Source organism: Cololabis saira, chromosome 21, assembly GCF_033807715.1.
Source record: "Cololabis saira isolate AMF1-May2022 chromosome 21, fColSai1.1, whole genome shotgun sequence".
Lineage (NCBI taxonomy): Eukaryota > Metazoa > Chordata > Actinopteri > Beloniformes > Belonidae > Cololabis > Cololabis saira.
The window spans coordinates 31,940,684-32,001,631 of NC_084607.1; the positions used below are offsets into that span (position 1 = coordinate 31,940,684).

Consider the following 60,948-nt stretch of genomic DNA (forward strand, 5'->3'; position numbering starts at 1 on the left):
TTGCAATAGAATGACTGTGGAAACCATTGGGTGCATGACTAATAGAATAAAACTAATTATTAATTATACTATTTCATAATACATCCTACATGTAGCTGCTAAAAGGCTCTGGAGAGAATCTCTCAACCAAACACTTGAGCCTACGAAGAAACACGTACACAGGCCACGTGGTGCTAACCAGGCGGTTAGCATCATGCTAACACACTCACATTGGGTTAAGCATTGTTTGTTTCGCGTCAACACACACAATACGTTTACATGCAGCAAAGAGATCGGATTTATGATCGTATCAGATAACAACATGCAGAAGGATCACTTGTCTGAGTTACTTGCAATTAATTGGATTAAGGATTAAACTATTTTACAACAATTCTACATTCCCAGTTGTCATAGTCTAAATTTCCGCATATTAATGAAGTTATCGAAATTCAACTCAAAACAAAACATGAAAAGTTTTACTTACCAAATCAGGGCAGATGATAAGACGGCGCTGACGGCGCTGAAGACAAGAAGCTAAAAAAACTGAGGTGGTGGTTGGAAAGTCTGTTCGATCCGCTCCGCATGCAGACGAATTCACAAAGGCTGAATGAGCTTTGGCGAGGTGAGATGAGGTGAGAGGAGACCCCGCCCACCACGACGTGATGACGTCATGATGAGACCCCACCCACCACGACGTGATGACGTCAGGACGGTCCTGTAAGATTCCTAAAACTTTTGAGTGTTCCACACAAATTAACTATAAAATATTGAGCCCTATTCCATTAAAGTGGCACAAGTCTTTACAGAGCTCAAAACTTTTTAGTTCAGTCAACTGCATACCAACTTTTGCGTTTTACAAACTTATAACTTATGAGCCAGACAGTACAACTGTTAGGGAATACAGGGATCGAGTGAAGGAGCACTGCAGTGACATGATATTTTTCCACGTAAACAAAAATGTCATGCATGACATCTTTTTCCACGTAAACCAAACTTGCACCGATGATGCATTTACTTTCTCTCTAAATCTTTAAAACAAAAATATACTTTGAACAACTTTATAAGCTGCAATCTTGCTGAAAAAGTCAAATTCTTACAAAAACATAGTGAAATAAACAAGAAACTAATCCTTTTTTTTTTTTTTACATGTAATGTCTATGGACGATGACGTAGTACAAATAGGAGTTCATGTCTATTAATATATGTTCATAAAATAAGTTCTAAAAAAAATGAATACTCAGGGAAGAAGGCCTACTTTCAATTACTACTTATTATTGTTAGTATCATAATTGTTGGTTGGTATTTGTATTGAAAAGTGCTATACAAATAAAGTTATATTATTTATTTTTTTTCTAATTATTTCACAGTGTCACCGAATGATTTGCCAATACAAGCACTTTTGTTCATGTTCAATTAATAATACAATATAAAATTATAGTTGGATTTTGTGTCTTGTTATTAGTAGAGTAATGTTTGTACAATTATATACAAGTAATTCTACCAATCTAGGTAGGGGGAGGACCACTGATATGAACTGATGTTAATATTAAACATTGTTTTTAGTATCATTCTGCCGGATGGAGAGAGAGTGGCAGTATGATGCAAAGACGAGAGAAGAAAGGAGCAGGTGATGGAGAGAGAAGGGAAAGCTCCAGCAGAAAGTGAAGAGAGGTAGGTGAACTCTGTTAAATGTTAGTTTGTCACATATTTCAATACAAAAACATTAGGTATGAGTTGTTATTTTATTGATGACACGTCTATTTGGAAAGAAGCTTAAAATGATGGTGGTCTGAAATCATGTGGTTATCTGTATGTAAGGGCGTCCAGTACACAATCAAGCTAAAAACCATTGGAGGTCTTGTCCAAAAAAGGTTTTTGGTGGTGGTTCCTGAACTCATATTTAGTGATGTGGGCTAAACTCCGGATGTGCTCAACTGTTGGCAATTAATTTAAATGTGTTATGGTGCCACCTTGTGGATAAACGGGATCCTTACCGTTTATGAGGAAACAGTCACTTTTTGCAATTACATCAGGTGCTTAAAACTACAAATCTGTGTGTACAGGACTGTCTCAGAAAATTAGAATATTGTGATTTTCTGTAATGCAAAAAACTCAAATATCCTATCTCAAAAAATGTGAACAGTCTGGGAATCTTAATCTTAAACTGTAAACCATAATCAGCAATATTAAAATAATAAAAGGCTTGCAATATTTCAGTTGATTTGTAATGAATCCAGAATGTATGACATTTTTGTTTTTTTAATTGCATTAAAGAAAATAAAGAACTTTATCACAATATTTCAATTTTCTGAGACAGTCCTGTATGTGTTGGGGGGGGGGGGGGGGGGGGGGGGTTAACGTGTTCTTACAAATCGGGCTACCACCACCATGTATAACGCAATTCATTTGTAATAGTTTAAACATTATGGCTGAATAATTATTACAAGTTGTCCAAGCTTGGGATTCAGCATGATTGTTATGTGTGACAGATGAGGACATCTCCACCTCTTCACTGGGGGGCACAGGAAACCTTCAGCTTCATCCAGCTGACCATCCAGGAGCTTAAACGTCCAGCAGGGCTGGATGAACGTAGGATCAGCCTCTTCAAGACACCTGGTATGAAAAACTAACATGCAAATAGCGAAAACAATAATGATGCTTAAGTGTCTATATGTGTGTGGGTGTTTGTATGTCTGTCCAAAGCGGCTTCAGCAGAGACACATGTATTGCTTCTGAAATCCGTAGCACGACCATCAACAGTGGTGGATGTACTTTACTACAAATGTCTGCGACTAAAAACCAGCCTGGAAGGATTCCACAAGCTTGGCCCTTAATGATAGCAGACACTCAAGTGTATTTCTACATTTTAAAACCTGCACTTATTAAGCTGTCGTTAGTCTAATGCAGTTGTCTTCATTCCTGGTCCTGGAGAGACACTGTCCTGCATGTTATAGATGTTTCCCCGCATCAACACGCCCTGATACAAACGACTGCATCATTAACAGACTTGTACAGACCTGGATGACAAGCTGATGATGACCATTAATATGAATCAGGTATGTTGATGCAGGAAAACATCTAAAACATGCAGGACAGCAGTCCTCAAGGAACAGGATGAACACCACTCCTCTGATGGGTTTTATTTTGATGTTCCTCTTCCTTCATTGTGCAGCACCAACATATCAGCTTTACCTAATAAGTGGCATTGCACTGTGGATTTCTGACCATAGCTCAGATGCAGTGTTTGGAGGGAAAAGGACAATAGCACAGGATCTCCTTTTCTCTTCTTTGTATGTTTGCGGCCCAGAGCTTCAGGAGCTGCATGCTGCCTTGCAGTCCCACCCTCTGATCATCCCATGTCCCATGGATGTCTGTTGGATCTGCTGACATCCTGGCCTGCAGTCCCGCACTCAATATATATATATATATATATATATATATAGTAAATCAAAGTTATAAATGCTTACATTTTTATACATTTGAAGTATAATTGTGGTCGTGTCTGCTATTGTAATTGCTTAAGAAATAGATATGTTTTGTAAAATAATGAGAATAAAGGCCATTTAATCGTACAATTATACAATAGTGTGGGGAAAAAGTACAAAAACTATCAGTTAACAATTAATGGTTGAACAGTTTAATGTGTTGTCATTAAAACATTCCTACATGATCTGGAGATATTAAAATCATACCTCATTAAAATCTGTTGCATTGTGATGTAATATAAAATAAATCCAGATGTCAATCAGTCTCGGCAATGCAAAATGAGGACGTCACACTGTGGGTAACCTTTGCTGACCGATGTTTCCTCCAAATCAGGTGACCACCCTAAACTCAGCTCAGTGCCAATCTTTTGACAGATAGTAAGAGACGGGCATTATTTTTTTTTTCATGAATTTGACATGACTTCAAGAAACAATACCATTCAAACTTTGTATGATCCTAAAAACATGCCAAATGTCAAATTTGAAAATAACGGGAAAAAAAGAAATCTTGGAATAATCAACAAATGACAAATTGCATTGGTGAAAATGTTCACATCCAAAGCACTATAGATTCATTTACACAACTGTAGATCTCTAGCCAAGAATTAAAGGAATGATGTCTCAGCAGGATCCTTTTATCCTCAGTAGACTTGTATGTGGTTTTACCAGATATAAGTAATTTTCATAAATACAGACTCGACTAAGAAAAAAACAATGAGAAAATTATACATATTGTCATAAGAAATTAAGAATAAGTAGAAACTGACACATATAATAAACAAGAACTGTCAACACTAAATTAAAGCACTAACACGTAATTTATTTATTTTTTTTCCTTGTCTGCACACATATTATTGATTGATACCATGACGGTAGAAACCAAAAGTGTATATATGTGCATTATTACTATATTTAATATATATACATATATATACACACACATATGCGTACACATACATAAATATACACATACAAACCCAGTGTTTTTTTTTTTTTTGGGGGGGGGGGGGGTGGGTGGGTGACGACATCCACTGCCAATCCAGGAAGCAGGAACACACGGAGACACACGTCAAGCACTGGAAATCTGCAACAAAAAAAAAAACACAAACAAAGCACGAAACCGGCACGGAGCCAACCAAAACAATAACAGCAATCGACCTAAATCTTGAGATCTGATCGCAGTCTGAGCTAAGCTATCGCTACCGCTACCTAAACCCAAAAACTAGAGAGCCAGCATGCAGGTGAACAAGCCAGTGTGTATGTCTATGTGTGTGTGTGTGTATGTATATGATCATGCGTGTGTGTGTGTGTGTGTGTGTGTGTGTGTGTGTGTGTGTATATGCATGTGACTAAGTGACTATATGTGTGTGTGTGTGTGTGTGTGTGTGTGTGTGTGTGTGTGTGTGTGTGTGTGTGTGTGTGTGTGTGTGTGTGTGTGTGTGTAATAAACCAAACAAAGCTCCACCTGAAGTGTATCTATAGTGGGGGAGGGGGGGGAGCAATCCCGCCACCCGCGAGACCAGAGGCCGACACGGAAGAGCCCGGAACCCAGCCCACCGGCAACCCCACAGAGGGGAGAAGTAGGAGGGAGGCAACCCACCGCCTGCGAGGCCCCCCCCCCCCCCCCCCCGGCGGCGGCCGAGGGGGCCCGCGGGCGGGGCCCCCACGGCGCGGGAAGAAGCAGCCAGGGATTCCGCAGCGGCGGACCGCGACCCAGGCAATCCCCGTCCACCCGGTCCGGGCCGGACACGCGGCCAGGAGGCCCTCACCCTTCAGGCCAATGACCCCCACCCGGCAGGGGGCCAGCCTGCCCGGAGAGACAGAGCCGCCCCGGCCGCCGACGCGGGCAGGCGCACCCGTCCCCCACGAAAGTGGCCCTCCAAGACCAGAGGGGCGCCCCGCCGCAGAGGCAGCGGGGGGGACCGGAGACGGGCCCGGAGAGAGGGAACCCCCCAACAAGGCGACACCCGTGCAGGCCCGACAACGGAGGGCCCCAGACCCAGCTATCCCATTCATTCATCCATTCACCTATCCGATACCTATACTAATAATAATATAATATACTATACATAATAATAATACTAATAATAATAATAATAATAACAATAATAATAATAATAATAATAATAATAATAATAATAATAATAATAATAATAATAACCATCTTTGTATAATATAATATTCATAAATTATTAAGTTTTGATGTCCTGCCAATGGAGGCTCAGATCCTCCATGGCAGGACCCTTCCATACCGCATTCTCACCGACACAGACATACAATCACGCACCGTTTCCCCCTCCCCGGGGGGGTCCAGCACCGCCAGAAGGCACCCCAGGCTGCACGGCGGGCCCCGCCAGGCCCGGGTAACCCGACCCACCCGTCCCAGGCCGGTGAGGGAACGCGGGTGATGTGGGACCCCCTCCCGCCCCTGGTGTTGAGTGCGTGTGATTAATGCCATAAAAACAGGGAGGGGGGAGGGCCAAGTATCGATTGACACCGACCCCCCCCCCCCTCCCGAACTACGTGTCCTTGTCAAATGTATTTATTAAGTGTTGACTGTGCAGTGTCTATTTTGCTGTTAAAACCGTGAGGCGGGGAGCGCCGGGCCACGCGGGACGGTGCCCCCCACGACCCGGACCCCCCGCCCTTCGCCTATGTACGTATGAATCGTGTAGGGGGGGGAAAGAGGGGGAGCGGAGGACGAAGCCAGGAAGCAGGACCAGCAAAGCCGGCCCTGATAAGACACCCGCGTCCCCCCACCGGCCATCCAGTAGACGGGGGCGGCCCTCCGGGCCGGGCCAGGGCCCCACCGTACCTCCATGGGCGCCCCCGGCGCCGCCGGAGCCCCCAGACGGAGGGGGAAACGGTCCAGCATCCTCCCATTCATACTGACAACATAAGACATAGATACCTGGGAATGGTGCCACCCCGCCGTCGCGCCCGCCCGTGCACCCCCCGGTCAGGGGAGGCCCGCTCCCCGGACCCGGCCCCACCCCCCCCCGAGGCCACCCCGGCGGACACCCCAAGGGTCACGGAGTCCCCACATCCGCAGGGGCACTTGGCCCCCGCCCAGCGACGGAGGACCAAGGCAGCAATGCCCCCCCAGCGCAGACAGCCACCCCCCACCCAGGCAGGGTCGGGCCCTCCGGGTGGGACCCCCACGTCCACGGCCCAGCCCCCCCCGGGAGGCCCGGAGACGCCCAAGCCACAGCCCCCCGCCCGAGCCCTCCCCAGCCACCCCCCCCACCGCCATGAGGCAACCCCCCCCACAGGCCCCCAAGGCCCCCACCGGCTAACACGTAAATTAACATTGAACCCCAGAAAAACAAGCTCCTCAAAAGATGCTGTGTATGAAACCTGCATAATCCAAGCAAACGCTTGTCTGGACTCTTTTACATGTCTTACCTGTGGCCAACAATAATCACGTGATTTTTGACAAACTTTTTGTAAAAAAAACAAAAAAAGAGAGAAATAATAATAATAATAATAATAATAATAATAATAATAATAATAATAATAATAATAATAATAATAATAATAATCGTAATTTGGCGTATAATATAAATATACTTAGCGGATCTATCAGATCACACCGTTGCTAAGCGACATTTATAAAGCCTGAATTATGGTTCTGCGTTAAATCGACGCAGAGCCTTCGCCGTAGGGTACGACGTAACCTATGTGGCGCCGCGAACCCTACGCCGTAGGCTCTGCGTTGGTGTGACGCGGAACCATAAATCAGCCTTGAGGCTTTCATCGGAATGCGGTAGCGCCGTGGCGCGTCACGTGATTTTTCATATAACTTAATTATTTATATTTATACATTTATCTTTGCAAAAATACAAGCATGTAGTTTTTTTTGTTAGTATAGCTTTTATCACTTTGCTTCAGTGTTAAAAAAGAAGATCTCTGTTCAGATCCCGCAGCTCTGACGTAACTCAGGTTGTGACGCACATCAGAGATTCTATATAAACGCAACTGTCCCATGATTTTTGTTCACAAGTCAGACACACAACAGAAGTAGCAGATCTCTACTGTTCTTCGTGATTGATTAAGTAGAAAAATCGTGGTTAACGCACTTTGATTCTAACAATGTACAACAATTATCAAGCCGACCCACTTTTTGACGTACAGTGTGGCGACATTCTCTCCAGTGAGTCCTGCAATTACCACATTGAATCGTTCCTGGGTCAAGGGGGCTTTGGAAAAGTAGCCAAGTGTAGAATATCGAATACAAACAAATATGTTGCAGTGAAAGTACTGAGAAAAGATGGTTTTGAATCAGAATCAGAATCAGAATCAGAATCAGAAAGGGGGTTTATTGTCAAGTTTGTCAACACACACAAGGAATTTGTTGTGGTGATTGGTGCAATACAGTAAGAATAAAAATAAAGATAAAATTAAAAATATAAAAGCAAACAAATATATATGGAGATAAACTGAGAGATAGAATAAAGTAAAATGTATAACAGGGATAAACAGAAATGTACAATATGAGGATTTAAATAGTGCCGGATATGAATCTTTACAAAAAGTGACGTAGGATGACAGATTGACAGATAAAATGTATAAACAGAAAATGAACAGTATAGGCAGAAATGTACAATATGGGGTTTTTAAAGTGTCGGATGTGAGTCTCTACAAATGTTACGGGGTTGGAATATTTACGTTAATGTAACGTAGAGTGGGATGGGGGGGCAGTCCGTAGTAGTCGGGGGGGAGGGGGGGGGGGGGCGGGGCCTTGTTGACGAGGACAGCTGCAGACGGGAAAAAACTGTTCTTGTGGCGTGAGGTTTTGGTCCTGATGGACCGCAGCCTCCTGCCAGAGGGAAGAGTCTGAAACAGTTTGTGTCTGGGGTGGGAGGGATCTGCTGCAATCTTTCCTGCACGCTTCAGGGTCCTGGAGGCGTGCAGGTCCTGGAGAGATGGGAGATTGCAGCCAATCACCTTCTCTGCAGAGCGGATGATACGCTGCAGCTGCTCCTGTCCTTTACAGTGGCAGCAGCGTACCAGACGGTGATGGAGGAGGTGAGGATGGACTCAATGATGGCCGTGTAAAACTGCACCATCATTGTCTTTGGCAGGTTGAATTTCTTCAGCTGCCGCAGGAAGTACATCCTCTGCTGTGCTTTTTTGGTGAGGGAGGTGATGTTCAGCTCCCACTTGAGATCCTGGGATATGATGGTCCCCAGGAAGCGGTAGGACTCCACCGTGTCTGCTGGGGAGTCACACAGGGTGAGGGGGGCAGGTGGGGCTGCGTTCCTCCTGTAGTCCACTATCATCTCCACTGTCTTTAGAGCGTTGAGCTCTAGATTGTTCTGACCGCACCAGGTAACCAGCCGGTCGACCTCCCACCTGTAAGCGGACTCATCACCATCAGAGATGAGTCCAATGAGGGTGGTGTCGTCCGCAAACTTCAGGAGCTTGACAGACTGATGACTGGAGGTGCAGCTGTTTGTGTACAGGGAGAATAGTAAAGGAGAGAGAACGCAGCCAGGGGATCCTGTGCTGATGGTCCGAGGGTCAGAGACATGTTTCCCCAGCTTCACCCACTGCTTCCTGTCAGACAGGAAGTCAGTGATCCACCTGCAGGTGGAGTCAGGCACGTTCAGCTGGGAGAGCTTGTCCTGGAGCAGAGATGGGATGATGGTATTGAAAGCAGAGCTGAAGTCCACGAACAGGATCCTGGCGTAGGTTCCTGTGGAGTCCAGGTGCTGGAGGATGAAGTGCAGGGCCATGTTTACAGCATCATCTACAGACCTGTTGGCTCTGTAGGCGAACTGCAGGGGATCCAGTAGTGGGTCGGTGATTTTTTTGAGGTGTGGCACAAGGTGCTCAAAAGACTTCATTACCACAGAGGTCAGGGCGACGGGTCTGTAGTCATTGGGTCCTGTGGTCCTTGGTTTTTTGGGGACAGGTATGATGGTGGAGGTTTTGAAGCAGGCTGGCACATGGCATGTCTCCAGGGAGGTGTTAAAGATGTCCGTGAACACCGGAGACAGCTCATCGGCACAGTGCTTCAGGGTGGATGGGGAGACAGAGTCCGGTCCTGCTGCGTTGCGGGGGTTCAGTTTTTTGAATATTTTATTAACGTCCCTCTCCAGGATAGAGAGGGGCGTTGCAGTGTTGTGGGGGGATGAGGATGGGGCCTCTGGGGTGTGAAGTGGTGGGGAGGCTCCAGCCCCTGCTGGGGAGGGGGGGGGGGTGCAGTTGGAGGGATGGAACTGGGGAATGTGAATGCAGTCCCGGGGGATGGTATCAGGACTGTCCCTTTGTTTGTCAAAGAGACAATAGAACTCGTTCAGGTCGTTGGCTAGGCGTCGGTCGTTGATGGAGGGGGGGGGCTCTGGGCTTGTAATTTGTAATTTGTCTCAGTCCCATCCAGACTGAGCTGGCATCGTTATCTGAGAACTGTTGGCGTAGTTTCTCAGAGTACAGTCGTTTAGCTGCTCTCACCTCCTTGCTAAACGTGTACTTTGCCTTTTTGAGCCTGTCCTTGTCGCCACTCCTGAACGCTTCCTCCTTCTGCAGCCGCAGCCTTCTGAGCTTAGAAGAGAACCAGGGTTTGTCATTGTTATAACTAACCCTGGTTCGTGTTGGAATACAACTGTCCTCACAGAAGCTGATGTAAGATGTAACAGCCTCTGTGAGCTCGTCCAGGCTGCTGGTAGAAGTCCTGAACACATCCCAGTCCGTGCAGTCCAAACATGCCTGAAGATCCTCCATAGCTTTCCTGGTCCACTGCTTTGAAGTCCTCACAACAGGTTTGCAGAGCTTTAATTTCTGTTTGTATGCAGGAATCAGGTGGACCATGAGGGGGTCTGATACCCCTTTTACACCAAGCTGGGCTAGAGCCAGACTTAGCACCAGTTCTTTGGTTTTACACAGCCTAAGCACCGGCTCCTGGCTCTCAAAACTGGTGCTACGCCAGCCCCTTTGAGCTGCTGGGCCAGGTCTGGAACCAGTTTACGTCGCGGGCTGGGGGGCTGGGGGCGGGGCTGGCGGCAGTGTTACTGAACAACCGAAGCAGGAGTAAACACGGAAGAGCGCCATGTTTAAACAACGGAGCGTTGAAGACGGCGGTTAACTTAGGCCACGTTTACACGTAGCCGGGTATTTACAAAAACGGATATTTTCCCCTCTACATTTTCAAAAATATCCTTGTTTACACGGACCCGCATGGAAACGCTGTTAACGTCATTCCAGCCAATCAGAATCCTGGAAAAAACATCAACAAATGACACGTGTAACTTCCAGTTAAGGCTGATTTATGGTTCCGCGTTACACCAACGCAGAGCCTACGGCGTAGGGTACGCGGCGACGCGCACATACGATGCGCATCGCCGCGTACCCTACGCCGTCGATTTATCGCAAAACCATAATTCAGGCTTCATGCTGCTGGCTGACGCGCTCACAGGCTTCCCTCCCAATGAATGAGCAGGAGGCTGGACGGGGGGGGGGGGGAGTTACTTTTAAGTGTGACTTTAGAATATAAAACAGGTAAAATACAAGAAAATATTGACGGTGGCCAAACTAATTGTAAACACAGGTCGCATACATGACGCTGGTGAGTTTCTGGTGCATAATGTGACGTTCTGAAGCTTAAATCTCCGTTTTCCTCTGTTTTCCTCCGTTTTCCTCCGTTTTCCTCCGTTTTCCTCTGTTTAGACGCAAACGTGAAAACGGAGTTTTTGAAAATCTCCACTTTGGCCGGGGTTTTCAGAAATGATCGTTTTTGGGGGCTTTGAGCTGCGTTTTCGTGTAAACGAACGGCCAAAGCGCATGAAAACGCCTACGTTTTTGCTCCGTGTAAACGGGGCCTTAATACTGTTAAAATCTAACGTTATCTATCGATGTCCTCGATGCTGTGCTCGGCGACCGACCGGCGTGCAACGCCACCGGAGCGCTAAACTCCGCGACGGCCATGCTGGAGTCAATCCTGGAGGGCTCAACGCTGCAGCAAAACTCCAGAGGCTGGTAAGTTTATTGATCAAATGTTTCGCCAACTGTAGCTTAACTTATCGAACTATTACTTTCTGAAATCAGTGTTACTTGGGTAATGTTGCTTATAGGGTTGCCACCTTTCAGAAATAGAAATAAAGGACGTCCCAATTTCAGCAGTGCAGGAGCCAAAAAAAAAAAAACCCAAAACTTCTAAACAGCATAGAAATGTGTTTATTTTATATGAAAAGACAAAATGCTTTGATTTAAAGTTTACAGTGCTTTAATAGCATTGAACTTTCAGGACTGTACAGACAACCATACTAGCAACTGAAATAGCCTCCTATGCTATTATATTTATATTATTATTATGCTATATTATGTATGTCCACATAAGCCCAGATGTATAATATAGCCTACGGGTGAAGACTATGGTGTAAAAGTTAACTTATTTCAATAATTCAACTAGATTATGGTGTAAAAGTTAATTTATTTCAATAATTCAACTTAAAAAGTGAAACTAATATATTACCTAGTCTTATTACATGCAAAGCAAGATATGTTAAACCTTTATTTGTTATAATTTTGATGATGGAATTGTTTATTGATTTCATAAAATATTCTCTAATTTATTTTTTATTTGGGGTTTTCATAAACTGAGCCATAACCATCAACATTATAACAAATAAAGGCTTGAAATATTTCACTTTGAATTTAGTGGGGAAATAGTATATTTGTTTCCCCTTTAGTTACATTTACTATGAATGACATTTTGCAATATATTCAAATTTTCCGACCTTCACCTGTATATGATGACATCAATAAATAAGAGCAGCTTTTAATTCCCAATTCCCAACCCCTACCTGGAGGTGAAGCCCGAGTCCTCCCCGCTGTCTGGCACACACACACACACACACACATACACATATATATATATATATATATATATATATATATATATATATATATATATATATATATATATATATATATGTATATGTGTGTGTGTGTGTGTGTGTGTGTGTGTGGTAAGTTTGTTTACTAAAGCACTGTTCTTTTTTGTTGCTTATAGACTTCACAGACCTGGGTGAGTCCGAGGAGCCGCTAACACTCCATTCAACTCCCCTGAGGAGTAGCTCACCATCTTCCTCCTCAAGCCACACATCAGGCCCAGACCAGTCCAGACCGGGTAAGATTTGTTGTACTGGGTATATAGTCTGTTACACCAGATGGTATTCAAAACATAGAGATATAGAATCCGACTACACCCATGCCCTGTATCACTCTGGGTATTAAATAATATTGTTTGGTCTGGCAACTCTCCATGGAGAAAGTTACAAATACTAACAATTGAAATAAGTCAAATGTACTTGATAGTAATGTGTGGTGCAGAGTAGAAGTTGTAGTTTAATTGTTATTGCTCTTTTTTCCACTTTTTTCCTCACGCAAAAGAGACACGGTGGATGTGTTGGACTACCTTGAGAGAGCGGACAAAAGATTTCTGCAGCACAGCACAAACATGCACACCGCGCTGCTGCAGGAACTGCGTGAGCAGTCCACCGCATACGTTGGACTGATGGGACGCATGGTGTCTCTGATGGAGGCTCAACAGAAATGAACATTTCATTTCAACTATTGCTTATTGTTGCAAAGCACTGTCCACTTTACATTTCTATATAGGCTATATTTTACTTTTTAAATAAAGCCATTTTTGAAGTTGACATGTCTGCATCAGTGTTGTCTCACTTTCTGGGTACCAGTAAAACTTGTAAGCTATGAATAAATCTAAATTCCTAAGACAGTTAAACTGCAGGGAAGCCCAATGCCCTGACCTATATATAATATGATATACTGACACACGTGTCAAATTTCTAATCAAAAATGTCAAATTTTACTTAATAGCACCTACAATTTACCTAGAGGATTTTTACTTGATTCGTGCAAACCTGAACTTTAAATACATAGAATATGCCAGTGTAACTGGCTTGTAATACATTTCTCAAAATTCACTTGAAAGAAATGTAAACTGTCTTAAAGTTACTTCTTAGGTGATTTCTGATGAGAAATGGGACAAATTCTTAGTAAGATTGACCAGACCAGATAAGAAAAGCACTCATGTAAATGATATCCCTAACTTATTGTGAGTAGTGTGTGTATATATATATATACACACACACACACACACACACATACATACATACACACACACACACACAACTCATTCAATTCAATTCAATTCAATTTTATTTATATAGCGTCTAATACAACAGATGTTGTCTCTAGACGCTTTCCAGAGATCCTGAACATGAACATAAACATAAACATAAACCCCCGAGCAATTATTATATAAACAATGGCAGGTAAAAACTCCCTTAGTGGGAGAAAAGCCTTAAGTTAAACAGTGGCAAGGAAAAACTCCCCTTTAGGAGGGAAGAAACCTTGAGCAGGACCAGGCTCATAAGGGGGGACCCTCCTGCCGAAGGCCAGACTGGGGGAGTCAGGGACGTCGACAGCACACAGCAGGCAGGTGGAAGCAGCAGCGGGATGACCAGAGGTGGGGGGGGGGGGGCGTCAGCAGCACACAACAGTCATGTGGAAGCAGCAGCGGGATGACCAGAGGGGGGGGGGGGGGCGTCAGCAGCACACAACAGTCATGTGGAAACAGCAGCGGGATGACCAAAGGGGGGGGGGGGGCGTCAGCAGCACACAACAGTCATGTGGAAGCAGCAGCGGGATGACCAGAGGGGGGGGGGCGTCAGCAGCACACAACAGTCATGTGGAAGGAGTAGCGGGATGACCAGAGGGGGGGGGGGGGGGGGGGGGGGGGTGCAGGCAGGCGGAAGCAGCAACAGCAGACATCCACGTAGGCAGGTGGAAGAAGCAATGGGATGACCAGAGGGGGGGGGGGGGCCGGGAACACAGGCCAGAACGCAGCTCCTGAGGCTCCGGCCTGCAAACATACACAAAAGAGAAAAAAGGGGGGCCGGCACAAGAAACTACAGGAACGATGGACAAAAATGATAGCTATGAGATATTTATAATAAATAAAAATGGTAATGGAGAAGAGAGGCAGGGAAAAGGAGAGGAGAAGAAGGGTGAGAGGCACCGCCCAGCGGATCATGTCGGTGCCCCCCTGCAGCATAAGCCTATAGCAGCATATCTACCGCGAAGCTATATTTGAGACTAACTATTATAGTCTTGTTCTATAGCTGCAACTATGACTACTGACTCTAACACACTAAAGTTTACACTACCTAGAGATTTACCAACACCAGCTAGAGGTTTACTAAACACTAACTATAAGCTTTACTAAACGGAAAGGTTTTAAGTTTAGTTTTAAAGGTGGAGGTGGTGTCAGCCTCCTTAACCCAGATTGGAAGTTGGTTCCAAAGTAATGGTGCCTGATAGCAGAACGCCCGCCCTCCAAATCTACATTTAGATACTCTAGGAACTACGAGTAAACCTGCACCCTGGGAGCGGAGAGCTCGGCCAGGAACATAAGGCACTATCAAATCTTGTAAATACTGCGGAGCTAAGCCGTTTTGGGCTTTATATGCAAGTAATAAAATTTTAAATTGGATTCTGAATTTTACGGGTAACCAATGGAGCGACGCTAACACTGGAGAGACGTGGTCTCTCCTGCTAATTCCTGTCAGTACTCGTGCTGCTGCATTCTGGATCAGCTGGAGCCTATTCAGCAAATTACTTGGACATCCTGCTAACAACACATTACAGTAATCCAGTCTAGAAGATACAAACGCATGAACTAGTTTTTCTGCATCACTCTGCGAGAGGATTTTCCTAATTTTTGCAATATTACGGAGATGGAAAAACGCTATTTTACAAACCTGATTAACATATGGTTTAAACGACAAATCCTGATTATCATTATGGCCTCTCAGTATGCAGAGGGTCATTTTTGCTCTGACTTTAGTACTCCCTTGATGATTAATCCTTTTCAAATCAAAATTGTTCTATTTGTACACATCAGTATTGGTTTATAGAGAAAAATGCCTCACAATCTCACTTCATCATATGATATAAAAGAAGACAACATGCCAGTCAACATTACTTTTGTTTTATTAAAATTTGATAAACGGTAATTTGTGTCCCTTCTCCCCATGACATGCTTGACTTGAGCGCAGATGTACTCAAACGACTCCCGGGACACACGGACATTCTGCACGAACTGATGAGAGCTGAAATCTGGAACAATTGTGTCCCACCAGTTTTTGGATCGTGGATGTGCCCAGACAACATGTGACCTCCGCCTTGCCCTCAGCCACAAGGCTACCTGTTAAGATAGAAATATAACGGCTGATTAGTATTGGCTTTTAAATGCAATACAACTGAGAAACAAATACAAAATAAAAATACACAGTATGTTTATACAGTACATAGTATAAATATACTGTATGTATCTATACGGTATACACACACATTATATATATATAAATAAAAGATAGCAAGTAAAAAAACTGCTTTCTGGGATCAGAGTATGGGATTAGAAAAAGGTTTCCAAAGGTAACGTTAGATTTTACTCCCTGAAGAAAGTAATTCATGGCAGAGAAATTACTATTTACCTGCCATGTATAGGTTAGCAGGTTTCTTATCAGCTTTTAACAAATAACCATGTGTACTAAATGCAGACAATGAAAACACGGCACAGCCGAGCGACTACATGAAAGGAGACACCATTACAGAGAGCAAAGTATCTTAATATCTACAATTACTGCTTCCGAAGTCCCAAATAAACTAAACAGATGTGACCTATAATGTTTTCGTTTTCTACCCCAGAACATTTGACTGTTTGTTGAATTTAGACACACGCGCTGTGAGGACGAGCTCTTCACTTACGTTCAGAACAACAAAGGCATCTCACGTTCAGCGTTTATAAAAGTAACACATGTTAGACACTTACCCGTCTCGAGCGTGATCGCTGTTTGTAGCATTCTCGACGAGCAACATCAACTTGCTGGATCACAAACTTTTGCTGTCCAAGAAAGGCTTGAGAAGCAGCAGCAACACTTGCAGCACAGCGTAGTCCTCCATCTTTGTTGTGGTGACTGAATTTGCCGCTAGTTGTACCCGGAAATGGTGACGTACACAGACGTCTGCAGTAACGTGATGATGTGGCTCTCTGGCCAGCTGCTGGCCAGCACCAGCTTGTGTAAAAGCAAACGGTTCTTACTTAGAACCAACTGCGAACCGGCTCTAGCACCAGCACTAGCACCAGCCCTGGAACCAGCTTGGTGTAAAAGGGGTATCTTCTTAAAATATTTGGGGTTTAAACATGAGAGCTCCTGAACATCATTATACAAGCATTGAGTAGATGCAGGGAACAAATAAATGAGGGGATGTGCCATGATTTTCTTCAGTTGAACAAGAGTCAGCACACAGATATAAACCCCTGATAAGACCTGGAATCTGGGTGTAGTCATGGACTCAGAGCTGAACCTTCAGAAACACATTAAAACAATTAAAAAGTCGGCCTTCTATCATCTGAAGAACATCTACAGGATCAAAGGACTAATGTCTCAGCAGGACCTTGAAGAACTCATCCATGTGTTTATCTTCAGTTGAATTGATTATTGCAACATACATCTGTCTAAAAGTTAATCAGACAGCTACAGCTGATCCAGAATGCTGCTGCCCGGGTTCTCAACTAAAAAAGTGGATCTCATCAATCCAGTTATGGGATCTTTAGGGCCAATCCCAATTCTCCTTCACTTGCCCTTCTTTTCTCCACTCGCACTTCTTTTCTTCCCTAACCCCTAAAAAAGAAGGGGGAGATTTTAGGGCACTTGGCCCAGGTGCCTGTCCCATTTCTCCTACTCCTTTTTTTTTTTTTTCTATTAAAAAACTACCTTGTCTGCACACATATTATTGATTGATACCATGACGGTAGAAACCAAAATTGTATATATGTGCATTATTACTATATGTAATATATACATATATATACGCACACATATGCGTACACATACATAAATATACACATACAAACCCAGTGTTTTTTGTTTTTTTTTTTTTTTGGGGGGGGGGAGGGGGTGGGGGTGGGGGTGACGACATCCACTGCCAATCCAGGAAGCAGGAACACACGGAGACACACGTCAAGCACTGGAAATCTGCAACAAAAAAACCACAAACAAAGCACGAAACCGGCACGGAGCCATCCAAAACACGAACAGCAATCGACCTAAATCTTGAGATCTGATCGCAGTCTGAGCTAAGCTATCGCTACCGCTACCTAAACCCAAAAACTAGAGAGCCAGCATGCAGGTGAACAAGCCAGTGTGTATGTCTATGTGTGTGTGTGTGTATGTATATGATCATGCATGTGTGTGTGTGTGTGTATGCATGTGACTAAATGACTATATGTGTGTGTGTGTGTGTGTGTGTGTGTGTGTGTGTGTGTGTGTGTGTGTGTGTGTGTGTGTGTGTGTGTGTGTGTGTGTAATAAACCAAACAAAGCTCCACCTGAAGTGTATCTATAGTGGGGGAGGGGGGGGAGCAACCCCGCCACCCGCGAGACCAGAGGCCGACAAGGAAGAGCCCGGAACCCAGGCCACCGGCAACCCCACAGAGGGGAGAAGTAGGAGGGAGGCAACCCACCGCCTGCGAGGCCCCCCCCCCACCCGGCGGCGGCCGAGGGGGCCCGCGGGCGGGGCCCCCACGGCGCGGAAAGAAGCAGCCAGGGATCCCGCGGCGGCGGACCGCGACCCAGGCAATCCCCGGCCACCCGGTCCGGGCCGGACACGCGGCCAGGAGGCCCTCACCCTTCAGGCCAACGACCCCCACCCGGCAGGGGGCCAGCCTGCCCGGAGAGACAGAGCCGCCCCGGCCGCCGACGCGGGCAGGCGCACCCGTCCCCCACGAAAGTGGCCCTCCAAGACCAGAGGGGCGCCCCGCCGTAGAGGCAGCGGGGGGGACCGGAGACGGGCCCGGAGAGAGGGAACCCCCCAACAAGGCGACACCCTGCTGCCCGAGTTCTCAACTAAAAAAGTGGATCACATCACTCCAGTTATGGGATCTTTACACTGGCTGCTCAGAGAACAGACTTTATGGGTTACTTCTATTAGTTTTACATACAATACTTATTGCTGCCATATCAAGCATCCACACCTCTCAGGGCTTCTGGTTCAGGTCTGCTCTGTGTCCCCAGAACCAGAACTGAACATAGAGAAGCAGCATTCAGCTTCTATGCTCCACAGATCTGGAACAAACTTCCAGAAAACTGCAGGAATGCTGAAATCCTAAATTCCTTTAAATCAATGGTAAAAACGAATTTGTTTACAACTGCCTTTGAAAAACTATACTTCATTTATCTTTAAATAATGTTCACTTTGGTCGTAAATTGTAACTCTAGTTTAAGTCTTTTCTTTATTCTGCCACTATTTTTTCATATTTTTATTCTGTAAATCACCTTGAACTGCTTTGATGCAAAAATGTGCTGTACAAATAAACTTGCCTTAAGTTGATTCTTTTGGTTTGGACATTGGAAAACATGCATGATGTCACTATTCCTGTCTTCCACTGCTTGATTGAAATGTCCCTGACTAAAGTTTACCGGAGGAAGTTACCTGTTGAACCCCCCGTGGAGAAGACGATTGCTGCAGTGTGATTAGTCTATTCTTTTGAGCGATAGTATAATGATCGAAAGGGTGGAATAGAATAAGGGAAAATATATTTTCTGATATGCAAGTGACCTTATTAAATGATTCTGTCACACCACAGTAATGCCCACATACTCATGTCATGCTACATTTAAATCATGCATACATACTCATATGTGCATACATCATTCACATATCTTCATATCTACATGTTATGTACATGTCAGATGAACACCACATTAGTATATATGCACCCCATACAGTGTAGTGATCTGATATTTTTAGATGATAATCATACAGAAATTAACCAACATCAAGCTTCACACGGGGTCTTTGAAGAAATCCAGATAGGCAGAATAATGAGAGGACACATGTGGCTGCATCATGTAGTAAAAAAAACAACCCACAAAAAAAAACTGCTTTTTTATCTTTCTTCCAAGTCAAAGCTCTGATTACATTTACCATAAAGTTTACCGTTAGCATAGCAACTTAAAACATACTGTATGCCAATAATGCTTTTTTATTCATTTGGTCCCTTTTCAGATTGTGACATGGTAGTCACTGAAATCTAATGCTTAAGTGTCTGCTCAGTTGCTTTTGACTCAATATTAAAATGTAGTGTTAAATGAAAGGAATTGTTCAACAGAATGAGGGCAGTACAACATAGATTTCACTTATCTAGTGTGAATCAGATGAACGAAATACAGATGTCATGGTGTCATTTTAGAATTATTTCAGGTCCAGAGGGAATTTATATCCAGCATTAATAATACGTATGGTGATAAAAATCACATGAAAAACGCACTACTGTGTGACTCTTTTCTAATATTCTGACAATGATGTCTTGTTGTGAGATTGCAGTGAGCAGGAAACTGAAATCCAGCAGGCAAACAAAGAACTTTTTTATTTAAATGATGTAACAATGGAACATAAACTGATGAAAAATCTAATTTAAACACATTTTTCAGTTAAAACTGAAAACAAAACTCCAGATTTCTTTTTTTCTCAGAACAACATAACATGTCTAAATTGGCACCTTTAACTGAGCTCTCCAAGTAAAAGCTGCCCCACGCTGATCTCAGACAATTTTTTATTTGGTGTGAATACGCTGATGACGCCTTAGACTACCTCGTTGGGTAAAAGCTGCCCCACACTGATCACATCTGTAAGGCTTATCCCCAGTGTGAATCGACTGATGACTCCTTAGACTACCTTGTTCGGTAAAAGCTGCCCCACACTGATCACATCTGTAAGGCTTATCCCCAGTGTGAATACGCTGATGATTCCTTAGACTACTTCGTTGGGTAAAAGCTGTCCCACACTGATCACATCTGTAAGGCTTATCCCCAGTGTGAATACGCTGATGACTCCTTAGACTATCTTGTCGGGTAAAAGCTGCCTCACACTGATCACATCTGTACGGCTTATGCCCAGTGTGAATACGCTGATGACTCCTTAGACTATCTTGTCGGGTAAAAGCTGCCCCACACTGATCACATTTGTAAGGCTTATCCCCAGTGTGAATACGCTGATGACTTCTTAGATGACCTTGTTGGGTAAAAGCTGCCCCACACTGATCACATCTGTACGGCTTATCACCAGTGTGGATACGCTGATGACTCCTTAGATTACCTTGTTTGGTAAAAGCTGCCCCACACTGATCACATCTGTAAGGCTTATCCCCAGTGTGAATACGCTGATGACTCCTTAGATCACCTTGTCGGGTAAAAGCTGCCTCACACTGATCACATCTGTAAGGCTTAAATCCAGTGTGAATACGCTGATGAATCCTTAGACTACCTTGCCGGGTAAAAGCTGCCTCACACTGATCACATCTGTAAGGCTTATCCCCAGTGTGAATACGCTGATGACGCCTTAGATGACCTTGTTCGGTAAAAGCTGCCCCACACTGATCACATCTGTAAGGCTTAAATCCAGTGTGAATACGCTGATGAATCCTTAGATGACCTTGTCGGGTAAAAGCTGCCCCACACTGATCACACCTGTAAGGCTTAAATCCAGTGTGAATACGCTGATGACGCCTTAGGTGACCTTGTTCGGTAAAAGCTGCCCCACACTGATCACATCTGTAAGGCTCAAATCCAGTGTGAATACGCTGATGACGCCTTAGATGACCTTGTCGGGTAAAAGCTGCCCCACACTGATCACATTTGTAAGGCTTTTCTCCAGTGTGGATACGCCGATGATTCCTTAGACTACCTTGTTCGGTAAAAGCTGCCCCACACTGATCACATTTGTACGGCTTTTCTCCAGTGTGGATACGCTGATGACGGCTTAAAATACTTGACGTGGTAAAAGCTCGCCCACACTGATCACAGGTGTGCGGCTTCTCTTCAGTATGAATCCTCTTTCGGACCTTCAGACCTGGTGAAGTGGTGAGGACTTTATCCCTCCTATTTTTTCTCTCTTTGGCTTTATGTTTCTGTAAGGAAAGAGAAAAAGACTTAGATCCTGTTGTTGGTTGACCTGACAAATCCTTTTTCAGTTCAAGTCAAGTGCTCTCTGTCATGTTCGCAGTGAAACAATGAAGAGTTTTATCTCCGAGTGCTATGTTAGGCATGTTCTGTTATCAATTGCTCTTGACAGCCAGAAACATTCACATAAAACATCTCAATATGTCAAAACAAAAGTGTGAAGGGGTAAAGCTACCCACCCTCAGAACCAAATCATAAATTGTTTATAGAAATTCCACTGAAAAGATGTGGGGATTAATGGTGTAATTTTTGTAGAGCCAATGTTCAGATTTTGGCTGTTGTTTGTATTGTTGTCATGTTGAAAATCTATTTTTACAGAGATGGACAATTTTTTAGCACATATGTTCAATATATGAAATAAATTGCAGGTGTGTGTGTGTGTGTGTGTGTGTGTGTGTGTGTGTGTGTGTGTGTGTGTGTGTGTGTGTGTGTGTGTGTGTGTGTGTGTGTGTGTGTGTGTGTGTGTGTGTGGGGGGGGATGTTTGGGAACCACTGTAGCACCACAAGGACACGGCCTGAAAACTGGGCTGTCTTAAGTGTTGCATCCTTTGTTCAGGGCTTGTGGACTAACTCAGTGAACCCAGCTAGGATATTTTGTACCTTTGGAACTTTCATCTATTGAGGTGAAGTTTATTTGGTTTTATCTGATTTGAAGTTAATTTAAGGTGTTTCATGTTCATTTAAAATTATATGTTCATTGTTAGTACTACTGATGAGCCCGAGTTATTATTATTGTTCATTCCTTGACCGTTAAAAGTATTGTGTTGCATTCAACATATTGACATAAGAATAAAGTTATTAATCTCCAAATGGAAATGTTTATTCAGAGGTTCTCATTACATGAATAAAAATACTTTTGAATTTGAATCCCATTCACTAATGCCCTGCCTACAGTCTACATGTTGAGAGCTTTCTTAGGAATGGTTATGTTATTAACATGTCAGGAGGCAGCACCAGACACATGGTGGTGATGCTGCTATGAGCTATGGGCCTGCTAATGCCCTGCCTACAGTCTACATCTATATTATATATAAGGATGTAGACAAGTTTAAAAGTCTCTTGGGAAGGTCACGTGTTTGTGTTTTCTGCTGCTCAGTTCAAAGCTACTGACAATGAAGAGGATCTATGATGGCGGAGTGAGTGGCAGCATATTTGCAGGCTCCGTTAAGAGGCACTAATTAGTCCTTGAAAATATTTTTTTTTTTGGCAACAACCCAAACTTTTTCATTTGGACATTGTTAACCACTTAAATTTAACAGAAATAAAAGCACAGTTCTTAAAGCTTTCTCTTTGGACACTGAAGAAGACTGTCTGCGAGTAGATCTGTTCTGGGTCTCTGGAAAGCGCCTAGAGACAACTTTTGTTGTATTATTGTATTTCTTGTTTAAGATTCCCAGAATATTCAAATGTTTGAGATAGGCTATATTGAGTTTTCTTAAAAGGAGCTTGAGGCTGGATTTATGAAAAAAAAAAATTGTATACGTTTTAATTTTTCTAGTAATAATGTCAGATGAAGCGTTCCAAACCAAAAAGAGTGAGCCCTCTAGTACCGTGATTCCCAACCCCCGGTCCCCGGACCGGTACCGGGCCGTAGAGCCGTCACTACTGGGCCGTGAAATGGCTTGTGTTCCGATCATAATTAGGGCTGCAACGATTCGTCGACGTTGTCGACAAAAAGCGATAATCAAAATTGTCGGCAATTGTCACCAGACATTTTTTTCCCAATGGAGTGAGGCATCTCACTTCACTTCACCTCATACAGTCTCCGCCGAGAGCCGCGTTGCACGGCAGGGTCTCAGCGCAGCTTCTTTTTTTTTTTTTGCGTCTCAGCGCAGCTGCGGGTAACAAAACTTGGCACTGGCGGTTCTAGGATTTTTCTGAAACAGGGGCCATTATGGGGCCAAATGTAACCTTCAGGGGCCAACAGTATTAAGCCCCTTTCACATAGAAGACGCAAAGCGGCGACCGCCGCCGGCTTTCCCATTCATTGTGTATGTGCTCCCGCGGCACAAGAGCAGCGCGCTCTGCTAGCGAGCTTGGCGGCGCGCGAGAGGCCACCTGCCACGGGCGTTTCACCTGCCTGCACCTGAATTGAACATTTTTTAATTTCATCGCGCTGTGAGGGCATCTCGGTGCGACCAATAGGAGAGAAGATGGTTGTCATCCTGCTGAGGACCCACTCCCCAACAGGCTCTCAAACTGCTCCCTGTTCAATCTGAAGTAGACCTGGTCATCATGGAGCTGTAGCTCCAACGAGCCTGGATTCCCCCAAATCCTGTCTTCTCATGGAGGATTTCATGGACCCTCCTTGCTGCTGCTGCTCGTGTCCTCCTCAGAAGAACTAAAGCCAGGGTTTTCTTTGAAGCAGGGACAGATACATTTTGCAAATTGAGCTGTAGCTATACTGTATGTCCAAACCAGTGGGAAAAGGGCGCCAGGTCGGAAAAACTTTTTTCGGTCGCCTAGCAACAAACAGTACTGGAGTTGAGGGGGGATGGCATCCCCCCTGAAATAAAATAAAAACGGTCAAAATCATCCCCCCCGAAATAAAAACGGTCCAAATCATCCCCCCTGAAATAAAAACAGTCAAAATCATCCCCCCTGTAAAACTGCCATCCCCCCTTTCCATCCCTTATGTCATTTCATCAATGAATGTGGTTTTACTGCTATTTCAACATTTAGAGTCATCACCAGAAAAATAACACCAGAAAAATAACATATTTGACAATTTTCACCTGTTTCAAGTCAATTTTCACTTGAAATAAGTAGGAAAAATCTGCCAATAGGACAAGATTTATCTTCTCATTATAAGCAATACAATCTTGTTCCACATGCAGATTTTTCTACTTATTACAAGTGAAAATCTACTTGAAACAGGTGAAAATTGTTGTTTTTTATTTACTTTTTGTATGAACAGCAGCAAAGTTGAATAAAATATCTATTTTTCATTGAAGTAGCCATCTTTCTTGTGTTTATTATCATTTGCCACATAATTAAAGCAACCTCATACTAAATTTAAGAAAACAATTTTTGCATTTTTTTGTCATATAATTTCATCCAAAACTTGTATAAATCGAAATGTGTTTCTATGAGTGGCAGTTGTGTCACGGCTTGGCGGACAATAAGTGGTGTACACACACACACACACGCACACGCACACGCACACGCACACGCACACGCACACGCACACGCACACGCACACGCACACGCACACGCTCTGTAGTTTTTGGGGTTAGCTAATCGCGGTAGCTTAGCTCAGATTGTGATTGGATCGCGAGATTTGGGACGATTGCTGCTCGTGTTTTGGTCGGTTCCGTGACGGTTTTTCGTGTTTCGTTTGTGGTTTAGTTGTAGATTTCCAGTGCTCGACGTGTGCCTCCATGTGTTCTTGCTTCCTGGTTTAGCAGCGGATGTCACCCCCCTATGGAGCCAAATCAAGGCCAAAGGTTTTTCTAATTTGAAAATAAAATTTTAACCTGAAAAATCTTTTTTACAGTTTAAATTTTTTTTTTTTTTTTTCGGTATCAGATCTTTTTTTCAGTTTCACATCTTTTTTTTCAGTTTCACATCTTTTTTTTCAGTTTCAGACTTTTGGCCCCCATCTGGCGTAGGGGGCGTGGCATCAACTGAGAGGGGCGTGGCATCATGTGTGACAGCGTAACAGAGAAGGCGGGGGACGTTCCTCAGTCATGTTGCCTTCATGAAACGTAGGTTGCAGAAGTTATCAGTAGAATTTTGATTCAACACTGTATATACACTATATTCACGTGATTGGCAGTGGAAAAAACGGATACTAGTGACACATTTCTGTTTAAAAAGCTGTTTTAGACCGTACTTGGTAGTATGTGGAAGTGGGAAATGTCAAACTTTAAAGTGTTCCTGTTGAACTGTACAGTCTGGCATAGTTTATTGATTTTATACTGCGATTGGTGCCAGGTACGGTCTAAAACAGCTTTTTAAACAGAAATGTGTCACTAATATCAGTTTTTTTCCACTGCCAATCACGTGAATATAGTGTCTGAAACCGAAAAAAAAAAAATTGAAACTGAAAAAAAGATCTGATACCGAAAAAAAAAAAATTGAAACTGTAAAAAAGAATTTTCAGGTTCAAATTAGCAAAACTTTTGGCCTTGATTTGGCTCCATAGAAGACGAAATCTCGAGAATTATTTTCCGCGGTTTTCCGCTATTTTTTGTATTAAAAATCGGCGTCCTGGTTTTCCCTGGCTGTTAAAACAGGTGTGCAGGTGAAACAGTGCAATTAACGTTACAGGCAGTTAAAAAAGTAATAAATCATGTTACCGACGAGATGTGGCAATTTTTTCAGGGCTGAAAGTCATGCACAAATATGCATGAAAGGTGATAGCGAGTGCAGGACAGGACGAGCTGGAGAGGCGAGGGGAACGTTAAGCCTGAATTATGGTTCTGCGTTAAATCGACGCAGAGCCTGCGGCGTAGGGCATATTTTGATTATGTCTGTATCAAAATAAATACAAAAATACTTAATGCATGAATTGTTTTGTTTAAGGTGAAGACACTTCTGCACAGCAGACTGAAGGAGAGGCTCTTGTATTTTGTGAGGAGACCAGGTCCATCCATGGACCAGACCAGGACCATCCATGGACCAGACCAGACCAGACCATGACCATCCATGGACCAGACCAGACCAGGACCATCCATGGACCAGACCAGACCAGGACCATCCATGGACCAGACCAGGTCCATCCATGGACCAGACCAGGTCCATCCATGGACCAGACCAGACCAGACCAGACCATGACCATCCATGGACCAGACCGGGACCATCCATGAACCAGACCGGGACCATCCATGGACCAGACCGGGACCAGACCCGAGCACATGGCCCGAGCACTTGCATATGGAGCTAGAACAGTCTCATAATTCACAAATGCACAGGACAAGTTTTACAAATGCACAGACCGATTTGCAAATACACACACCGTTTCACACGTGCACAGAACAATTCACACGTGCGTAGGACAAGATATACAAATGTATTTTTGATGCACACACAAATATAACCTGATTTACAAACCTTTTTTTGTCTGTGAGCTGCGCTGGATTTGTGTGTGACTTTTGAGACTCCCTTGACGTGACACGATCCACAAATAGGTTTTTTTTTAAACACGGAAGGATCTGCAACCAATCAGATTAAAGGGGCGGATACACCTGCTGTTTGAACTGCGTTCGCTTAGAAAAGTGATTCATATTTCGAGTTGTTGGAGTAAAGACAAATAAACAGCTACAGGAGATAAAATATAAATAAACAGGATGGAGAGGAGGTCACTGCTCTGCTTTTCTTGTGATTTCGGTAAATAAAACAGCGCGATCAGAGATGGTTTGTGGGGCCGTTCAACCAGAGCCGTCGGGAGAGCTCTAATAGTCCTGCCGATGCAGCAACTGATGATGAAAAACAGCGGGGATTTTTATATATTTGCTCCGTTTGGTTTCACGACGTATTACTGTCCCGCTGATTCAGCTCAGAACCAGACAGACCAGCAGAGAGCTGCAGCGGCAGGTGGAGCAGCACGCACATGTCAGGAGATTAATTTACCGAAATATCTGGAGTAAAGTCGGTATCAGTCGACTGATAACCGAAGAACCTCTGTATCCAGCTCAGATGTTTGATGATCGGTGGACTAAACCCCGACCAGCATCATCACGGCTGCATCTTCCCATGAGCATGATGACTCTATCTGCACCGGGAATGGAATGTGTTGATCTGCCACCGCTGTTTTGACACATGTTTGTCTCTGTGTGGTGACAATGTCACATCATGAATGTGAGGATAACAGCTGCTTGTTTCCGACCTCCACGTCTGGTCACTGTGGTCAGCTGGTGTCTGACCGGGACCAGCGCCACTCGCGGCCAGAGCCAGAACACGTGTCAACAGGCTCGTTCTCCTGAAAGACACCTGTAGTTCAAATACATAAATATCTCCGCTGTTTTTCATAATCAGTTGCTGCATCGGCAGGACTAGAGCTCTCCCGGCTCTGGTTGAACGGCCCCACAAACCATCTCTGATCGCGCTGTTTTATTTACTGGGATCACAAGAAAATCAGAACAATGATCTCCTCTTCATCCTGTTTATTTATCTTTTATCTCCTGTTGCTGTTTATTTATCTTTACTCCAACAACTTGAAATATTAATCACTTTTCTAAGTGAACGGCGCTAACGCAGTTGAAACAGGTGTATCCGCCCCTTTAATCTGATTGGTTTAGAGTAAATCGTGTTTTATTCACTGCTCTGCGTCCCCCACGTGGGGTGCGCTCTTATGATTGGCTGGAACAAAGGAAGACATCTGATTGGTTGCAGATCCTTCTGTGTTAAAAAAAAAAACCTATTTGTGGATCGTGTCACGTCAAGGGAGTCTCAAAAGTCACACACAAATCCAGCGCAGCTCACAGACAAAAAAACATTTGTAAATCAGGTTATATTTGTGTGTGCATCAAAAATACATTTGTATATCTTGTCCTACGCACGTCTGAATTGTTCTGTGCATGTGTGAAACGGTGTGTGCATTTGCAAATCGGTCTGTGCATTTGTAAAACTTGTCCTGTGCACGTGTGAAACGGTGTGTGTATTTGCAAATCGGTCTGTGCATTTGTAAAACTTGTCCTGTGCATTTGTGAATTATGAGACTGTTCTAGCTCCATACTTGCAGTGCTAAGGCCCTATTGTATTTGCAGGAATTATTCTTCTCCTACAAAAACTCAAAATCTTACCAAGACTACTTGTCTTATATCCAGTCAAAATGTTTTATTTCTAGTCCAAAAAAAAAGGCATTACATTTCAAATAAGACAGTCACCTAAAAAGTAACTCATTCTAGAAAACCATTTTAACTCATTTCAATGAAAATGTTCTCTTGTTCCATTGGCAGTTTTTTTTTTTTTTTTACTTTTTTTTGGTAAGATTGAGTTCTTGTATTTGTATTTATATTTTTATGTTAATAAAATAATGCTACATGCTACATAATTGTCACATTTTTTTTACATCATTTTCATATAATTTACATTCTTTGTAAATTGATTTCTTGGGGAAAAGAGGCAGATTAAATAAGATTCTTATTCTTATTTCTGCTCCCTTTCATTCAGAATTTAGGAACGTTTGTTTATATTAAATTGTTTGTTTTATTTTATCAATTAATGAAATAAAGACTAAATAAATATATTTTTAATCATATTAGAACCCCCAAAATACAAAATACCTTGTAAAAAGTGTTTGCTTGAGCCAGTTGAAGGCAGTTTACCTGCACGCGTGTGACCAGGATGGTGCCACCTCTGCCTCAATTAGAACCAGGAAAAACCCTGTATATATATTAAATATAGTAACAATGCACATATATATGCCTTAGGATTTTACCAGCATGGTATTAACCATTAATATGTGTGCAGACAAGGTAAAAAAAAAAAAAAGATGGGATGTCTAGATTTCATTTTGAAATGTGATTTTGATGTGAACAGGATCCCCATTAAGTTGTCTAATTTTCACAAACAGATACTTGGTAAATGGTATTTGTCCACAACTTCTCTCCTCATGAATCAACTTTATGGAACAATAAAGTAATTACAATTAGTAGAAAATCAGTATTTAAAATTAATTGGTTTGATAAAGGCATTCTATATGTAACCGACTTAATGGATAGTAAAGGGATTCTTTTAAATTAAGACAGTTGGCCAAAAATATATAATTTCAATTGTTCTCATAGAGAATTGAACAAAATATGTACCATTAATTCAGAACGTTTTGTTGTATAATACAGCTTCAAATGTATTACTAAATCTATTAATCGAAGGATGTACTCTGACTGATAAAGTGTGGTAACCAGTTTATTTGTAATGTTTTTAAATCCAGATTGTTCCATGATTTTTGCAGAAAGATAATTCGACAGGACTCTTGCATGGTAAATATAAACACATATTCACACACCTATTTTGCCTAAAGTTAAAGAAGTACATTTTAAAATTATGAATAAGGTCTATTCTGAGGCAGAATTTCTTAAAAAAAGATTTAAATTTGAGGTAAATCAATGTTCCTTCTGCAAAAAGGATGAAGAAACACTGGATCATTTGTTTTATGAATGTCCTTTGTCTCATTAGCTGAATCCCAATCTCTCTCGTTGTCGTTAAGTGTGCGAGGGCTCCCGGCAGACATTTTGAGCCTTTACTGCTCACTTAACGTAAGTCTGCATCTCCGCAGACTTTTGGAAAGGGAATTAGCCACAGTTCATTGCGTTGTGACATAAAAGGAGGTTACCAGGGAGAATGTAAACAAAACAGGGGGCGGAGGAAAAGGAACCATGTGCGACTGCGAGACAAAAGAAGTTCACCTGTAAGTGTAAATACATAGGCCACTGGTGATTTAAATTCAGAAACTGGTGTCCCGTGATGATTTTTCAACGGCCCTATAATTTCCTTTACAAACAGGGAGTGACCAACAAACAGAGGGAAGAAAACCAAAAAAAGGAGAAATGAAGTTTTGGACTTTCTTCAAGACTAAAGACAAGAAAAGAGGCTGAGGGAGCTGGATGAAAAGGAGGAGGAGAGGGAAAAGAAGAGGGGTGACCAGTTATCTAAGTTAATTGACATTTGTGGGAAGATGGAGGACAAAATGTAGTTTTCTTCATCATTTTTTTATTCATAAATTGAGGTTCAATTTCTTTTTTTTTTATTTTATATTAGAAAAATCTTCAGTTGACCTGGTGTTGAATAAACAAGACGTGCTTTTCTTTAATCTGAGTACAGTGTTTGAATTAAGATTCCCTATGTTAACAGAAATGCATACATGTAAATACTAGCAAGATAGTTTTAGATCCAACACTAACAAGTCAGGCAGTAATTTCGTTATTCATTTATTTATGACCATAAAATTTAAACAATTTCAGCAAGTTGAACAAAAACGTTGCAGTAAATAGTGATAATAAAACTGAAATATTTAGCTCAGGTTACCATCAATTTATACGCTCTTACAAAAATGAAATTACTCGCCGATTGAGCCTGGCATACTGGATGCCCTGGTATGGGTAGGTTGAAAGAAATACACTACATTAACAAGGAAATACATATTGTACTGTGCGCATATTTAAATTGTGTTTTTTGTTGAATTTTATGCTCCTTTATATAGGCTACCACTTTGTTTTCAAACATCCGTAGGATGATCATTCCCAAACTTATAAATACCGGTACGTAACATTTTGATCTGACGTGTTTCCGGTTTCTGCTAAGTGCTGTCCAATTCCTATTTATACCATTTGGAGCCCTCACACCCTCGCACACTTGATCACGTGACGCTGATGTCACTGAAAGTATCCCCCAATCCCAAACTCCACCCTAAACCCTCAAGCCCTGAGCCCTCACAGACTTTTAGTGACGTCAGCGTCACGTGATCAAGTGTGCGAGGGTGTGAGGGCTCCAAATGGCATAAATAAGAATGGGACAGCACTTAGCAGAAACCGGAAACAGGGCAGATCAAAATGTTACGTACCGGTTTTATAAGTTTGGGAATGATCATCCGGATGTTTGAAAACAAAGTGGTAGCCAATATAAAGGAGCATAACATTCAACAAAGAACACAATTTAAACATGCGCACAGTACAATATGTATTTCCTTGTTAACATTGTCTTTCTCTCAATCTACCCATACCAGCACATCCAGTATGCCAGGCTCAATCGCAGAGTAATTTCATTTTTGTAAGAGCATTTAAACTGATGGTATCCTGAGTTAAATATTCCATCTGTGTTATGACCAACTAATATTACTTTCCATTTTTCAGCATGATGTCATTTCATTTTTGTAAGAGAGCGTATAAATTGATGGTAAACTAAGCTAAATATTACAGTTATATTACTATTTACTGCAACGTTTTTCGTTTCAACTTGTTGTTCGACTTGTTTGTGATGGATCTAAAACTATCTTGCTAGTATTTACATGTATGCATTTCTGTTAACAAAGGAAATCTTAATTCAAACACTCTACTCAGATTAAAGAAAAGCAAGTCTTGTTTGTTCAACACCAGGTCAACTGAGGATTTGTCTAATATAAAATGAAAACAAATGAAATTGAACCTCAAATTATGAATGAAAAAATTATGAAGAAAACTACATTTTGTCCTCCATCTTACCACAAATGTCAAATAACTTAGATAACTGGTCATCCCTCTTCCTTTCCCTTTCCTCCTCCTTTTCATCCAGCTCCCTCAGCCTCTTTTCCTGACTTTAGTCTTGAAGAAAGTCCAAAACGTCATTTGTCCTTTTTTTGGTTTTCTTCCCTCCGTTTGAATGAATGAATGAGTGAATGAAAAACTTTATTTCGAACATGCTCACAAAGAAAAGAAAAATGAAATATATATATATATATATATATATATATATATAAAGAACGATAGTTAAATAATGTTTGTTGGTCGCTCCCTGTTTGTAAAGGAAATAATAGGGCCATTGAAAAATCATCACGGGACAACAGTTTCTGAATTTAAATCACCAGTGGGCTATGTATTTATACTTACAGGTGAACTTCTTTCTTCTCGCAGTCCCACATGGTTCCTTTTCCTCCGCCCCCTGTTTTGTTTAAATTCTCCCTGGTAACCTCTGTTCATGTCACAACGCAATGAACTGTAGGTAATTCCCTTTCCCAAAGTGTGCGGGGATGCTGACTTACGGGAAGTGAGCAGTAAGGGCTCAAAATGGCTGCCGGGAGCCCTCGCGCACTTAACCACTTGAGGAATGGGACAGCCCTAAGCCCTTACGCAAAGTGCGGGAGCGCGCACGTAAGTCTGCGAGTCTGTGAGGGTGCGGATTGGGATTGGGGGTATGTGAGGGTTCAGGGCTGGAGGGTTTAGGGTGGAGATTGGGATTCAGCCATTGTTTCTGGACAGACATATGTAACAGGTTTGGATCCGTTGCGACAAATGACGAGTCATAGGTTGGTTTTCTACATTTATTTCTGCAGAAGACACAAAAACACATTAATAAGTCTTCTGGACCCTCTTTTTACTCCTTCTGCTCCCCTCATCAGAGCAACGCAGCACTGTGTAATTTCATTGATTTTCCTCTACAATGCAGAGAAATACACTACTACATTTTCTCAAACAAAAGCTACCAAAACAGACAGGAAAATAAAAAATGCCAACATAAATGGATCATTTCTTAAAGAAAATCTGTTAAGAAACGCAGCAGCAGTTCCCAACGCAACTTGCCCTCATCAGAGCAACGCAGCACTGTGAGGAGCTGACATATTTATGATATTTGTATATTCAGAAATTATCCATTTATGTTGGCATTTTTGGCGCATGTTGTATACTTTAAATGCCATTGACATTACGTGGCTGTTTTGTGTCTTCTGCAGTTATGTTTCCTTTGTCAAATTAATTGTTTTCACTGTGTTTACCCCATATATACGGTACTGTTTTGTTTTGATCGTTGGGTGTCACTGTTCCCATATTGGCTGTTATGATTTAGCGATTTATTAGTTAAAAATAGTATTTCCTAGTGATGCACCGAAATGAAAATTTGTGGCCGAAACCGAAACTAATAATAAACACTTGGCCGAATACCGAACAATACCGAACATGGTTCTTCAGCAGTTTTTCATTTATTTTGCCAATTTGTTCACCATTGCATAAATCAAATACATTTGATTTAGGCATGCTTTTCAAAGAAAAAAATCTTTTACAAAATTACAAGGTAGAAAATATTTATTGAACATAAAAAAATGAAAAATTTTTAATTTCCCAGCATTATGTTGTTTTGGTTCCACCTCCTGGTGAATGTTAGGTAAAATTCTTATGGGGTTAGTTTTTGGTTGGCCAACAATTTATGTAGTGCACAACGTTACTGGACGGAGCGGCCAGTTTATTTCCTTATTTTACAACGCCGTTATTAATTGTTTGGTTTTTTTCCCCACTTATTCCACCGAACAGCGAAAGTGTTTTTTTGCCATTTTCGGCCGAACAATTTCGGTTACCGAACAATCGGTGCATCGCTAGTATTTCCTGTCTGTTTTCGTAGCTTTTGTTTGAGAAAATGTAGGAGTGTATTTCTCTGCATTGTAGAGGAAAATCAATGAAATTACACAGTGCTGCGTTGCTCTGATGAGGGGAGCAGAAGGAGTAAAAAGAGGGTCCAGAAGACTTATTAATGTGTGTTTGTGTCTTCTGCAGAAATAAATGGATCTTCAGATCAGCTTGATGCTCATCGCCGCGGATGCTGTGCTGCTGTCCTGATCTGCGTTTCAGGATTATTGGATGGTCAGGTTTTGATGGACTGTAGATTTTGGCGTAGTGCCATGGCCTTATTTTATTTTTTATTTTTTCTTGCATTTGTGACTTTGCTTTCTCTGTTAACTGTTTCTGTGGAAACAAAAAAAAAAAAGAAAAACACAACGCAAGTGCTTTTGATGGTTGATAACAGAAGCTAAAGTAAATATGGATGGGTTTAATACTTTTAAACGCAGTTTTAAACGCAATTTGAAAACAAAAATGATTAAAATGGGTTTTCCAACTCGGTTACACATACACAATTGGATTTCTCTTAAAATTAATAATGTTCCACCTTTTGAATTAAGCCATATTATTTTCTTCATGGGTGATTTGGAATTTTCTGTTTCTGATATCATTAATATAATTTTGTTAGTGGGTAAGTACCATATGCATTGTGCCAAATGGAGAAATTGTAAACCCTCCTTTCGGGGTTTTATTGATGATTTTAAGATTGTTTTCACATGTCTCAAAAGAGTAGAAAACAAAAATGCAAGTACAACAAGTCTAGACATTGCTCGTTATTTGTTATTCTAATTTAATAATTCATCTCCTTTTCTATGCTCCATTATGTGAAATGAAATGCTTAATTTATTTTGTTATTCATATGCACCTTTTAATTCTGAGCGCCTTGTTTTTTAGTTTTTTTTTGTATTCCTTACAAGAATCCCCATTTTTTTTTTTTATTTTCCTTTCTTTTCATATTGCATTTAAATTGATATTTGTCCATTATCCTCTTTGAGAGTTTGTATATTTTCAATAAAGTTTTGTTACACAAAAAAGAAAGAAAAAGCTACTGACAATGAAATAAAGCGTTTGGATGATCAGCAGCAACAGAAAGAGCGAGGAGAAACGTGGACCTGAACACTGACCTGCAGACCAGCGGAGGAAGAGTCCGTTTTGGTCCTGCTGGACTCCTGGTCCTGGTTCTGACCCCGGTCCTGGTTCTGACCCCGGTCCTGGATCTGATCCTGGTCCTGGATCTGATCCTGGTCCTGGATCTGGTCCTGGATCTGGTCCTGGTCCTGGATCTGGTCCTGGATCTGGTCCTGGTCCCGGATCTGATCCTGGATCTGGTCCTGGTTCTGATCCCGGTCCATCTCCTCCAAACACGAGTGTTGCCTGGTGGGAAAATATTAAAGTGCAAACTTTACGTATTCAAAACAACAACTTAGAATCGTATCAACAATTTTCTTGTTTTCTTTTAAATAAACAAGACGGTGACTCAAAACAGAGGTAGGAATAAAAATCCTGAAAGTCTCTGTGTCCTCTCGTCCCACGTTGACCTGTTGCCTCTGGGAGGATTTCAGGTCCTTACGGACCAACAAACACACTAAGGGACAGATTCTTTCCCAAAGCTGGAACTTTCTCAACTCATAAGCTCCTCACACTGTGCAATATTCTTCATCCATTCATGTGCAATATTCTTCATCCATTCATGTGCAATATTCTTCATCCATTCATGTGCAATATTCTTCACTCATTCATGTGCAATATTCTTCATCCATTCATGTGCAATATTCTTCACTCATTCATGTGCAATATTCTTCATCAATTCATGTGTAATATTCTTTACTCATTGATGTGCAATATTCTATACTCATTCATGTGCAATATTCTTCATCCATTCAAGTGCATCATTATTCTCTCATTTTCATAGTGTATATATATTTATGTTTCCTGTTTCTCATGTTGTTGTTTACAGTCTTTGTTTCCATAGTCTTTGCATGTGTGCACTTTTACGGAGCTGCTGCCTAATCTCATTGTAGCAGTCTAATGATAATAAAGGCTTTCTATTTCTCTTCTATTTCTATTGTTGTAGAGAAGCATCAGTGCAGCTCTGACTGATGCAGCTCTATACTGGTCTCCTCTCTGTGTCCTCCAGGACAAAACAACGGATGAACCTCCTCAAAAGTCCAACTTTGGAGTCAAACTTGAGTTTAGCACGATCTGCTCACGTGGAATGAACAGCAAACCAAACTCTCTCAGCTTGATCAGCCTAGCGTTAGTCATTAGTGCGAGTTGTGATCTTGAAAGATCGTTGTATGAACTCTCTACAAACACATCGGCTATCGGCTAACGCTAGGCTGATCAAGCTGAGAGAGTTTCAGGCTGTAAGGTGAACCCCGTTATCGTTTCATCCCGCTCCCACCTTTGGAGACGACACAGTATGTATGATCAAAAAGATTGATTCCTGCTCACCTTATCAGTAAAAGTCCAGAGCTCAAAACCCCCCAAGAGTCCCGTGATCGGGACCGCAAAACGGGACTAGTTTTTTCTTCTTCTTCTTCTTCTTCTTCTTCTTCTTCAACGGCGGTTGGCATCCAGCTTTTAGGTGCATTACCGCCACCTTCTGTTCCGGAGTGTGGACCAGACCGTAGTTTCCCTATCACCTGATAAAACCAATAATTATTACACCTCCCACACCAATCTCATCTATATTCACCTTATTACTCTATCCCTGCCTATCATACTCTATAATACACTCCAGTCTCCCTTAAAAAACCCATCAGTGCCCTAACCTGTGCTCTCTCACCCATATTTAATAACCCTTTCAGTGTAAAATCCTGTATCCCTAAATCCTTTAACCTATTCACCATCTCCTCTCTCTGCACCTCATACCTCCTACACCTCAAAACTACGTGCTCTACTGACTCCTCCTCCCCACACCCCTCACATAACCCTGTTTGATGCTTCCCTATCAGTTTAAGTGTTTTATTTAGTGCAGTATGCCCCGACCTCATCCTTGTCATAACCATCTCCTCTCTCCTGTATCCACTACTCATCCTCCCTCCTCTTACACTCTTTTGTACCTGATAGAAATGCCTCCCTCTCTCCTCCCGATCCCACATCTCTTGCCACATACTATTAGTCCTTTCCCAGATCACGCTTTTTACCTCTGCCTTACTAATATTAAGATGCATTTCTACTTCACCTTTCTGTAAAGCCCTCTTAGCCAACTTGTCCGCCCTTTCATTCCCGCTCACCCCTACATGTGCTGGAACCCACAGAAACCTCACCTGACCTCCCTGATGAACAATTCTAGTGACTGATTGAAGGACTGAATACAATATATCTTGGCGGCTGTTAGAATGAAATGACCTCAAGCTTACAAGTACTGACGATGCATCTGAACACACTAAAACCTTGACTAAACCAGCTTCCTCCACCCACCGTAATGCAACCAACACTGCCACCATTTCCACTGTATACACTGCTAATTTATCAGATGTTCTTCTATTGATCCCTATTCCTTTTCCTGGTACCGCCACCCCAAACCCTGTCACCCCTGTCTCAGGTTGTTTTGCCCCATCTGTAAAAACAAGTGTAAATTCACTATACCTATTCATTATATGGAAGTTGAATGCACCCACCAAATTATTCACACCGTTTTCCTTCCTCTTAAGCTCTAACAAAACCCAATCAACCTCAGGCCACACAAGCATCCACGGAGCCACTGCTGGAAGGACTACTGTTGGACTTATATTCATATTGTTCACTCCAAACACTTTTGCTTCCCCATTTGCCACCCGAGCAAAGTTGCATCTCTGGCTCCTCCCATCTTCCCAGCACTCCTGCAGGACCCCCTTCGTGGGATGAGAACCCTTATGTCCCTGTAAATTAGCCCAGTAGTTCATCATCAGTTGCCTTCTCCTTAGTTCCAGGGGCATCTCACCCAACTCCACCTGTAGGGCAGGTATTGGTGACGTCTTAATAGCCCCACAACATACTCTTAGAGCCTGTGCCTGAGGGACTAGTTTCTTCTGAGCGGAGGAAGATTTTGGTCCGAGGGTCGAGGCGCGGTCGTCACGTGATCCCGCTGCTCCAATAGGATTCGCGTTGCTAGTAAACACAACGACTCTGATTGGCTGAAAAGAAACGCTCCTCCTGAGAGATGCGGAAGTCGAGCGAGGGAAAAAAGAAATAAGAAAAAGTAAAAGAAGCTGCCGTGGTTCCGTGAATCCAGTCCGTAGCCACGCTACCAAGAGGTGAGTTTCTGTTAGACTCTATTAAACACTAGAGTGAATACAGCGCTGTCGGGGGTCGAACATTTTCCTCAATATAGAACATTTTATGTCTCCGTTACGATAATCCTACATTTCCCATCAGGCAACACTCGAGTGGTGGCCACGTGTTTGGAGGAGATGGACCGGGATCAGAACCAGGACCAGGAGTCCAGCAGGACCAAAGCGGACTCTTCCTCCGCTGGTCTGCAGGTCAGTGTTCAGGTCCACGTTCCTCCTCGGTCTCTCTGTTGCTGCTGATCATCCAAACGCTTTATTTTATTGTGAGTAGTTTGAACTGAGCAGCAGAAAACACAAACACGTGACTTTCCCAAGAGACTTTTAAACCTGTCTACGTCTGAATATATAATTTACATAATAAGGGTGTGTAACGATACACTAATCTCACGATACAGTACGATACACGATATTGAGGTCACCATAACGATACGATATTATAGCAGTATTTTTTTTAACAACTTTGAATGAGGAACATATGACTGGAAAAAATTGTCTTTTATTTGAAAGACAAAAAATACAAAACAATGCTGTGCGTTTGCCCTATTGTTCCAGTTTGTAATGCTTTATAACTGTTTAAGTTTTAAAGAGAAAGCCAAGCCAACCATTTTCCACAAACTGAACTAAAAGTAAATGTCAGGTTTGCATTATGCATCTTCAGTTTCATACAAGTACAAATATTTTGCCACAAACTGAATAGTTTCTCTCATGTGTGATTTGACTTTTTTCTTTTCCAGAAATTTAACAACTAAAATTAAATAAATAAATAAAAGTAAATAAATATATACAATTTTACATCATAAAAAAGATTGATTCATGCTCACCTTATAAGTGTAAGAGGAGATTTATTTTTGTTAAGGTTATTTTGGTAATTCAGGGTTCATTATTTTATAAATATATTCTTTATATTCTGATGTAAATCAGGGACTATAATGACACTAGTCAGTTTATCTGTAGTGATTAGTCTGTCTTAGATTGGGCGGAGTGATACACCACAGTACGGCACTAGGTGCTGTGTTGATGTTCTAAAATCCTACGCTGTTGAGCGGACATTAAAGTACACTGGAACTCAGCAGAAGTTGTCCCCGTGTTTATCCTACTCACGACCCGAAAAAGGTTTAATTTAATAAGGTACGGCTTAACTCTACACCAGCCTTAAATAAGTAAAAGTTCAGAGCTCAAAACGGGACTAGTTTCTTCTGACCGGAGTAAGATTTTGTCCGCGCGGTCGGATGCGCGTTACTATTCAACACTATATATTCATATTAATAACCCAATATCGCGATATACTTTGTCACCTCCACGACACGTATCGTGAGGTTTTTGTATCGCAAAATTTCGTGGCACGATATATATTGTTACACCCCTAATATATAATGATGAATCTGGCGGCGCTCACAGACGCAGCAGTCTGGAGGTTTACATTTATCCTCGATCTTTTTTTGTAATCGGGTTAAGCCGGGCAGACACTGTGCGATTATCGGCTCGTTTTGAGCCGATTTTCCAGTCGTGCAACTATTTTTTGGATCGGGCCGGATTTCGACCCAATCGTTGGTCGTGCCTCGTGCAGTATACGTGGGGTAACGACGAGAGATTAACACCTCACGACGAGCTCCCGATCACAAATCGTGTGCTCGCAAGAAAATCAAACGTGTTTGAAATCCTGGTCGCGCTACGACCTGATTTGCCTCATCCTTTCGCAGAGAGCATGCGCAATCTCTGATGTCACGTCAAAAACTATTGTTTGTGTTGCAAATTCACATTACAAATCATGTTTTAATGGCAGAAAAAAAAGACTGCATTTCTCACGTCTGCCCAGCCAATTCCTTGTCTAATCACGGCGTTTAATCTTTTTTCATTTATCACCACACAGAATGGCCCAAATTGCTAAACCCTGATTTATGGTTTCGCGTTACACCAACGCAGAGCCTACGGCGTAGGGTACGCGGCGACCCGCACCGTACGGGGCGCGTTGCCGTGTACCCTACGCCGTAGACTCTGCGTTGGTGTAACGCGGAACCATAAATCAGCCTTCAGTGTGTGTTCTGTGTGCTGTTCTGAACTTCTCTGTTGTGCTCATTTTGCTGGGACGTCGGGTCCCTCCGCCGAGACACAACTTTTGCGGTATGCGTTCATTGTTGTGTCTAAAAATGATGCACAGTGCCCACCCAATCAGAAATGGTACAGATAATTTCTGATTTTATTTATTTATATATATATATATATATATATATATATAAAAAATAAAGGATCCCCATAACCTTTGATTGGGTGGACAGGACGCACGTTTGGGCGGGCACAGCCCATCCCTGCCCCAAATCCGGCCTCGCAGTTCCAGTACTCAGAAGTCCGGCGTGAGGATTATGAACGTATAGTGTGAGCAGACGGGTCGCATCGGAGCATCGGGTCGTACAGTGTGAGACCATAAATCGTGGGCTGTGAACTTTTGAACTCAGCGATCTAGTCGTGCAGTGTGAGATGGGGCTGAATCAAACAATTTAAAATATCGCACGGTGTATGCCCAGCTTTACTGGGGGAATCGTTGCAGCCAGTGGTGTAGTCACATTTTTTTTTTAGTGTGGATACTGTCCTTACTCATACTCACCCGTCCAACAGCTCATAGCAGCATCACCACCATGTGTCTGATGCTGCCTCCTGACATGTTAATAACATAACCAGTCCTAAGAAAGCTCTCAAGATTTATACTGTAGGCAGGGCATTAGTGAATGGGATTCAAATTCAAAAGTATTTTTGTTCATGTAATGAGAAAACCTCTGAATAAACATTTTCATTTGGAAATTAATAACTTTATTCTTATGTTAATGTATTGAATGCAACACAATACTTTTAACGGTCAAGGAATGAACAATAATAATTTAGGCACATCAGTAGTAGTAACAATGAACATATAATTTTAAATGAAGATGAAACACCTTAAAGCAGCACTATGTAACTTTTCCACCTAAATATCATATTTCCAGAGTCATTGTGATGGTACATCAACAGGTTTAATGACACCTCTGTCATGGTCTGAGGGGTCTGTATCGCCTTCACTGGCACTATGTAACTTTGAGGAGCATGGTAGGAACCCTGCCACACTAAAAAACTACACATTTTTACGGCTTTGACTGCTTTACGGCAAACGCCACTTCCCCCTCCTTCCCGATTCGTAGTCGAGACGAAAATGGGCGGGGCGTGGAGCGCAGCTCTGCAGAAGCTGGTAACCCGTTGCTGTGTTGTGGCTGCAGCAGCTCCACGTAACAGACGCGGGGAAAAGATTGCTAATGGTTTAACTTTACACCGCTTTCCTGCTCGGAAGCAGAGCCACGGAGGCCGAGAATCTGAGATAACAGAGTAAAAGAGTCGTCGGCTCCGTTGGATTGCGGCTGTAACGACCAAACATAACCTTTCACACATGATCACAAACAAACACGCACACAGACCGGGGTCGCATCAAAACACAGGTTTATTAAACCACAAACAAACACTCATAACGTTTTATTCCCCACTTCGCCAGCTAAACGCAGTTGCTGACCAGCTCTCTGCGGTGCGATTAACCCCAATCTTCAGATAAAACTAGTTTGTTGAGGAAAAGATATTAACTCTATTTGTAGCTGCAGAGGAAAAAAATAATCTCACGAGGAAAACTAAAATATTGCTCACGCCTCAGAGCCTCTTCCACATAGAGAGTGATACAAAACATGTACTGTATGTTGTACTATTATACACATTTGTTGAAACACATGGCGAGTCAAACATTTACCAAAGCAGCTGCCAAACACTCGTAAACAAGGTTGCCTAAGACGTGGGTTGTGCAGAACTGCGGCAGTAAATCCTCATCGGAGCTCCACTCTTTGATAGGGATTTAGTATGGACCCAACCCGTTAATAATCATTATTTTCTCCATATACCGCTCCCTGGCTCCCTTGTTTAAGGTATCCCGGTAAATTCCAGGGGCCTCATCTATAAAGCTTGCTTGCGCAGAAAAAGCGCCTGAAAGTTGCGGAAGCTTCCTTCTACGCAAATCCTCGGATCTAAAAAGAAAAAACTAACCGAAAAATCTGCGTATCTTTACGGCAACTAGGACCCTCCCGTAAGAATTTACTTAAGACACGGGGAACTGGCGAGGCAGGCTGTGAGGTGGTGAAATGAAGCCAGATTCATGTCATACTCTTAATAATGTCATCACATATCACAACATATGTCAGGCTTAAAATAATAAAATAATAAAATAATATAGCGCTGATCGTGTCCGTCTGTGTGTGAAGCTGTCAGTCAGGACTCTGGTGCTGCTGCTGCTGCAGCCTCTTCTTCACCCACCGCTTTAGGACAGAACAAATGAGGGGCTGCGTTTAGGGAGCCCCACGGAGCCCCTCATTTCTTCCCTAAAGGGACACAGATTTTTTTTCATATATATGAGTTTTACGCGCGCGTGAAACCTTTACGTGCTGCTTGTATATGGTGCCTAAATTAGGGCCCGCGTTAAAACGACGCAGAGCCTACGGCGTAGAGTACGCGGCGACGCGCACCTACGCCGTAGGCTCTGCGTCGGTGACGCGGAACCATAAACCCGCCCTGAGCAGCTCTGAGGAGAGACGGGAGAGGAGGAGGAGGGGGAGCGGGGGGTGAAGCGGGGCTGCGGGGCCGTTTTCGTATCGCTTTCATACAGTGTCTTGATAATTTGCAATTTAAGGCTGATCCTACCGTTAGTTTTTAAACTGTAAAAAGTAAGGGGAAAAAAAACATGGTTTTGAAAAGACGGGGGGCATGTCCCCCCTGTTGCGCCGGGGAACTCACGGCGTTTAGCGCAGCAACGGCGTGCTGCCACCCACTCACTTTATTTTATTGTATACTATTTATATACTTATTCTAACTTTTACTGTGACCACCAAATAATGTGGTTTTCCTGTCCTCCACATCATCTACAGCATCTAGGTCTCCGTGAAAGTCAGTGTCACGGTGGCTGCTACTTCTCATTCATTCTGACGCCAAACCATGGATCTGCGCCAAACAGGCTGCAGAAAGCCACTGCGCATGCTCAGCAGGCTCATCCATATGCATTTCTGGGCGTGTAAAGGGGCGGATTCAGATACGCAACCTTCCAGCTGGACTGCGTGGAAGTCTGCGTGCACATGGTTTTATTGATCCAGATTTTTTTTTGCGCACGGCATTTTCGGCTTTTGAGCGTACGTGCACTTTTAGTATGAATCCTACGCACTCCATTTTAAATGAGGCCCCAGGTCCTTTCCAGCAGTTTAACATCTTTTTTTTTGCGTTCCGTCTGTTCACTTGGTGAAACAGAAAAGTAATTTTGAAAGTCCGTCCCGTCTTCTCTCAAAACAAATGCACGCGACGGGCACCAATCGAATCGAAACTTAAAGAATCAAATCGAATCGTGAGGTTCTTAACAAGACCCAGCCCTAGTGCTCAGCCATACTCCATTTTTATCACAAGGGTGCCGGGGTGCCGGGGGTGTATGCATCTGAATAGTATGCTGTGTGTGTATGTTGTATGAATGAGGGAGTGGGGGGGGGGGTCAAGGGGGGATTGTTTCTTTTTCTAATGTAAAGCACTTTGTGTTGCATTCTACCTGCATGAAAAGTGCTATATAAATAAAGTTTAAAGTTTAACGATCTGAATGTTTCTGGCTGTCAAGAGCCATTTATAACAGAACATGCTTATCATAGCACTCAGACATAAAACTCTTCATTGTTTCACTGCGAACCTGACCGACAGCCCTTGACTTGAACTGAAAAAGGATTTGTCAGGTCAGCCAACAACAGGATCTAAGGTCGTTTCCGAATTCGGACACTACCGCACTACATGCTACATACTGCAAAGTTTGCACTGTATACTGCCTACTAAATGAAGGATTCAGTCGTAGCTGTCACGTTAGTTTGTCTGAATATAAAGTGAAGCTTCATGTTTTTACTAGATAGATAGATAGATAGATAGATAGAACTTTATTCATCTATCTAGTAAAAAACATGAAGTAATATATGTAAAATGAATATAGTGTCTGAAACCGAAAAAAAAAATTGAAACTGAAAAAAAGAATTTTCAGGTTCAAATTTTATTTTCAAATTAGCAAAACTTTTGGCCTTGATTTGGCTCCATACGCCCCCCCCACAAAAAAAAACACTGGGTTTGTATGCGTGTGTGTGTGTGTATATATATATACCGTAGATGACCAAATAGTGCAAATAGCGCAAATACGCGCCTGTGCTCTAATAGCCGCCGGGGTCCGAGCCCATTTGGCATAATAAACGCCGGTTCTATTAAACGCCCGGGCGACTACCGGTAATAACAGTGTATTTGCATTGTATTGTGTACAGTATCGTTCATACTGCTCTGATCAGCTCCGTGTGTCGCTGTTACACAGACAGAGCATGTGAGCGGAGTGAAGCGGCGAGAATTTCCGCTCCTCGCTCACAAAGGTTGTCACCGCTCTGCTCCGCCTTCTTTATTATTTATAATTTAATTTTTTTATATATTAAAATCCCAAAATATCTGTACCGTTTCTGATTGGGTGTGTGCACTGCAAATCATTTTTAGACACAACAAAGAACGCGTACCGCAAAAGTTGTGTCTTGGCGGAGGAACCCGGTGTCCCAGCAAAGTGAGAAGAGAAAAAAGAGTTCAGCAGACAGCGCACACACTAAAGGCTGATTTATGGTTCCGCGTTACACCAACGCAGAGCCTACGATGCAGGGTACGCCGTAAGGCTGATTTATGGTTCCGCGTTACACCAACGCAGAGCCTACGGCGTAGGGTACGCGGCGACACGCACCGTACGTGGAAATGCGCTCTTTTTTTTTTGCTATTAAAACATGATTTGTAATGTGAATTTGCAAAACTTAAACTACAAATAATAGTTTTTGACGTAACATCAGAGATTGTGCATGCTCTCTGTGAAAGAATGAGTCCAATCGGGTCGCAGCAGCTTCAACTGTGATTCCTTCACGAGGAGCGACCAGGATTTCAAACATGCTTGATTTTCTTGCGAGCTCACGATTCGTGATCGGGAGCTCTTCGTGTTGTGTACAGTGTGTACAATTTTAGTTCCAGTGGTACTATGGTGATCTCATATGTTCTTTGTAAGTAATGGTCTGGTGCTGCTCATTGCAAAAATAAATTGTAGCCTGGTGCAAATACCCGCCTGGTTCTTTTAAACGCCTGGGGTCCAAGTGGATTTATCATATTAAACGCCCGGGCTACTAAATGGTCATCTACGGTATATATATATATACATACATACATACATACATACATACATACATACATACATACATACATACATACATACATACATACATATACAGTACTCTAGTTGTATAGAAACATCAGGGGGGATGGTGCATTTTATCATATGGGGACAGATATTTTGTCCTGATTACAAATAATATAATATATTACAAATAATGGCACTGACCAAAACACCTGCAGAAATACTGCAGGAATGACATAGCAGCAGTTAAATGCAGCCTTCTGTAAGCTTTAAATATCCACTGGGCTTACATCAAATACATCAAAACACAACAATAAAAAACAGTTTTCTGAACTTATCAATATGACTCTGTCCTTCACAAGATAAGTAAAATGGATCACTGCAAAAACTCACAATCTTAACAAGAATATTTGTCTTATTTCTAGTTAAAATGTTTCATTTTAGTAAAAAAAATCTCATTACACTTAAAACAAGACTCATCACTGGAAAAACCAACAATTTTCACCTGTTTCAGGTAGATTTTCACTTAAAATAAGTGGAAAAATCTGCATGTGGAACAGGATTTTATTGCTTGTAATGAGAAGATGAATCTTGTCTCACTGGCAGATTTTTCCTACTTATTTCAAGTGAGAATTTCTTTGAAACAGGTGAAAATTGTCAAATAAGTTATTTTTCTGGCGAGGGCGTTGGGGAAGCGAGACCGGGGGACCGACCGGACCCCCCATTCACCGACGCACCGTTCTGGGTGGTTGGGGGTCGCTGGAGCCGCGGCTGGGTTCAACCAGCGGGCTCCGGAGGAACCGCCCCACCGCGAGCCGGCGGTGAAGCCGGGAGCGTGGGGGGCCCTCCGATTTCAGGCCGCGTCGGTCAGGAGGAGCGGGGGGGTAGGGCTCCCCCGGAGCCGAGGACGAGGCCTGGGGAGCGGACACATGTGGCTGGAAGCGCGCTGGAAGCTCTGGAGGGGCTGCACTGAAAACTGGCCATTCTGTCTTAAAATCAAGAAAAAGTGTTTGAAAATATCTCAAAGTGGTTGAAAGTATTTCAAAGTGGTTGAAAATATTCCCAAGTGTCTCAACACTTAAATGTTGAAATAGCAGTAATACCACATTAATTGATGAAATGACATAAGGGATGGAAAGAGATTTTAATAAATGTATTACATAACATATCAGTCTATTGAATTTTATTTTATTTTATTATTAACAAAGTTCTTCTGCTCTCTGTCGAGTCGCTCTCTCTGCATCTCTTATTTATTTCAGCTCCCGGACAAATTCTCTGTCAAAACACAGCAATGAAAAGTAGTTATTTCATGAAAATACCACGAACTACCGATATATAATGTTGTCATAACACTTAAATCACTTTAATTTACCTAGCAAGCACGCTAAGATAACTAACAGAAACCTAACATACTTAACGTTACGTTATCGCTTTGTATTAACGTTATTACGACAAATATGCCAAGTTCTACATTCATTACAAATGGGCAACGTAGCTTTGTCACAATTTTTAATCGTTGTCCTTACACTAAATTGAATTAGAAAGGTTATACATTAAAGTTACTTACATTTATATTCCTCCTTCTCCCTCTCCACGGACGCAATTAGTCCTTTCTGCCTTCACATCACATCACTGTCCGGTTGCAGCTGTTTTCTCAATAAAGCTTTGAGAAAAAAATGAAAAAAGCGCTGCCGGGCCGCATTGCATTCTGGGATACAGTAGGCGAGCTAGACTGGTCTGATGCATGCTGCGGATTTTTTTCCAAATCAGTAAAACATCCGGGTATTTTTCGCACACTGCAGATTTCCTTCTGTTCACATACAGCATACTACTTACTACATTTGCCAAATCAGTGTATACTAGTAGTACAGTATGCAAATTCGGAAACGGCCTAAGTCTTTTTCTCTTTCCTTACAGAAACATAAAGCCAAAGAGAGAACAACAAGTTACTGCTGTGATAGGAGGGATAAAGTCGTCACCACTTCACCGGGTCTGAAGGTCCGAAAGGGGATTCATACTGAAAAGAAGCTGTACAGCTGTGATCAGTGTGGGAAAGCTTTTACCCAACAATGTGATCTGAGGAGTCATCAGCGTATCCACACTGGAGAAAAGCCGTACAAATGTGATCAGTGTGGGGCAGCTTTTACCCAACAAGGTCATCTAAGGAGCCATCAGCGTATTCACACTGGGGTTAAGCCTTACAGATGTGATCAGTGTGGGGCAGCTTTTACCCGAAAAGATAGTCTAAGGTGTCATCAGCGTATTCACACTGGATTTAAGCCTTACAGATGTGATCAGTGTGGGACAGCTTTTACCCGACAAGATAGTCTAAGGAGTCATCAGCGTATTCACACTGGATTTAAGCCTTACAGATGTGATCAGTGTGAGGCAGCTTTTACCCTACAAGGTGATCTAAGGTGTCATCAGCGTATTCACACTGGATTTAAGCCTTACAGATGTGATCAGTGTGAGGCAGCTTTTACCCGACAAGATAGACTAAGGTGCCATCAGCGTATTCACACTGGAGAGAAGCCTTACAGATGTGATCAGTGTGGGGCAGCTTTTACCCGACAAGATGGTCTAAGGTGTCATCAGCGTATTCACACTGGATAAAAATGGTCCGTTATCAGTGTGAGGCAGCTTTGTTTTGTTTTTTTTACCCATTTTATCACCCAGTGCTCATACCTAAGTGACAGTCCTGGGCATTGCTCCCCTCTGCCAACCCCGGGAGGGCCTAACTGAGCTCAGGTCTCCTCTTTAACCTGAGGAGTGAGCAGGCCGCTTCTTTTCACCAGACAGGGTGAGGATTCTCTGGCCGAACGTAGCGCGTGGAAGGATCACGTTATTCCGGCCAGATCCTCCCCACTCCATCTGGCGCCCCGCCGGGCCAGAGGGGGCAGTTGTAGCCCAGGACTGTTGCATGTTTTTGTGAGGGTAGCTCACATTGCTACCCAAGGGAAAACGGGGAAGAACATGCAAACTCCAGTGTGGGGCAGCTTTTACTCGGAGAGCTCAGTTTACTAAGTACCAATTTATGATTTATGTCTGACCTGGCAATAAAGCTTTTCTGATTCTGATTTAGACATGTTATGTTCTGAGGAAAAAAGAAATCTGGAGTTTTGTTTTCAGTTTCAACTGAAAAATGTGTTTATCTTAAATTTGATTTTTCACCAGTTTATGTTTCATTGTTCTGCGTCTAGAAAAAACATTTGAATAAAAAAGTGAAACTACATGATGTGGCCATATGTCCTCTCGTTATTCTGCTGATCTGGATTTTTTTCAAAGATCCTGTGTGAAGCTTGATGTTGGTTAGTTTATGTATGAATATCATCTAAAAATATCAGATCACTACACTATATGGGGTGCATATAGACTAATGTGGTGTTCATCTAACATGTACATGTACACATGTAGATATGTGAATTATGTATGCATATATGAGTATGTATGCATGATTTAAATGTAGCATGAGATATGAGTATGCGTGACAGAGAATCATTTAATAAGGTCACTCGCATATCAGAAAATATATTTTCCCTTATTCCATTCCACTCTTTCGATCATTATACTATCGCTCAAAAGAATAGACTAATCACACTGCAGCAATCACACCAGAATATCTGCAAATGGAAAATCATCAGCCTTCTCCACAGGGGGTTCAACAGGTAACTTCCTCCGGTAAACTTTAGTCAGGGACATTTCAATCAAGCAATGGAAGACAGGAATAGTGACAATAGAGTCTCAGAGAAATCAATCATTGTGCAATAATAATAATAACCACAACCATATGCTGTAACAATGCACCTTTCCATAACCATGTCTACCTCATACTGCTGCACCTTTCACTTTTTTAAAAATTGTATATACCGTAGATGACCATTTAGTAGCCCGGGCGTTTAATATGCTAAATCCACTTGGACCCCAGGCGTTTATAAGAACCAGGCGGGTATTTGCACCAGGCTACAATTTATTTTTTGCAATGAGCAGCACCAGACCATTACTTACAAAGAACATATGAGATCACCATAGTACCACTGGAACTAAAATTGTACGCACTGTACACAACACAACACCTCACGAAGAGCTCCCGATCACGAATCGTGAGGTCGCAAGAAAATCAAACGTGTTTGAAATCCTGGTCGCTCCTCGTGAAGGAATCACAGTTGAAGCAGCTGCGACCCGATTGGACTCATCCTTTCACAGAGAGCATGCACAATCTCTGATGTTACGTCAAAAACTATTATTTGTAGTTTAAGTTTTGCAAATTCACATTACAAATCATGTTTTAATAGCAAAAAAAAGAGCGCATTGCCGCGTACCCTGCGCCGTAGGCTCTGCGTTGGTGTAACGCGGAACCATAAATCAGCCTTACGGCGTACCCTGCACCGTAGGTTCTGCGTTGGTGTAACGCGGAACCATAAATCAGCCTTCAGTGTGTGCGCTGTCTGCTCTTCAGAAAACCTCTTTTTTCTCTTCTCATTTTGCTGGGACGCCGGGTTCCTCCGCTGAGACACAACTTTTGCGGTACGCGTTCTTTGTTGTGTCTAAAAATTATTCGCAGTGCACACACCCAATCAGAAACGGTACAGATATTTTGGGATTTTAATATATAAAAAAATAAAATGATAAATAATAAAGAATCCCCATGACTTTGATCAGGTGGGCAGGATGCAGGTTTGGGTGTGGGAACAGCCCACCCCTGCCCCAAAACCGGCTTCGAGTTCCAGTACACAGACTTCAGGTAAACATGTGCATTTTAATAAAATGCACATGCTCCAAAAATGTTTGCATGCATATAAAATGATTTTATATGCATGCAAACATTTTTGGAGCGGAGCGCGGTGCAGTGTTACTGGAGCGCTGAGCGGTTATGGCTGGAGCGTTTTTTTTTTTTTGTCATGCTCTGATATACAAAGACAGTTTGTCTGTGTAACGGCGACACACGGAGCTGATCAGAGCAGTATGAACGATACTGTACACAATACAATGCAAATACAGTGTTATTACCAGGTTATTACCGGTAGTCGCCCGGGCGTTTAATTGAACCGGCGTTTATTATGCCAAATGGGCTCGGACCCCCGGCGGCTATTAGAGCACAGGCGCGTATTTGCGCGCGGGCGACTATTTGGTCATCTACGGTATGTTAATCAGAGCTGCCATTTGCCTATTTACTGTACATTGAGCGAAAATAACCGAGTCAAATTCCCTGTCTTGTTTGACCTGACTTGGCCAAATAAACCTGATTCTGATTCTGAACACGTCCATTTATTTATTTGTTTATTTATTTTTGTAGCTGTACTAGACTGTAAATATGTTTATTTCTGTTAAGTTATGCATTTTAACATGGAGGTAAAACTCCTTGTTGGACCGAGACCCTCGTGGTCAGTAGAGGAACTGCGGGTCTGGATCCAGTCAATAAAGTCAGAAACTTAATTTGTTGTCCATGGTATTATATCGCCTTCCCAGCCAAACATTTTAACTGATTTATTCATGTATTTTTCCTTCAAATTGTCCTTATAAGTTATAGTGCTCAGGGAGGCTCAACAAAGTTTGTTGGTGTCATTCTTTCAACCCAGACCTGTTGTCTTCCTGCATAGTTTATCTAGATGCAGGTGGCCCCTGTAGCCACGAGGGGCCCTGAGCTACAAGGTCAGCGTCAATATCTGCTGTTGGTGGAGACGTGAAACAACTCATCTTCACTTCCATCCAGTTCTGTTAAATGATAGGCAGTTCAGGTTCAGTTCAGTTAAATAAATTCAAAGTCTTTTTCATGGAATTGTATCTATCTTTCTTCCTGCTACATTTTTATGGCTAAGTTTGAGTATCCGGAATTAACATTGCAGATATCTACAACTGCATTTTGACTAGTCGTAATTACATTGTGACTAGTCAGAATTGTCATTCAAGATATCTATAACGTCATTTTGACTAGTCAAAACTTTAATTCAAGATATCTGTAATTACATTTTGACTAGGCAGAATGGAAGTTAAAGATATCTCCAATTTGAGATATCTCTAATTAAAATTCATTATATGATATCTATAACTTGATTATAGATATCTACAATTACATTATGACTATCCGTAAATCCAGTTTGAGATATCTACATAATTTTGACTAGTCATAATTCCAGTTCAAGATACCTACAACTTTGTTCTAACTAGTCAAAACTTAATTTAAGATATCTAGAAAAGACGATGTAGATATCTTGAATTGAGGGGAATTAAAGATATATTGAACTGGAATTATGACTAGTCAAAATGAAATTGTAGATATCCGAAACTGGAATTACAACTAGTTGTAATTCAGTTGCAGATATCCATAATTCACATTGCGGATATCTGCAACTGAATTGTAGATTTTTCTAATTAGAAACCCCATACACATGACTGGCAACAGTGACGTCATTTGTCCTATAGGCAGAATGACGTTGTGGATATCTGAAATGACAATTGTGGATAGGAAGAATGTAATTGTAGATATCTGAAATGCTCTTTTTGACTATGAAGAATGGAATTGGGGATATCTGCAACACATTTCCAGTCTAACTGTTAAATATTAAAATGGCTTGCCATACATTTTACTCCTAATATGTTGTCTCAGCAGCTCAGTCGGTCAAATTTATGATATAGCTGCATTTATTTATCTTTTGTTGTGGAAAAAAAAGTATCTAGTATAAACACATTTTAACTGCTAGGTGGCTGCGACATCTGAGCAAGATTGGAATAATTTAATAACGCTCCAAAACAAACCCAAGCTGCAGAAACACCGGGCTGATCTGAGTGTGGGTATGATGAACTCACAGAGAGTCTGAAAATAAATCTGCCATCACAGCTGCAGCGCGGGCCTCAGCTGGTGCTAAAGCTTTGGGATTCTCACATCTGGAATCCTCTGGAACTGGAGACAGAGGTGTGTTAGAATCAACCCCCCCCAGATCAGATCCATCATCTCAGTCATGGTTCTGATGAAGGCTGCGGCCTCAGCCCACTGATCCACACCATGGAGCTGCTCCCCTGGGAGCATCTACCAGCACCTTCCCCTGACATGACCCACGGCGGGTTCAACATGGAAATGCATCCAGTACATCAAACATTGAATATTTGCTGCAGTAATACTAGTGGAAATTAGGCAGAGCCAGTCCCCCCACCTGCTTAGGTCTTTGGAGAAACGCTGTCCGTGTTTACCATTCCAAATATAAGATGTCATTAAAGAGTCAAGGGCCATAAAAAAGATTTCGGGATGAGAATCGGGAGACATTGAAATATGTTGTATTACAATGTTTTTAAGATATTGAAATAAATATGCCATGCCATATGCTATGTTTTTTTTTCTTCCAAATATCACACTGCTATAAGGCAGCCAACAGTTCCACACACCGCGTATGTGCCCTTATTTTGCACTGAGCACCTGCCCCCCAAAATGTCTGTGCACGCCACTGCTCAAACGTGCTTGGATGGGTGATATTTTTCATTCAAACTTTGATTCTAAGTCTAGAGGGGTAGCAATTTTGATCAACAAAAGAGTTAATTTCTCCGTCTCCAGGACAATATCCGATAAGAATGGTAGATATCTTATTGTTGCAAGCACTCTATACTGTAACCCTGTATTGTTGGTGATATATGCCCCTAATTTTGATGACCCCAATTTTACAGATAGGCTGTTTGGCAACCTGCCTTTCTTAAATACGCATATTACAATACTGGGCGGTGATCTGAATTGTGTTATTAATCCTTCTTTGGACTGATTCCCAGTATTAGAGACTCTACTGGCACACTTACCACCGATCCAATCGCCATCAACACAATTTTTAAGTCATACTACTCCTCTCTATGAATCAGAATCTCCACTTGACACAGCAGAAATGACCTTTCTTGAAAGTATCACTGTTCCTACTATTAACTTGGATGTGGCTAATGGCCTCGATGCTCCTTTCAGCTTGCAAGAAATTGCTGCCGCCAATGAAGCTATGCAAAGCAACAAGGCCCCTGGTCCCGATGGGTTCGGTGCTGAGTTTAAAAAAAAATTCAAAGTCAAATTAGCCCCCCTTCTACTCTCAATGTACAACGAGTCCCTTGATCATGGCTCATTGCCTCCCTCTTTAATGCAGGCGTCCATTGCCCTCCTTTTGAAGAAGGACAAGGACCCTGGATCATGCACTTCTTACAGGCCCTTGTCTTTACTGAATATGGATGTCAAAATTTTAGCCAAAGCACTAACGATTCGTCTTGATAAGATCCTTCCTACCATCATCATATCTGAGGAGCAGAATGGTTTCATCAAGGGACGCCAGCTCTTTTATAATGTTCGTACACTTCTAAACATGATTTTCTCTAAAGATTCTTCTCCACTTCCTGAAGTTGTTATCGCGATTGATGCTGAGAAAGCATTTGATCGTGTCGCTGAAACTATCTTTTTGCAACACTTCATAAATTCGGATTTGGACACAGGTTTATATCTTGGATTAGACTTCTTTACACTTCCCCTCAGGCCAGCATTCACATCAATGACAACTACTCCACTTATTTTACATTATCACGTGGCACGAGACAGGGCTGCCCTCTCTCCCCTTTGCTTTTCGCTCTATCCGTCGGACCACTTTCAATTGCTTTAAGAACTCTTCCTGTATTTCGCGGAATCTCTAGGTCCAATGTGGAACTCAAATTGTCACTTTATGCAGACGACCTCCTTTTATATGTATCTGACCCTTTAACCAGCATTGCACCAATATTATCTCTGTTGAAGAATTATGGATCCTTCTCCGGCTATAAGGTCAATCTTCACAAGTGTGAATGCTTCCCCATAAACCCTTCTGCTTTACTACTCAAACAATGTGATATTCCCTTTAAACTCAGCCCGTCGGGCTTTAGATACTTAGGGATTAATGTGACCCGCACTCTGCCCTCTCTTTTCACCGCTAATTTTTCCTCACTGGTAACTCGAGTGAAGGCGGACTTACAGAGGTGGAACTCCCTACCATTGTCGCTGATAGGTAGAGTTAACACAGTGAAGATGACTGTATTGCCTAAATCTATTTTTTTTGTTCCAATGCACTCCTTTATTTCTACCAAAATCTTTTTTTAAATCTCACTCACTCATCTTCTCCCGCTTCATCCGTTACCGGGTCGCGGTGGCAGCAGCCTCAGCAGGGATGCCCAGACTTCCCTCACCCCAGACACTTCCTCCAGCTCTTCCGAGGGGAGTCCGAGGCGTTCCCAGGCCACCCGAGAGACATAGTCTCTCCAGCGTGTCCTGGGTCTTCCCCGGGGTCTCCTCCCGGTGGGACATACCTGGAACACCTCCCTAGGGAGGCGTCCAGGAGGCATCCGGTACAGATGCCCAAGCCACCTCAGCTGACTCCTCTCAACGTGGAGGAGTAGCGGCTCGACTCCGAGCTCCTCCCGGGTGACCGAACTCCTCACCCTATCTCTAAGGGAGCGTCCAGCCACCCTGCGGAGGAAACTCATCTCGGCCGCTTGTATCCGCGATCTTGTCCTTTCGGTCACTACCCAAAGTTCATGACCATAGGTGAGGGTAGGGGCGTAGATTGACCGGTAAATCGAGAGCTTCGCCTTTCGACTCAGCTCCCTCTTCACCACGACGGTCCAGTACATCGACCGCATTACTGCGGACGCTGCACCGATCCGCCTGTCAATCTCACGCTCCATTGTTCCCTCACTCGTGAACAAGATCCCGAGATACTTGAACTCCTCCACCTGAGGCAGGACTTCTCCACGCCACCCTTTTCCGGTCGAGAACCATGGCCTCGGTCTTGGAGGTGCTGATTCTCATCCCTGCCGCGTCGCACTCGGCCGCAAACCGCCCCAGCACATGCTGGAGGTCCCGGTCTGATGAAGCCAACAGGACAACATCATCTGCAAAAAGCAGAGATGAAATCCTGAGGTTCCCAAACCGGATCCCCTCCGGCCCCTGGCTGCGCCTAGAAATCCTGTCCATAAAAATTATGAACAGGACCGGTGACAAAGGGCAGCCCTGCCGGAGTCCAACATGCACTGGGAACAAGTCTGACTTACTGCCGGCAATGCGAACCAGACTCCTGCTTCGATCATACAGAGACCGGACAGCCCTTAGTAGAGGGCCCCGGACTCCATACTCACTCAGCACCCCCCACAGAATGGCACGAGGGACACGGTCAAATGCCTTCTCCAGATCCACAAAGCACATGTAGACTGGTTGGGCATATTCCCATGAACCCTCGAGCACCCTGCGGAGGGTATAGAGCTGGTCCAGTGTTCCACGACCGGGACGAAAACCGCATTGTTCCTCCTGAATCCGAGGTTCGACTATCGGCCGTAATCTCCTCTCCAGTACCCTGGCGTAGACTTTCCCCGGGAGGCTGAGAAGTGTGATCCCCCTGTAGTTGGAACACACTCTCCGGTCCCCCTTTTTAAACAGAGGGACCACCACCCCGGTTTGCCACCCCAGCGGTACTGTCCCCTTCCTCCATGCAATGTCGCAGAGGCGTGTCAGCCAAGACAGCCCTACGACATCCAGAGACTTGAGGTACTCAGGGCGAATCTCATCCACCCCCGGTGCCCGGCCACTGAGGAGCTTACGAACCACCTCAGTGACCTCGGCTTGGGTGATGGATGAGCACGCCTCCGAGCCCCAACCCTCTGCTTCCTCAGTGGAAGGCATGTCAGTCGGGTTAAGGAGATCCTCAAAGTATTCCTTCCACCGTCCGACAATGTCCCCAGTCGAGGTCAACAGCTCCCCACCCACACCGTAAACGGTGCCGGCAGAGTACTGCTTCCCCCTTCTGAGGCGCCGAACGGTCCTCCAGAATTTCCTCGAGGCCGACCGAAAGTCCTCCTCCATGGCCTCCCCGAACTCCTCCCAGACCCGAGTTTTTGCCTCCAAGACTGCCCGAGCCGCGGCCCGCTTGGCCTGCCGGTACCTATCTACTGCGTCAGGAGTCCCACCGGCCAACATAGCCTGGTAGGACTCCTTCTTCAGTCTGACGGCATCCTGTACTTCCGGTGTCCACCACCGGGTTCTAGGATTGCCGCCACGACAGGCACCGGAGACCTTGCGTCCACAGCTTCGAGCCGCCGCGTTGACAATGGAGGCAGAGAACATGGTCCACTCGGACTCGATGTACCCCGCCTCCCCCGGGATCCGAGAGAAGCTCTCCCGGAGGTGGGAGTTGAAGATGTCCCTGACAGAGGGCTCAGCCAGACGTTCCCAACAGACCCTCACAATCCGTTTGGGTCTGCCCGGTCTTCACCCGAGTGTCCGGTCAAGTGATTTTTTAAATCACTTGACCAAATTGTTTCCAACTTTTTATGGGCCGGTACACCCAGAGTGAGGTATTCGCTTCTCCAAAAATTTTAATTTAATGGGGGTCTAGCACTACCAAATGTTTTGCTTTACTATTGGTCAGCGCATATTCACAAACTCATATATTGGCTTCAGTCTCCTGAGTTATTATGGTGCAGATTGGAGGCTCAGTCACTCTCTTCATCCTCTCTAATGGCCCTACTCTCCTCCTATTTACCATTGAATTTGGTCACAGTTTAGGCGCCATTTTAAATTTGCTTCTCCATCCACCTATACACCTGTTACTAAGAATCATTTGTTCCCTCCATCACTAATAGACACCACTTTTATGATTTGGTACAGCCGGGGCATTAAACACTTCAGGGATTTATATAAGGATGGTATCTTTTCCACATTCTCAGATCTGAGGTCAAAGTTCAATTTGCCTGCCTCCCATTTGTATAATTACTTCCAGCTTCGACACTGTGCCTCTGCTCTGTTTCCATGCTTCCCTTCCCTTCCTGCTAACCAACCGTGGGATGATCTTCTAACAATGAAACTTAGTCAAAAGTCTCTTATATCTAGGATATATGCACTGTGTATGATATTTGATGGTCATTCTGTAGATAAAGCTCAGGAGGGTTAGGGACGGGGGTTGGGCCTGGACTTCACAGGGGAGCTGTGGGATAAAGTTATCCGTAGCATACGGTCTAGCACGCCTTGCGCTAGACTAGAACTTATTCAATTCAAGGTGCTGCATAGAGCCCACCTATCAAAATCCTGATTATCTGAATTATATCCGAATGTTGCAGACCTATGCGACAGATGCCAGGGCTCTCCCTGCAATTTAAGTCACATGTTTTTCTCCTGTCCTACAGAAATTTTGGAGTGACTATTCTGTGATCATGTCTAAAGTTCAGGTGAAAAATGTTGTTATGGCCCCTCTCATAGCAATATTCGGACTCTCTGTTGACTCCTCACATATCAGCCCCATACAGTCAGAAGTATTGGCTTTCACATCTCTTTTAGCAAGACGTCGTATCCTACTTTCATGGAAATCCCCAAAGTCTCCGTCTATTGCTCTTTGGCTTAGCGATGTTATGTTTTTTTCCTCAAATTGGAAAAAGTGAGATACTCAGTAAAAGGCAACTCAGCTAAATTTGTTCATAGATGGCAATCCTTCGTAGATTACTTTAACTCGTTGAAGACTCTACCCACCGACTCACCCCCCCCCCCCCTTAATTTTCTTTTCATTTCTTTTATTTGTTTTTATTATTGTTATTTATGTTGCATTTTATGTTTTATTTATTTCCATTTAATGGGATATCAGTGATGGGCATTTGCATTTACCACTAAATTTGTTTTTTGTATGCCACATTTGCTCATCCATTACTTTCCTCCATTGATCATTTCTTGCTCATCTGTTTATTTATTATTTAACACTACAGAGACTCTGTTCCATAGTTAGGTTTTGTGTGTTTAAAAAAAAAAGGGGGGACAATGTATAATGTATAATGCGTATCTTTGATTACACGTATCCATGTTATCATTATATGTTGTTTTTTCTAAAAAGATTAAAAAAAAAAACAAAAAAAAACTTGCTGGACAGTCCATATTTGTCCTCCACAGCCAGAGCTGGCCCAAGGCATAAGCCAACTAAGCAGCTGCTTAGGGCCCCGTGACCACTAGGGTCCCCAAGAGTTAAAAAAAATAATAATAATTATATTTTTTATTTTATTTTTTTTCACTTAGTACTATATCTGTTTAAATATTAATTGTAAATCAACCCCAGGACGCTCTTGTAGCTGAATTTGCTCCCATTTCAGATTAAAAACCCATAGATGGGCAAAAACATGCCAGGCTGACAATAGGATGATGGAAACAACTTTGCTGCAACTGTGCAGCTCTTTGACCTTTTATCTGTTGCTTCTCTGTGTGGCCAGTAGGGGCAGTTGCTGACTTTGAAAAATATTAATTGAAAGATTTTTCTGCAAATTTGTTAATCTGTTGTCTGCTTCAATGGTCTTAATCCATGTGGATTACAATCTAACTACAACAAAAAGTTATTACATCTAGTTTTACAAGTGTATTTGTAATGACAGGGAAGAACATGAAATAGGTTTATAGTGGGTGTGTGAATGATCAATAATCTGTATTATTGGCAGTAATAGAGGGCCCCAAAATCTAATTTTGTTTAGGGCCACATGGATGCTTGGGCCGGCCCTGTACACAGCACAGATCAAAACAGATGAAATTCAGTTCCATCAGGCCCGTATTTGATCATCCAGGTATTTCCACTAAGTGTCAGATGTACTCCAGTATGATGACACCAGAAATGTGTTTAGTGTTCAGCTTTCACTCTGTTTAAAATATTTGGGGTTTAAACATGAGAGCTCCTGAACATCCTTATACAAGCATTGAGTAGATGCAGGGAACAAATCAATGAGGGGATGTGCCATGATTTTCTTCAGTTGAACAAGACTCAGCACACAGATACAAACCCCTGATAAGACCTGGAATCTGGGTGTAGTCATGGACTCAGAGCTGAACCTTCAGAAACACATTAAAACAATTAAAAAGTTCGCCTTCTATCATCTGAAGAACATCTACAGGATCAAAGGACTAATGTCTCAGCAGAACCTTGAAGAACTCATCCATGTGTTTATCTTCAGTTGAATTGATTATTGCAACATACGTCTGCCTAAAAGTTAATCAGACAGCTACAGCTGATCCAGAATGCTGCTGCCCGGGTTCTCAACTAAAAAAGTGGATCTCATCACTCCAGTTATGGGATCTTTAGGGCCAATCCCAATTCTCCTTCACTTGCCCTTCTTTTCTCCACTCGCACTTCTTTTCTTCCCTAACCCCTAAAAAAGAAGGGGGAGATTTTAGGGCACTTGAGATCTAGGGCACTTGGCCCAGGTGCCTGTCCCATTTCTCCTACTCCCCCTCGTTTTCATCCCTAACCTGAACAGGAAGCAGAGAGCCAAAAGCTGTTTTAATTTCAGCTGTAGTGCTGTTAATATGGCACTTTATTAAGTTTTAATATTTTTTCAGGCATAAAAGTAACCTTAAGATCCGCAACCTGGGCTCAGTTTATCCAAATAACGCCTGTTAAGAAATTTGACCCGATGTTTTCGGAGATGAGAAGAGCCGCCGCCCCCGGGGAGCAGCCTCAGCTCACAGCCCGAAAACAGACGTGTCCGCCGGGTCAAGCTGCTGCGTCGTCCCGGGAGAGAAACTATCTCCTGGGACGCAGCTCTGTTAGACTTACGCTGGCTGAAATAAATCATTTAGGAAGATGTTGGTTTAATAGATGAAATCTAATAGTTGTAGCTACGCCTGTTAAGAAATTTGCTCCGAAATTTAGAGATTTCTGTCTGCCGGCTCCGGAGCTTGGGTCCGCGTTAAATCGACGCAGAGCCTACGGCGTAGGGTACGGCGTACGACGCGCGTCGCCGCGTACATCGACGCAGACCTTACGACGTAGGTTACGTAACCTCCGCCGTAGGCTCTGCGTTGGTGTAACGCGGAACCATAAATCCCTTTATTCTGGCGTGATCTTCTACAACTTTCTGAAAGTGTTTAAATTACCCAGCTAACAGCTGGATTACTTTGTGGTTTCTGAAGACTATTATATCAGAAACATCCAAAACAAATCTGACGAGTCACAGGATTATTTCTCTCTATTTCTCTGAGACGAGTCTGCCTGTTTGCCTTCGGTCGGCGAGTCAAATCGACGCAGAGCCTACGGCAAAAGCATTCTGGGACATTTTCATACCCCCTCGCTCGCCAAGTCAGCATCTGAAATCCCTCTATTTGAAGGGGCTATTCTCAGCCCCTAGCCCTCTTTATGCCCACTCCCCCTAGGTGAAAAGAGGAATTGGGACACCACTACCTTCACGGGAACGCGCAAAAGTTAGGGTTAGTGAAGAAAACGAGGGCGAGGGGGAGTATTGGGACGCAGCCTTACACTGGCTGCTCAGAGAACAGACATTGGCCGGGTTTCCCAGATCCAACCTCTCTTAAGGATTTAAGAGAGGTTCAAAGAAGGTTTCAACTAAGAGAGAACCCTAAGATACGGGTGTTTCCCAGATGACTTCTTAACACCGTTCTTTAGTTTCGCTCTTTCAGAAGCTCTTTGGAGGAGCTGTCCAGTTCTGAAACCAAATAATCGATGTCAGGCAAATCGATCACCGATCACTATCAGCGCATTTTCACACGCAGCACTGCTACCTAACGCACTAATTCCCTGCTGCCTGCGCGTTATGTGTGTTAAAATGAAAAACTAAGATGATAAATATACTTCAATGACCCTTTTTCATGGTGAAAACAAGACGGCAACTAAATAAGAATTAGTCTTGGTAAGAGAATAATGAGGAAATTTATAGTTTTGTTATTAAATGTGAAAGATGGACGAATTAGGACAAATTATCTTAACGAACAGCATATAGGACCACATTGTATTCTCGTGACTCGTAAAACAGAATCCTTCACCTCAAAAAAATATTCTGAAGTTTATTTAGCTGCCTTTTTCACTATTAAACAGAATATTGCATTCATCAACGTTGAATTTGCGGATGTTTGGAGACACACGGCGGGTGTGTGGAGACGCAGCTGGTGGCTCAC

The 60,948-nt window shown here is 42.9% G+C and overlaps 2 protein-coding genes across 2 annotated transcripts; one reads left to right on the top strand and one right to left on the bottom strand.

Moving 5' to 3' along the window:
• Positions 1-19,531: 19,531 nt before the first annotated feature.
• LOC133422175 (zinc finger protein 665-like) lies at positions 19,532-36,108 on the bottom strand. The gene is made up of 3 exons (XM_061712114.1): positions 35,994-36,108; positions 34,664-34,913; positions 19,532-21,464 (listed from the first exon to the last, which is right to left on the bottom strand). Exons 2-3 carry the CDS (start codon positions 34,889-34,891, stop codon positions 20,112-20,114), a joined length of 1,581 nt encoding a protein of 526 aa, XP_061568098.1. The 5' UTR covers positions 34,892-34,913; positions 35,994-36,108; the 3' UTR covers positions 19,532-20,111.
• Positions 36,109-37,644: 1,536 nt separating this feature from the next.
• On the top strand, positions 37,645-57,412 carry LOC133421581 (zinc finger protein 184-like). Its single transcript, XM_061711233.1, has 4 exons — positions 37,645-37,780; positions 37,902-38,008; positions 46,959-47,245; positions 57,349-57,412. Exons 2-4 carry the CDS (start codon positions 37,937-37,939, stop codon positions 57,410-57,412), a joined length of 423 nt encoding a protein of 140 aa, XP_061567217.1. The 5' UTR covers positions 37,645-37,780; positions 37,902-37,936.
• The last annotated feature ends 3,536 nt before the right edge of the window (positions 57,413-60,948 follow it).

Excerpts from the sequence above, each read along its gene's own strand:
- LOC133422175 (XM_061712114.1), bottom strand. The coding sequence starts at position 34,891 with ATGGACCGGGATCAGAACCAGGACCAGATCCAGGATCAGATCCGGGAC. Across the intron at positions 21,465-34,663 it reads CTTCCTCCGCTGGTCTGCAG|AAACATAAAGCCAAAGAGAG; the intron begins GTCAGTGTTCAG and ends CTTTCCTTACAG.
- LOC133421581 (XM_061711233.1), top strand. The coding sequence starts at position 37,937 with ATGGACCGGGATCAGAACCAGGACCAGGAGTCCAGCAGGACCAAAGCG. Across the intron at positions 38,009-46,958 it reads CTTCCTCCGCTGGTCTGCAG|AAACATAAAGCCAAAGAGAG; the intron begins GTCAGTGTTCAG and ends CTTTCCTTACAG. Across the intron at positions 47,246-57,348 it reads ACTGGGGTTAAGCCTTACAG|CAAGACGTCGTATCCTACTT; the intron begins ATGTGATCAGTG and ends CATCTCTTTTAG.